At 35.8% G+C, this 72,089-nt stretch overlaps 5 protein-coding genes and 1 long non-coding RNA gene across 6 annotated transcripts; 5 read left to right on the top strand and 1 right to left on the bottom strand.

The window, feature by feature from the left end:
• The first annotated feature begins 17,776 nt into the window (after positions 1 to 17,776).
• LOC5570375 lies at positions 17,777 to 20,145 on the top strand. The gene is made up of 3 exons (XR_002501480.1): positions 17,777 to 17,922; positions 18,044 to 18,474; positions 18,537 to 20,145. It is a non-coding gene; the product is annotated as an uncharacterized LOC5570375 (long non-coding RNA).
• A 9,940-nt stretch (positions 20,146 to 30,085) lies between these two features.
• LOC110678888 lies at positions 30,086 to 31,446 on the top strand. Its single transcript, XM_021852469.1, has 5 exons — positions 30,086 to 30,302; positions 30,363 to 30,456; positions 30,514 to 30,645; positions 30,704 to 31,086; positions 31,154 to 31,446. The coding sequence occupies exons 1-5, from the start codon at positions 30,224 to 30,226 to the stop codon at positions 31,351 to 31,353; spliced, it is 888 nt and encodes a 295-aa protein (XP_021708161.1). The 5' UTR covers positions 30,086 to 30,223; the 3' UTR covers positions 31,354 to 31,446.
• A 2,137-nt stretch (positions 31,447 to 33,583) lies between these two features.
• On the top strand, positions 33,584 to 35,078 carry LOC5570374. Its single transcript, XM_021852983.1, has 4 exons — positions 33,584 to 33,724; positions 33,804 to 34,032; positions 34,318 to 34,703; positions 34,762 to 35,078. The coding sequence occupies exons 1-4, from the start codon at positions 33,685 to 33,687 to the stop codon at positions 34,950 to 34,952; spliced, it is 846 nt and encodes a 281-aa protein (XP_021708675.1). The 5' UTR covers positions 33,584 to 33,684; the 3' UTR covers positions 34,953 to 35,078.
• A 10,576-nt stretch (positions 35,079 to 45,654) lies between these two features.
• Positions 45,655 to 46,989, top strand: LOC5570373. Its single transcript, XM_001659039.2, has 5 exons — positions 45,655 to 45,845; positions 45,906 to 45,999; positions 46,057 to 46,188; positions 46,247 to 46,629; positions 46,697 to 46,989. Exons 1-5 carry the CDS (start codon positions 45,767 to 45,769, stop codon positions 46,894 to 46,896), a joined length of 888 nt encoding a protein of 295 aa, XP_001659089.2. The 5' UTR covers positions 45,655 to 45,766; the 3' UTR covers positions 46,897 to 46,989.
• Positions 46,990 to 49,126: 2,137 nt separating this feature from the next.
• LOC110679054 lies at positions 49,127 to 50,621 on the top strand. The gene is made up of 4 exons (XM_021852982.1): positions 49,127 to 49,267; positions 49,347 to 49,575; positions 49,861 to 50,246; positions 50,305 to 50,621. The coding sequence occupies exons 1-4, from the start codon at positions 49,228 to 49,230 to the stop codon at positions 50,493 to 50,495; spliced, it is 846 nt and encodes a 281-aa protein (XP_021708674.1). The 5' UTR covers positions 49,127 to 49,227; the 3' UTR covers positions 50,496 to 50,621.
• Positions 50,622 to 56,765: 6,144 nt separating this feature from the next.
• Positions 56,766 to 70,227, bottom strand: LOC5570366. Its single transcript, XM_001659037.2, has 5 exons — positions 69,961 to 70,227; positions 58,023 to 58,116; positions 57,681 to 57,815; positions 57,236 to 57,615; positions 56,766 to 57,170 (listed from the first exon to the last, which is right to left on the bottom strand). Exons 1-5 carry the CDS (start codon positions 70,019 to 70,021, stop codon positions 56,980 to 56,982), a joined length of 861 nt encoding a protein of 286 aa, XP_001659087.2. The 5' UTR covers positions 70,022 to 70,227; the 3' UTR covers positions 56,766 to 56,979.
• Positions 70,228 to 72,089: the final 1,862 nt, after the last annotated feature.

The raw sequence follows: 72,089 nt of genomic DNA, 5'->3' as shown, positions 1-72,089 counted from the left end.
AGAAATTTCACAAATAGATTCAAAAGTCCACCAAAATCAGACAACTGTTATAATTGTGGAAGAGATGGTCATATCTCTAGAGAATGTCCGAAGATGTTTGGTAATAAAAATGCTAATATCTGTAGATCTAACACTGCTGTATCAAAGGGTACATATTTGACAATAATGGTTGGGACAATTCACTTCCATGCTTTTTTGATTCTGGTTCCGATGTGTCTTTGTTAAAGGAAGACTTGAAAAATAAACTGAATTTGAAGATGGATCACAATGATCGTAAGCGTTTATTGGCGCTCAAAGGAGGTAAGGTACCCTGGGGCAAGTGGGAAATAAAAAAAAAAACGACAGTTCAAACAAATTGTTCAATAACATTTTCAAATGTCAATATTTATCATATCCAACAACACAATTACATTTTGGCAACACATTTGCTGGTGTGTTCATGAATTTGATAGAATAATTTCGTAATTGTGAAAAATTTAGAAGAAAATTTAGGAATGAGCCATTAGACGCAGTAAACTCGCTAAACGAGGCAAGTGGGGCACAACCAGTTTCATTCGTCAATCCACATGAGTAAGTCAACCAGTACAATAATAGGATTGGTAAATCATAGATTTCTAATTTTGAGTACATTTTTGATGTACATAAGGGATCAACCATAAAATACGTAACGCTTTAGAAAGAAAACGTTTGGTCAATAGTATGTCACATCGCACTTAATATTAACCGAAAATTCCTCAATAAAAGCATAAAAAGGAATAAAACATGTTCAAAATATATCATTTATAAGTTATTAAGTAGAAGTATCACATAAACTTCCAATATTTGACGAAATTATTACTATGTTCTGTTATTATTTAATGCATAGCAGAAAACCACTTAATAAGGTGGAATTGTATTCTACTACTAAATTTGGTGGAAATAACAAATAAAGCACAATTAAAATAGAAAAGTAATCGTTCTCACGATGAATGGAAAAAAATGTCAGTTTTTAATGCGAAGAATACAGCACTTAGGATATGAAATAGAAAATGGAAACATTCGTCCAATGACTGAAAAAACTGAAGCAAAATCGAAATTCCCTGAACCTAAAAGCCATAAAGAAGTACAACAATGTTTGGAATTGACGGGATATTTTTGAAAATTTATTGAAGGCTACTCGATAATTGTTAAGCCATGGACTGATTTGTTGCGTAAGGACGTTATATTTAGCTTTGGACCAGAACAGCGTAATGCTATGGAGAAATTGAAAAAAGAATTGTGCAATAGACCAACACTAAGGCTATACAGCCCGAAGGCTGTTACTGAGCTTCATACGGATGCGAGTAGAATTGGATATGGAGCAATTTTATTGCAGACATTTGCCGGAGAAAATGCGTTTTGCCCAGTTTAGTTTTACAGCAGTAAAATATCACCTGATAAAGCGAACTATCCGAGTTATGAATAAGAAGTGTTAGCAGTGATTTCGGAATTGAAAAAGTTTAGGGTATATTTGCTAGGAATCTCGTTTACTATTGTAACAGATTGTGCGGCTTTCAAGATGACGATGGTGAAGAAAGATATATCTAAAAAGATCGTTGGATGGGCATTACTACTCGAAGAATACGAATAGACATTAGACCATCGCTCTGGTTCGTGTATGAAACACGTAGTTGCACTTAGTAGAAATACTGTAGTATTGCTATTACAAAATAATATAAAAGAACAAATCAAAGTGTGTCAACAGAAAGATGAAAGATTATCGGCAATAATGTATGTTTTAAAAACAGAACCATTTTACGACTATTTAGTAGATCATGGAGTATTATACAAGTAAACTAATGGTGGAAAACCGAAATTATTCCTAGTTCAATGCAACATTCAGTTATAAGAAACATTCATGAACAAGGTCATTTTGGAGTGAAAAATATGAAGTGAATTCTTAACAAGGGAGTACTGGGTCGAGAATTACCGTTCAAACTAGATAAATTTGTTAAAAGTTGTGTTGCTTGCATATTGATTGGTCGCAAAGTTGGGAAAAAAGGAAGATATCTCTACCCCATTCCTAAAGATGAAATACCATTATCTACATATCATATTGATCACTTAGGACCACTGACAGCATCGAAAAAGCATTATAGATATATTTTCACTGTAATAGACGCTTTCAGTAAATTTGTTTGGATATACCCTGTTAAATCTACAATAGCTGATGAAGTATTGAAAAAGTTAGAAATCCAACGATGTGTGTTTGGTAATCCAAAAAGAATCATTTCCGGTAGAGGAGCTGCTTTTACGTCAACTGCTTTTCAAGATTATTGTGAAACTGAAGGTGTTGAACATTTACAAATTAAAACTGGAGTACCACGTGGAAACGGCCAAGTTGAGAGACGGTGTCACGGAGTCATTGCACCTGCTCTAGCTAAGCTTTCAGTTAAAAATACGGAAAACTGGTATCGTTATGTTGGAAACCTTCAATTATTTTTAAATAATACTCTTCAAAGAAGCATAGCTCTAACCCCTTTTGAATTATTGTTTGGTACTAAAATGAAAGCTCCAGAAGATATAAGACTAGCAGAAATAAATGAGCAGGGATCAGTAGCGTAGCTAGGGGGGTGCGGTCCGCATCGGGCCCCAAGATCCTAGGGGCCCCAAAATCGAAGTGCGGATTTTTCATAGCATTAAAAGTTCAACATAGCTTGGTGGAAACTGACTATTTGTAAGATCCCAAAAAGAAAATGCTCATGGCAACCCGAGCAGAAGTGCTACCGAATACCAAACTGAGGTATTCCATACCAGATAATTTCCAATACCAACAACCTGAATGAGGTATGAATGAGCCCTGCATAAGACTTAAAATACCTCAAATAATATATCAAACATGTTCTACTGATACCAAACTGATAACTAGTTTAGGTATTGTAATACCTAAATAATACGTGATGGATTTTCATATAAAAGTGATTTTTATTGATTTTGTTAAACGGTTTTCCCAATACCGTTATAAGTTACAAGTTGAGGTATTGACAACTGAACAATACCTAATAATGGTATGATACCAAAATATGGTATTAGTATGTTATTGCGAGTTATTTTTTCCTCCTTGGGAAGCTTAACTTTTGGATCAGCGATGTACAATAAGGGGCCCTTATTTTTAATACTTTAGGGCAAGGTTTAGAGTGGGCCCAGGGGCCCGGGTTGGATTTGGGGCCCTCACAAATGTGTGATTTGTAAGTTATTTTCCATGTCGTTGTTCAATCGACAGCACGCATGAGAGAACTGAGGCTTCGATGAGGGCCGCGTTTAGTTCTACATCATATAGATATTTGAGTAGATTCAGATACTTATTTTGAAAATGTTGAGTTAAATTACGGCTTTAAAATTATAAATATTTACTTCATGAACTATAATTTTCAATCAAATCTATCTAAGTTTGTAACTTAAGGCCTCCAAAAATCTGGAGCGTTGGTGAGGTTTGCAGTTGTGCACATTATCTGACGATCTGAACCATTCTCATTGTTATTCATTTCCGATATGATAGAGAGACATACTCAGACATACACATGAATAAAAGAAGAGAGAGATAAGAGATATTTTCAAAACCTTAATTTTTGAAAAATATGAGTGAGATGGATCAACTAGGTCCAAGCTCTAAAGAAAGCAAAGAAAAAAAAATTTTTTTTTTCATGTTACTATTAAGGCTTATGCAAATATTAATTTCCTTTTATGTCCGAGACCACATGGGAGACCCAAGGCAAAGAAAGATGTTAAGGCTTCAAACATAGGTACAAACAAATAAAATACTAATTCATCATTGGGGCCGTTGTTCAATGGGGTTAATTGACTTTGCATACGTTTGCCCCTCTACCGGCAGCCTAATTTTTTACCACTTAAAAAATATTCACATCGCGATAACTTTTTTGTTTCTTGATATTTTTGCACATTTTTTTCACAAGCTTTCAAAAAACTCTTCTAGTTTTGAAATACGTGTCGATATTGATAATTGGTAATCTGGATACGGAGATATTCCAAAATTCCTTGGGGACCGACTCGTAGCCATAATCCAGTTATATACCTCAGGCTATACAATTTTAATCGTTTTCGGATATTCATTTCTCGGAATGATACATTAATGTGAGTATGTTGTGAAAAAATGAAGCAATTTGGTGCATCCGTATTTGAGTAATGAGCATTTATGTTCCTGGTACCATGCTGGACAAATAAAGATCTTGAAAACTCTGAAAAATCTCAGATCGTAATTTTCAGATTTCTCCAAGCATACTGAACCGATTTGTATGACTTTTTCAGAGCAGCTTCTTAACACTTGGCATTGTATAGTACACACTCAATCTGTTCGGTAAAAATAACTGGGTTTTGGAACTACCGGAAAAGTCAGTAAACTAAAAATAAATGTCAGAAATCGAAAAACAGAGATTTTTTTACTGAAATTTTGCAGAGAGCTTTCTTTTTATATCATATAACGATAAAAAATAAAACATGGTGAAATTTGCTTTTCAATTACGCGTGGCGACAGTTTTCATTTTACTGACTTTTTCGGTAGATCCAAAACCCAGTAAAATTTTACCGACCCCATTAATTTAATCTAAGTGTGTACACATTTTATTTTTTTTGATAAATTGACCAAAAACAAAATGGCCACCAAAGACATTTTATAAGGAGAATGTCGGTCCTCAAGGAACATCGGAATATCTTCAAAACCTTGATTAATATCGACACGGATTCTTAAACTAGAAGAGTTTTCTGAGATCTTGTGAAAAAATGGTGCAAAAAAATCAATAAACAAAAAAGTTATCGCGATTTGAATATTTTTCTAGCGATAAGAAATTGAAGCTGCCGATAGAGGGGTTAATACCCTGATATGGTTTGAACTGAACAATATATATTTTTTGCGATTCCGTTGCAAACCAATCAATTTTTCATGGATAAGATGCACTACATAATAGCCTGCTTTTCCTACCAAAAAACAATGCTTAAAGTGGTACTTTTCAGCACTCATTTCAGTGCTGAAAAGTAGCACTTTTCAGTACTGTTTGGGAGGCGTCAGCCAAATATCCCAGTCTATTCTGCCATAGCATCTGATTTTATATGTGATGTGCGATCCAGATACCGTTTTGATTCATATTACGGACACTTAAGGCCTCAGTGAAGTTTAACTTACAAAAAAGAATGTACCGTTTTGATTCATATTACGGACACTTAAGGCCTCAGTGAAGTTTAACTCACAAAAAAGCATGTAAAATAAATCATTCTGTATGATTCCTCCGCGTTATCGAACCTTCAAACCCCTTAACTTTCTAATGGTGAGTGAAGATTTCGATTCCGAAACATGAATAATTTTAAATAAATAGAAATGTGTGGACTTTACATGATTCTTATTCCGGACGCTTCCTAACTTTCGCTTCATAATCCGGACACTTCGATTCGAATTCCGGACAGGTTAAACAAATCATAAATAGAAAAGTCAAATCATCAAATGAAATTATAAAACCACTAGGGAGACGCCTAAGCAAGTTGGGCATTATAAATTTTCATAGATATCTATGGAAAATGCTTGTTAAAACAAGCCTTGAAAGTGAGAACTTTTGAACGGCAAAAATTGAAACATTTCGTGTGAAATGTTTCCCATACAAAGTAGAGTGTCCGGAATTAAAAGCTGTCCGTAATATGAATCAAAACGGTAAAATAAATCACTCCGTATGATTCCTTCGCGTTATCGAACCTTCAAACACCTTAACTTTCTAATGGTGAGTGAAGATTTCGATTCCGAAACATAAATAATTTTAAATAAATAGAAATGTGTGGACTTTACATGATTCTTATTCCGGACGCTTCCTAACTTTTGCCTCATATTCCGGACACTTCGATTCGAATTCCGGACAGGTTAAACAAATCATATATAGAAAAATCAAATCATCAAATGAAATCGTTAAACTACTAGAGAGACGCCTAATGAAGTTGGGCATTATAAACTTTCATAGATTTCTATGGAAAATGCTTGTTAAAACAAGCCTTGAAAGTGAGAACTTTTGAACTGTAAAAATTGAAACATTTCGTGTGAAATGTTTCCCATACAAAGTAGAGTGTCCGGAATAAGAAGCTGTCCGTAATATGAATCAAAACGGTACAAGACGGGTGATATTGTCGGCGCGATAAAAATTAGAATAATTTTCTCGCCGATGTTAGTTTTTTCTCAGTATCTATGCGAGATACCTAACTTTGGAAGGGGTGCATTCGATTCGCATCCAGAGCGCTCTAATACGCCATACTTCCGAAACAGGGTAACAGAAAAATCAATTTCAGGCGAACTGCATTTCCAGACCGATCTGACAATACTTGTTTGGTAACGGATCGTCCAGCATTTGTAGAGGTGGCAGCAGAACCCGCTACTGTACGCACCTATTCTGTCCTGCAATAGGGAATATGGGTCTGTATGATGTGAACGAGAAAATTTGTGACATTCGTAGATACTACTGTGTCGCAACCTACTCGTGCTGGAAATATCATCATTTTGGAGCTTGTTGCATAAATAACTATTTTTCTCCCCTTCAAAATCTTCGTATGTTTAAGAAACGTGGCCACGCGTGGTGATATGGAAGAAGAAAAGAATATTTATATGTATCAGTCTTATCCTTATCCTCCAATCAATCTGTTAAAGATAACTACACTGAAGGTTTTTTTACACGGTTTTTTTTTTTGCACGTTTTTTTACACGGCTTTTTTTATACGCCTTTCGGAATTTACACGGTACTTTTTTTGCACGGAAATCGGAATTATCACGTTTTTTTTCTTATTTACACGGATTTCAGAATTAATACGGTACTTTTTCCACGGATTCGAATTTAAGGAATTTCGACAGAGTTACAGAATTTCTAGGGTTGCGCTTGAAAATAATCTGTGCAAAAAAAATTCGCTGGGAATCCATCATAAAATAACATCAATAATAATGCATCAAAACCCAGTATAGAGGATTCGCAAAGAAAAATGAAAAAAAAAACAGTTTGATCATAATAGAAAAGATGCAGAATATTATGAGGTTGGTGATCTAGTTGCGGTAAGTCTTACTCAATTTGGCACCCATTTAAAAATCGCTCGGAAATTTCTTGGACCATATCGTGTAATTAAGAAGAAAAGGAATGACAGATACGACGTTGAAAAGGTGGGAAATGAGGAAGGACCTAAGCGAACATCAACATGTGCGGAATTCATGAAGCGGTTTGTACCAGGCGACGATGAAGACGAAGAGATCTACAACTACGATGAAGAGCGAACCAGAGGGGATGCTGCCGATCAGATTACTCTAAAGAAACTATAGGCAAAGAAGCGAAATGTTCCAATTGGAATTCCAAGTTTACTGTCAATGTCATTCCAATCGAGCAGGAGACTTGTCAACCACTTTTTCACACAAGCTGAAAACGACTCACACAAAAATGTTACCGCCCACGAAAATTTTGCTTCTTCTGAAGTAGCATGTTTTCTGAATACTTGAGTGTCGGTTGCAATTTTCATGCTTTGCATAAATAATGCTCTACTCATTACATTGGTTTTCCACACATTCAGTCAATTTTTCATTCGTTATCCAAACCTGTAAAAACTCAACACATAAAACCTGTGACTCACTTTTAGCGTGGGATTCAACATTGGCAGTGTTGCGTAATAGATTTGGCATACCGTTTTGATTCATATTACGGACACTTAAGGACTCAGCGAAATATAACCCAGCATAGAGCATACAAAATAAATCATTCTGTATGATTCCTTAACGCTATCGAGCGTCGGAAGCCCTTTACTTTCGAACGGTGGGTGAAGAATACGCTTCCGCAACTTCAATAATTTTAAATAAATCAAAATGTGTGGCCCTTTCATGATTCTTATTCCGGACGCTACCTCACTTTTGCTTTATATTCCGAACACTTTGAATCGAATTCCGGACAGCTCATGATAATCATTAATGGAACAGTCAAATCATCAATCGAAATCGTTAAACCACCAAAGAGACATCTAAGGTAGTTGGGCATTATAAATTTTCAAAGATATTTATGGAAAAAGTTTACTAAAACGAGCCTTGAAATTGAGAACTTTTGAACAGCAAAAATTGAAACATTTCGCGTGAAATGTTTCCCATACAAAGTAGAGTGTCTGGAATTTGAAGCTGTCCGTAATATGAATCAAAACGGTAGTTGCTAACTGATTTATTTTGAATATGATCAGATTTCGTCTCTTTATAATTTAGACTCTTTAGATTACACCATCCGGGTCGGGTGGTGGTCAGGATGGCCGAATTGTAGGATTATCTTGAGCATCCCTATATGATCTACCAGTTCCACGCAGCCATCAACATCACCCCGCGAGGAGAAGCCTTCGAGAACAGAGGCAGTATCTGAAAGTGAGAGCTATCGTTCGGTCGCGTTGATACTCAATATATTATTTGAATTCGATCTCCGTATCTGAAGTTTTTCGATATCCGAAGTTGTCGTCCGAAACGCGTATCCCTTCCTTACGCGGGTGAAGCATTTAATTAGTATTTGCTACATGTATGTGAGCTACGTATTTACAAAAATGGAAGGATATCAACATTTGTGACCAAATGCTACGAGGAGTGTTAACTATCATTGAAAATATGCTACGTAATTATGTACTGGATGGTCACTGAAGAAATCTATTTTATGAATGATGACACTTACAACTTGACGTCATGCATATCATATTCGATGTCACACAAAGAAGTTTTCTTCTTATTCTCTCCCCTACGCATGGGTAGGTTTTTCATTCGAAAATATCCTATATCAAAAGGCATTGAGGAACAAATTGTGAGATGAGCTCTTCCGAACTAAAAGGGCTCTACGAGGATTACATTTGAAACCATAATTAACAAATTACATGCCTTAGTTGAGATATGGAGACATAATTTAAGCCTCCGTATGCCCGAGACTTGTGCCTTTCGGGTGATGCCGTCTACAAGAAATTTGCGACTTGCGGAGCATGACCACCGACCAACCAAGCATCAGAAAGGGGGTGTAGATGACTTTGTTACATAATGGATAGATTTGCCACTGGATTGTGCTGCTTTCTTAACAAGACCCTCATATTTCTTAGCCGGTTGGCTCGTTCGATGAAGCATCAGTCAGATGGATAGAAAGAGTGGTCGTGGTTTTTTTTTTTTTTTTTTTTAAATCTTTATTAGAGTGTATTTTAACGCACGAGGGCTAGTTCTACACTTAGTGGTCGTGGTTGTTGAGTGTGTCTAAGGAGACATGCATATCAGTTGATTAATAGAAGGATGCTTTTTTGTCATAGATGGAATGTGTTGTTTGAAATTTCCTAACTGATTCTTCAAGTGAATCTATCTGTTGATATGAATGTTATTCAAACACAGTCTTGATTTGGACTGAAGTTTTTACAAGGTTCCTATACGGATTTATTACGTGGTTTGATTATAAGTACCAGTGTTTACACATTGCAAACATTTTCAAATCATAGCATGTTTACGCTTCTCTGAAACCGTAATCCGAAGTAACTTTGATCAGTTTTAATTTATTACAATTTTCATGTCAAATGCAAATGTGACATGTTTATTTTTTAATTTTGAAAACAAGAACTGGCACCTATTTCTTGTAACTATATGCTGTGTTTTGTTTTTTAAACTTTTTAAGTGCCGTAATCCGGGGGCAAATTGATCACTATTTTATACCTTTTTGTTGTGTTGTCCTTTGGAATTCAAATATTGTCAAGTATATTTTGACAAAATCAGTACTCCATTGATCTTTATCAGTTTATGTAATCGACTTTTCATGTTATATTATTTAACATATAATAAAAATAGTTTTAATATCAAAAAAATTAAAAGTGACGCACTGGGGCGAAATTCATCACCATTTAGCAGAGCAGGTGTAAGAATGAAAAAAATCCCTATCTACGATATATGGGTCTCCTGAATCTGAAAATGATTTCAAAATTCTTACAACTCGGATCATTTTGTTTTGAAAATCTGCCTAATACGCCTAAATGTAGGCAATTTCCCTTGAAATAAGCACAATATAAACACAATATATGAGTAAAAAACTATAGTTGCTATGTTATATGATATTAAAAATGAGTTGTGTAAGTCAAACTTAAGTTTACACAATATTTTATTCACTCAAAATTGACATTTAGGCGTAGCACCAGTGGATTGTTTAGCACCAACATTTCCAACTGTATTGCTTACACCTTCAAAAAGTGTGAATATTTCTATGCAAAATTGACCCTAATTAAAATTAAATGTTTCAAAATCATCATTAGACATCTTTAACCCACCGTCGGTCGCCCTAGTGTACTGAGTACACGCACTTTGCGAAAACTCGAAAAACACGATGAAAACCCCTTCAAATTGATCCGGGTGTTGGTCCTATTCCAAGTAGATCTTCTTCTTGCTTGTAGGGAAGAAATTTTTCGAAAAAATCAACGAAAAGTATTCGAAAACTTCGTGTTTCTAACCTAAGTTTTTACGCGTGTACTCAGTACACCAGTGCGACCGCTCGTGTAACTTTTTTTACCGGGCCCGTCACACGAGCGGTCGCATCGTGTACTGAGTACACGCGGAGCATTTTGATTATAAATCTAAAACTAGGCAAGATAGAATATTGATGTCTTCGGCAAATTTCTTCAGTTCAACTGTACCAATCGGTCAGTGAACAAATTAAACTTTGAAAACATCCTCACCCTTCAGTGGCCATCGGAATGTGTCCCGGGGGAACCGATGAAGTGGACATTTCACAATGTAACATCTCGATCACAAATATCTCAGGATCTAGATTTTTCAGCAAGATGGTGTCTTCGACAAAGTTGTTCAGTAAATCAAAGGCTAACATGTGATAGGCTGCTTGTTTCGGAATTCTGTCACCAGTTGGCGCTAGTGAGCATGTAATTTTTCAAACTCGGATATCTCAGGATCCAGATTACCTAGAAAGATGCGGTCTTCGACAAAGTTGTTTAGTAGGTCAAGGACTATCATATCATAGGCCATCTAACTTTAAATTCTGCCATCAGATGGCGCTAGTGAGCATACAATATTTCAATCACGAATATCTCATGATCCCGATTTTTTAGAAATATGGTGTATTTGGCAAAGTTGTTCGATAGTTCAAGGAGTAATATGTGATGATCTATTTAATTCGGAATTCTTTCACCAGATGACACTAGTGAGTATGCCATATTTTGAACACAGATATCTCAGGATCCCGATTACTTAGAAAGTTGACGTCTTAAACAAAAGTGTTGAGTAGGTGATATGCCATGTGATAGGCCACCCAACTTGAAATTCTACTATCAGATGGCGCTTGTGAGCATGCTGTATTTTGATCGGGCAAGCTGTAAAGTAGATCAAGGACTAAACATGTGATGTGACGTTTGATTCGCAATTTTTCCACAACACGGTGTTAATGATTATTAGAGCGGTTCATAATATGAACAAGTTTGAGAATCTAATATCGCATATGTTCGTTACTATTATAGTACCATAAATTTAATGTTCTGTGAAATTTTCAGTTTTCTATGTGGTTATTAAAACGTGGCCAAAAGACGATGTTGGTTTATATGCAAATTACTATGGAGAAACTTTAAAAAATGTTCCAAACACTTTAATACTACATTGTAAGTACAAACTTATCATCACATAGTAAAAACTCATTCTTCAAACTATAATAAAGTAATTTGCTGAAGAGATAAATTCATTCCAACGGATAGGAGAAGAGATATTGATGAGTTTGTTTGCTTTTATTTAGCTTCATACGGGATTATAGCCCTGCAAACATTAAAAAGAAATTCCCAAACAATTTAGCTCAAAAGGGATTTGTTTTTTCAGCAACATGCTTCATTAGGGTTTGAAGAATGAGTTTTCACTATGACATGATAAATTTGTACTTACAATACAGTACTAACGAGTCTGGAACATTTCTTTAGTAGTAAATTTCCATAGTAATTTCCACATAAACCTACATTGTCTTTGGGCCACCTTTAAATCACCACCGAAAAAGCTAAAAATTTTACAGAACACCATTTCTATGGTAAGGATGATAAGGAAGATGCAGGAGATTGGATTTTCAAACATATTAATATTTCTCATTTTGAAAATAAAATTAGATTAGAAAGATGGCGGCTTTGATCAAGTTATTCTGTATATCACGGGCCAACGTGTAAGGTGTAAAATGTACTCAAAATTCTTCCTCATTCAATTTAAAATACAGTGGGATGCTAGATGTACTTCCATCAGGCTACGCTAGAGGTCTCAATTCAAAGTTTTCTAATGCAGAATCTCGAGTTTCCGATCATTTGGGCTTTCTGCCGCCCATTAGACAGGCCTTTTCATGAGACAGGTCCGTGTTTCCATTCGTTTCTATCGGTGGAGGACTGGTGTATACATCGTCATTTCCATACAAGACTGTCAAAAACCTTCCGAATTAGTTTATTTGAAACATCTCGTGAAAAGACCTATTGCTCGATTGGAACCGCGTTTGACAGTTTTTTGATTCCAGTATTCGCGCTTCTCTATATAAACAAATTCTGTGGATAAACCCTACTTTCTTGATAATCTTAAATTTCAAGTAATGTAGTAGAATACCTTGAAGTGAATGAAAGCTGAATTTAGTACTGTATCGTTTAATTCCACTAGAGTGTGTATCCTTGGACAGATACGCGTACTTTGGTTTCCATTGTAAGCCCGTCTTCAATATCATGTACTAGACTCAACGAAGACTCAACTCGGAAAGTGATTCTATAAAAAAAAAATATGTTAAAATGAAAAGGAGGACGAATTTTATAAAAATTTGTTTCAAGAAAAATCTAACACAATTTGTAAAGAGAACAGAAAACGCCATATTTCTAAATACTGTCAAACCTCCATGAATCGATGTTCCATAGCTCGATATCGACTCATGAAACCATACTTGAAACAAAAACAAAAAACATGGTTACTATGATGCACCCTTCAATCAGCTTTCCAAAGAATATCTGTTCCATGACTCAATATTTCCATTAGTCGATGATCCCTTAAATATCTACTGGAAATTTGAATGTAGTTAAGATTCTGAAGTATTTACTTATGGAATTTTCATGCTGAATAGCGCCGTTTGGTAGCATAGTTTCGAATCAAACGGATTATAACATGTTAAACATACTTTAGCCTTGGACAGAATAAACAACTTTGTTGAAGACATCATTTTCATGATTATCCAATCACGATCCTAGATATTTGGGTTGGAAATACAGTCTACTCAGTATCACCATCTAGAGGAAGAATTCCGAACCAAGTGAGGCCCATCACAAATTTGTACTTGATTTAGTGAACCGTTTATCCGAAAACTTTATTTTTTTATGTAATCGGGATCTTCAGATATAATTATTCATAAATATGCATACTCACTAGCGCCACCTGTTGGATGATTTTTAAAACTTGAGGTCCTTCCCATTTAGGCTTCTATCTAATGAACAACTTTGCCGAATATGTAATACTCCTTAGTAATGAGGATATCCCAGGATCATTTTTTAGGAATCAGGATCCAAAGATATCTGCGTCCTTGATCTACTAAACAGCTTTGCTGAAGACACCATCTTGCTATAATATCGCTATCCTGAGAATTTGTTTAAAATAGGGAAATCTGCAAACAGACGCCTGAGAAGGTAACTCAGGCAGTATGGGGTTGCCGCACCAACGACGACCCACTAAAACCAGCCGATGCACTGTACTTGAGCAATTCTTGTTGAATTGCTCAAGTGGTGTACAGTGCATCGATATTACCCTTGGTCTCAGACCCTTATCTCCCAGGACCCTCCTTACGGTATTTCGGTATGGTACTGCTATCCTGAGATAACCGCGATCAATATACAGCATGCTCACTAGCGCACATGCTAGACCTTGACGTACTCAATACTTTTGCCGAAGACGTCAACTTTCTAGGTAATCGGGATCCTGAGATATCTGTGTTCAAAAAATGTCATACTCACTAGCGTCATCTGGTGAAAGAATTCCGAATTAAATAGATCATCACATATTACTCCTTGAACTATCGAACAACATTGCCAAAACCACCATATTTCTAAAAAAATGGGATCATGAGATATTCGTGATTGAAATATTGCATGCTCACTAGCTCCATCTGTTGGCAGAATTTAAAGTTAGATGGCCTATGATATGATAGTCCTTGACCTACTAAACAACTTTGTCGAAGACCGCATCTTTCTAGGTAATCTGGATCCTGAGATATCCGAGTTTGAAAAATTACATGCTCACTAGCGCCAACTGGTGACAGAATTCCGAAACAAGCAGCCTATCACATGTTAGCCTTTGATTTACTGAACAACTTTGTCGAAGACACCATCTTGCTAAAAAATCTAGATCCTGAGATATTTGTGATCGAGATGTTGCATTGCGAAATGTCCACTTCATCGGTTCCCCCGGGACACATTCCGATGGCCACTGAAAGGTGAGGATGTTTTCAAAGTTTCATTTGTCCACTGACCGATTGGTACAGTTGAACTGAAGAAATTTGTCGAAGACATCAATATTCTATTTTGCCTAGTTTTAGATTTATAATCAAAATGCTCCGCGTGTACTCAGTACACGATGCGACCGCTCGTGTAACTTTTTTTTGAGCGACTGACGGAAGGTTAAACTAAAAAGCATGAAATGTCTGTGGTGCTCACGAAACCTTTAGCATTCTTGGGAGGAAATGTTTTTTGGTACCGACCTGATCAAATTCGCCCAAGTGATCAATTTACCCCTGGATTAGGTTTTAAAAACTAGAAGTATTTTATGATTGACCCTGAAAAAATACGAAATTTCGTCAACATCGACGACTGAGAACCATTATTTTGACCAGTGTTGACCAGACTCATTTCCCCGAAATTCTAATTGTGAAGCCATGAACTGTTATAACTGTGCGTTGTATTCCTGAGATGGAGGGGGAGGTGGTTGGGCTTGAGTGTTGCACATGGGATCCGACAGTTTCGATCTCGGTGGGCCGCAATTCAAGTTTCGGTGAAATGATTCGCACTCACTCACTCACTCATTTCATTTCACCGAAACTTGAATTGTGGCTCTCTGGGATCAAAATTGATCGATTTTGTGTGCAGTACTCAAGCTTAACCATCTGCTTTTCTATCTTAGGAGGATAGAGCATGGTTGTAGTAGTTCGTGGCTTCGTAGTTCGGAAAATTTTATTTTCGGGGAAATGAGTCTGAACAACACTGATTTTGACATTGAAAAATTTGATCAAATTCAACATCAGGCACGTAAGGGTTAATCGTAATCACTAATCATATTGAGTTCAAACAATAATTATAATAATAAAACACCTTGAATTGAATTAAAATAATCAATCATTAATCATGGCTACAAAATTTGTAATCATGATTCATACTCACGGTAAAATGGATCTGAGTAGGCTGTGCACGCGAGTGGACGTATTTTGGTTTTGCTGCCACGATTCATCTCGGCTCCTATTTTTTTTCATTTTTTTTCCTAATTTGGCCGATGAGAATATCATTTTTTTCCTTCTTGTTTTTCACGTGTTTGGATCGCTTTTAAATAAAATATGGTGGAAAAGAAGAAAAAATGCCAAACATCAACTTCGATCAGCTGAACGGACGACTGCGGAAGTGTTTGGATCCCACTTTGATAATTGCGGCGGATTACAGAGGAGCTTCGAAAGAGGAATTTGGTGAGTTTATTCTAATCAGCAGCGTATGATCGCAATGCATAAATAATTAATTTGTCTGCAAACGTCTACCAAACCTATCCCATGGCCCTACCCTCTCCATCAACATTCCACAACATCCCGCAACATCTATGAGAGGTCATAGAGTTCGCTGCATCTTTCTTAAGTAGTTGTTCAATCAATTATCTTTTCCCATTCCCCAATTTTCGCAAGGACGTTTCCAGGACAGCTCTCGACTGTTGGGAGATGCGTCAATCTTGTCCAAGAGTTAGAGGTTAGTCCTAAATTTCTGACTTTGGTAACGGACGGGAAGGAGGCAACCCTCATACAGGGTGTCCGAAAATTATCCGTACAAAATTTGAAGACATGGCTCTATACAATCAATCATAATGAATTAAATATTCTTGTATGGTTTTAAACATTGGCTTATTATATTCTTAAGAAGTAAGTTTGACATAATTGCACAACCAACCCAAATGTATTGAGGAGTCTTAAAGGGAGCTGATTTCCGAGCTTTATGACGGAAGAGAAATGTCCATACAACTCACTGGATTTGAACCGTACAATTTTCTATTTCCAGTCTTACTTGAAGCCACTAACCAGTTGATTACTTCAAATAATAATAGGACAATTGTATTCATCTCTTTTAGGTTTTAGGGATAACACATCTCCAGCATAACTAGCGGCCCTCAGGAAAAACGTCTCCGAAAAATTTAAATTTGTTTATCTCAGTAACAAGCAATTATTTCCAAATTTTTTAAAGTTGTATTTTGTGTTAACATTAAGATATATTATAAAAGGTACATGGACATTGATTTTTCATTATTTTAAATGCGAGATCATCTTTTAAATATTTTGCTGTTCGGATAATTTGCGGACACCCTGTACAATGGTGTAGGACTGTTCCACCTACGAATTTTTGCGAAATGCTTAATACTAATGCTAATGATTCATAATCATCTTCTTCTTCTTGGCATTAACGCCCCTACTGGAACAGAGCCTGCTTCTCAGCTTTTTGTTCTTATGAGCCCTTCCACAGTTATTAACTGAGAGCTTTCATTTCCAAAGTTTGCCATTTTCGCATTCGTATATCGTGTGGCAGGTACGATTATACTCTATGCCCAGGGAAGTCAAGGAAATTTCCATTACGAAAAGATCCTGGACCGACCGGGAATCGAATCCAGACACCTTCAGCATGGCTTTGTAGCCGCGGACTCGGCTAAGGAATTTCAGGAAATTCATAATCATGGTAAAATTGAATTGAGTCATTTATCACCTAATTAGTAATGCTACCCGTTAATGTTACCGCTCTGTCCAAAGTACTTGTAAATTACCCTGTGCTGCAAGAAATTACTGAATATGCATCATTTTATATTTCTGAAAAGAGAAAAAGAATTTTGCTACGCTGTGCAATCAAAGTTTTGATTGTAGAAGTGTGAATGTATCTAAAATATGTATTTTTTGATATCTGAATACATTCATGCGGTGCGGTGTTATCAAATTTAATAATAGTTTAACGAAGAGCTGTTTTATCGGGTGTACTACACTCTTAAAAATAATGAAAATTACTGTGGGCGTGGTTCACGTTATGACTGAATGACACATGATGTAAGTGATGGTTCGACACAAAACGTTTCCTTGAAGATGTGTTGATCAAAAAATGTAATTTTACACGTTGGACTGAAAACGATGGAGCTGTGATCGACATTTCCCGAATCAAACACTAACGTATTTGATGCATGTAATGAAGACTCAAACTAATTATATATAACTCACAAGCAAACAATAAAATGTATTATATGTAATAAACAAACTCAAAATCGTTGTAAACTAATTAATGTGTATATAATTTTATTATTGATAAATAACCCAACTCGTGGTGTAAGTAGGTTAATGTATACGCCCAATCACAATCGCCCTCTATCGTCAAACTCAACCTTCTTAGATAAGTTCAAAACCTTGCTTATCATAGCTTCAAACTTTACCACAATATCAACACTGTGAACGAACCCCGTTTCATACCATGTTTCACGCAATGGCGAGAATTCGTACAATGCCAGCTAAAAAAGGTGTTTGCTATCGTCACAGCATATACACAAATATAACAGTCATACAATGCTAGCAGTATAAGCAAAACATCTCCGTGTGACGGATGTGAAAAACACTTGGACCGATTCCCAGTGTTTTGATAGATCAAAACTATATTCGTATGAGCCAAGTGAATTTCGTAAGAAAAGTAAGTGAAGAAAATTAAGGTTTTGTTTCGAGTTTGTTCCACATATGGAATAGGTCACCACGTCGCATTTTCTTTAGTTCTGTTTGCTTTCGTATCGATCATAATATTATTATCAATACAGGTGCAGCGAAGACAGCAGACAAACACACACGTAAATTAGGGAATCGGGACGAGTGCAAATATCGAGCGTATGACATAGAGCTCAAATTAATCCTAATCAATAAAATTCATCGGTGGTTCTTCGATTGATTTGAGATTGGTTTTTGTAGCAATGCTATCATACCAGATAAAGTAGCACGTCTTATTTATTAGACGTGATTTAATCTTACACTATTTGCGTACATGACACAAAACCATACCTTTCCTCTGATACGCTACAAAATGCTAGAAGATGCAGATCACAAGGAAGACGAACAAGTACAGAACCAGAAGGAGATGCAAAATTTGTTACAAGGGAATCACTTCAATGGCACTATCCAATACTCCGATAACTTTTTGGCTAACAACTATAACAAGATGCAAATGCAGCTGAACAGCCGCTTCATCTCACAGGTATACGTATGCAAATATTTTCTGAATTAACATTTCGATAAAATCAGTCGATATTTTTTCAGATTTGTTGCCCACGACGAGCCCGTGGATCATTACCGCATGTCCGAATGCGTCCATACTATATACCTCAACGGTCCAGAACAAAAAGCGAAAACTCAGATCCGTCAAGTTTACTATATTTGGAAACGATAAGAGCTGTCGAAATTGCTCAAAGCAACCCACCACCATCAACTCTGATGGAAACTAGTGACCCTTCTACCTCACACATGGACACATCCGGAAATGCACCAGTTGTTAGAACCGGAAAGTGCTCCCCACTAGTGAAATCTAAATCTCTCGAGAATCTGGTACGATCGATTAAAACGATAGACGGATCACAACCGTCACACGAGATGGAATTCATGTCTAGTCGCATACAAAATTTAAAAGTGCAAGAATAGTTCATCATTTAGCAGTACTGCATACTATCGATATGTAATCAGAAGATAAGTGTCTACAAAAGAACACCAGTCGTACGGCGATTACCTAAAAAAAATATTTTATTATTTTACACTACGATTAGCAATAGGTTGCAGGCAAACAGTTGTAGCACTTTGAAATAATTTCGCAAATTGCATAACACACTATAAATGCTAATCTTTACATAAATATGCCATATAAACGTCATTTTATGAATCGATGAATCGCGTATTGCAATACTCATATTGTATATTGCAGCACCTTGAAAAGTTTAGCATGACCTAAAGTTAATATTTTTCAAATTTTTGGGTGTCAAATCAACGTTTTTATTAGTACGTCTTAAAAAAATGCATGTTTGAGCAATTATAATTTTTTATTTTAGTAAGAAAAACTTTTTTTTCACTACACTTTAAGCGATGCTTAACATTAAAGTGCAGCAATACTCATTGAGTATGGCAACGATCCCATACTTTCGGTGGTACATTAATTGAACAATGATAAATTTTTACCTGTTTTTTTGTATTAATCGTAACGCTTACGCAGAATACTTATTTCCGCTGTAAAGCTACATAATTTGTGAAACATACATGCTCAGCGTAAAAAAATTAATACATCGTTTGATTTTTTGCGCCGAACTTTAACGTTTACATTACATTGTATTTGTTGAATTATTGTTTTCATAATGTATATCATTATTAATTTAAAATATAGACATTGAAAAATAAGTCGAATGCTACGACTGATTGTCTGTGGCTTAGATTTTCCCACGTGGAGCCAGATGTTGATTGTTCAAATAAAAAATTCAAACGTGGGCTAGAATAATGGCGTAACTCGAATGATCGATTTCTCTTCATCGAATAAAAGTGACAAGATGTGGATTTATTAGCATTATTTCACTTCAGACCGCTTGGCAGCGATGCAGTCTCGTGTCTTGAGTTGAAAAAATGCTGCGTCTTGTCACTTTTATTCATATAAGAGAGGATCGACGTAGAGAAATCGATCATGCGACTTACGCCCTTATTCTAGCACACGTTAAATGAGGAAAGGACTTAACAACATACTCCTGCATGATTGTGTAGATATGGAAAGTATCATCATTCGTGTAGTTTGCAAGTTACTTAGAGGATCTGGCCCTTGATAAATCTAGTTTATAGAAGGTCAAAATGCAATGTTATTTTAACTTATTCTAAATAAATGTTCATCATATACGAATGCTTTGGCTTTGATTTTATCGTTAATAAAAGTTCTTAATAAATAAAGAACAAAATTCCTTCTTGTTTTGGCAGCGGCATTTGGGGGGTCTTCTTAATTATTGAGGTAACATCCAAGGCTACAAAACAATGCCATATAGATAGGTGTCTGGGTTCAATTCCCGATCTGTCCTGAATGTTTTCGTAATGATTTCATAAACATTTCTTAGATTCTCCTGCCAAACAGCATCATCATGCTTGCCAGACGATATAAGAATGCGGAAATGGTACCTTTCTGTAACATAATTTATTTCCCATGCAACTCACGACACACAATTTCAAAAAGAAAATTACACCATCAGCTTTTCATGTACCAATATGATTGTTTCATTGTGGAAAATAAAAAAACACAGTATCAAACATAATATGTTTGACACCGACACGGTAATGCTTCATGTGGACGAATATGATTAAACATTTTTGCGTGGCTCAAGGTTCAAATTATGTGTCTCTAGTAAAATTGGGATTGCTGAATGTGATGCCGTGCTCAGAAATGTTCCATCACATCACAATTTTGAGCTACTGGTCGCCAAAGTTGTATAAACCACTGGTTTTATTGATGTTTGCATTGAATTTCATGTATGGTGATTTTTTTTATCATCGGACAATTTGGGCCGGAGGTTCTCCGATTTGTATAAATTTTTTTTCCAGAGGTAGAGCTCGATATGACCAAAAGTAAAATTAAAAAAAATATAGTGGTCTATTTTATCCGGAAAACTCTAGATTAATTTTCACGATTTCCCTATATACCTCAAATTTTAAAAATTCATATCTCCTGAACTATGCATCGTAGAACAAAAGTCTTTTAGTAAAATCGAAAAAAATCGAAAAAGCAATCTATTAAAAATATAAAAAGGAAACGAATTCCCCGGAAAAATTTTCACTGTGGAGAAAATTGTCCGTATCATGAAAAAATTCAAAAAAAATATTTTTTGTTTCATCAACCCATACTCTAACTTTCGTCTATAGACGCTAAAGTGGTATCTTTTACCGTTTAGGCGACAGAACTTTAAAACCGATGACCACCCATACGCTTCCCATACGAAAATGTGTTCTATTGTGGGCCTCACTAGTGTGCGCTAATGGCGGCAGTAATTTACACGCATTGCAAGTGTAACGCAGTAAACCATCCTTCCCTTTCCAGTCAGAAGAAGCTTTTAGTCAATCGGAGCACTCTCCATTGGTCCATTGGTTGAGTGTTCAGGAGATATGTTTTTTCAAAGTTTGAGGTATATAGGGAAATCATGTAAATTCAGTAAAAGTTTTCCGGGAAAATAGGCTACTATTTTTTTTAATTTCACTTTTAATCATACAGTATCGGACATATAAAATGCACCAAAGCCGTTTTCCCATACAAAATGGTCAACTTCAGCGAGCTATATCTCCGCCGTTTTTCAACCGATTCTTTTCATTTTTTCTGTGATGAACTACAAATTATCTCAAATTTTGATAACTATTGAAAAAGTTGTATTAAAACTATTCATTCAAAAGTTACAGATAGGTTGAATTTTGACATAAAAAATGCACCAAGACAAAAAGTGATGTAGCAGTCAAACTATGCGTCGTATCATTTCGGTGTCTTCAGTACATTTGGTCCTTATCACTCAATAAACAAATGCGCTAAAGACACCGAAATGATACGACGCATTGTTTGTCTGCTACATCACTTTGTGTCTTGGTGCATTTTTTATGTAAAAATTCAACCTATCTGTAACTTTTGAATCAATAGTTTTCATACAACTTTTTCAATAGTTTTCAAAAATTGAGATAATTTGTAGTTCGTCACAGAAAAAATGAAAAGAATCGGTTGAGAAACGACGAAGATATAGCTCTCTGAAGTTGACAATTTTGTATGGGAAAACGGCTTTGGTGCATTTTATATGTCCGATACTGTATATCCACGAGCTCTACCTCTGGTGAATTTCATACAAATCGGAGAACCTCCGGCCCAAACCTGTCCGATTATTTAAAAAAATGCCCGTATGATTTATCAAACTTTTTAGTGATCTATTCTAGCAAGCATGCAGAATGTTACTTAAACTTTCATGTAAGATAAGTTTGATTCAAATTGCACGATTGAAATTAGAATAATCGATTTTTTCAACATGCTTTTACTGCCCATAAAAGCGTAACTGTCCCATTTTGATTTCCGAACCAACACCTTTTTTCATTGAAGCATTCATACTTTAGTATATACTTTACTATACATTTAAACATGAACACACTTTGTTTGAAAATGATGTGGAAAAATATGAAGTCAGTGTAGTCCCATATTGAAAATACTGATGCGACATTCGTGATCAAACGTCAACATCCCACCGCAAAATCGCTCGTGTTTGGAGGTGATTTTAACCTCCAAACTGCCAAATAACGTCCAAATCATCACCTCCAAGTTAGTTCCAATACCCTCCGTTATATGAATTATGGTGGCGAGTCGATTGTCGCGAGTTTCTCGTTAAACAGTCAATTGCTTTTATTCGATAAATTACAAGAGCTGTCAAGCAGAAGAACATTAACGCTACATTACAAAATATGTAGGGTAGAAGCACCGGTTTTGGCCATACGCCAGTTGTAGCCATAGTGGATTATACATCGTATTACATAGCCAATCAGCATGAAACCTTTTGTGTGCAGTAGATCACATTCATATGATAATGTAAATGAATGTAGCATTTACTTGTCCAAATGGATTCAAAACATAAGAAAAACAAATAATTTTCCTTATAATTTTAACTCTCATACACCTTATTTGGCCAGGGCACTCCTAATTTGGCCACTCTCATGAGAAATCAATGCAATTGGCCAATTTAGGAACCGAAGTTAAATCTCTGGCCGAAACTGGTTCCGTTGGCCTATATTGACCAACGGGATTTTAAAAGCGAAAAAATGGTTTTGGCTCAGTTTTGATATTTTACACATATAATATGGATTGAAAGCTTGCATTTGACATATTTGTTGTATAAATATGGCTTCCCATTCAGTTTTTATTGACATTTTCTCTTAGGCTGGCCAAAACCGGTGCATATACCCTACCATTGCACTAATATTACTTTATAAATTTCCTGGTAGCTTTTTATACATTCTTGCATTAGTTCGACTATATCAGGACCTTTTTCCATTTTTAAACTTCTTTAATAAAAGGCTTACGGCAATGCAGCTGCTTTATATAAGCGATGATATAATGCCCCATGGTTACTTGGGTATAAACGCAAAAAAAATGTCCAAGAATTTAGCACCTACCATCCGGAAGATATGGTATTCAAGCATCATCTCCGTGAACTTAAAAATATTCTAACGAGGGAATCGAAACTTATTCTGATTTGAAGGTTTTGAGCTATTTAGGAAAGGATATTCACATGCTTCAAAGTATTCCAAAACGGTGCAGCATTATTAATTTGTAAACCAGTCAAACCAGTAAAACATGTGATATCCAAGCATCTTCTCTGTAAATTTGAACCCATTTCTTCGAGAAAATCAGAAATTACATTGATTTGTATATTTACCATTATTTCAACAGAATAGGGTCCTAAAGCCCTGTCCCAATTTTAGTATCAAACGCTTAAGTTTAGGGCAGAAACACATGTTTACTCAATTTTTAAATGATTTTCATTGGTTTAAGGACTGTTCATTTTATAAAGTGGACACCTTGTGCATGCTGTATCTTTTTAATTTTTCAATGAAATTTCAATCGGTTTTCTGCACATCGTTCGACTAGTATTGTACTATGTTGTGATATTGAACTACTACTACTAAAAAAATAATTTTCACACGAATATGGAACAACGATTAGAACGGTCGATTTTTGGAGGTTATCAAAACCAATAGTTGTTAGAAATTGGCTGGAAAATTCGACAATTTATATTTTTTATTTTCGAAAAAGGCTTGCTCTTCGAAAGCATTATCAATCAGAAGCCTGATGGAAAAAATCAAGTTATTTTTGGAACAACAATTTTAAAGATATAATAAAATTATTTTCCCCCTATATTTTTTAGTGAGAACTATTTTAAATTTGAAGGGAGCTAATATGAGTCGAATTTTTTGATTAAAAGTACGTCCTGACGGAAGTCCTAATATAGTATTATTATTAAAAATAACTTACGTCTTCATATAGTTACTTATCTAGTCCCCACGTCACAATAGAAACACAATTGGTGCACCGTAGCCTTGTGTGTTTAACAGAACAGCAATGATGTCACAATGTTAAATCTCAATTCAATGATATCATTTATCCACCAAATCTCCAAATTCAATACAAATACAAGGGGACCGTACACTATAAGGTTATCGCACTATAATGTACTATAAACTGATAGTTATACAAACATTATTTATTTTCATTGTATTTTAGTGGTTAAACTGTAAATAAATTTGACAAAAAATGGACAATATCTACCTTTTGGTAAACTGTCAACGAAACATTTTGTTTGAAAAAATTGTCGTTTTTGAATGGTTACATAACTTAACCGCCTATTCCCCACATATATAGTAATTTTACAATTTACCATTCGCCGAACTATAAAAACAGTTTGTGTGAGGGTTGATTAATTGTTATTAATCATGTTATACCACAGATAACAGACATTGAAGTCCGATTGTAAAACTGTGTAAGACAATTAATGGTCATTTTGAATGGCAACACAAGTAGCAACATCGTGGTGGCGCTATCATCGTTAAGTTCCCATGACGATGTCCGTAATGAATATGAAATATTTCAAGATACTGATATTCACCACTGATTGACGCAATTCACTGTGTAAAATATGTTTTCAAGTTTTTATCGCGAAAAGATACGAGGATCGCAGCGAGCTGTGCGAGTGGGTAACTACCGTTTTGATTCATATTACGGACAGCTTTTTATTCCGGACACTCTTCTTTGTATGGGAAACATTTCACATGAAATGTTTCAATTTTTGCCGTTCAAAAGTTCGCACTTTCGAAGCTAGTTTTAATAAGCATTTTTCATAAATATCAATGAAAATTTTCAATGCCCAACTGCCTTAGACGTCTGTTTAGTGGTTTGGCGATTTCAATCGATTACACTGCGGAACACGTTTTTGTCTTAAGCACCAAAATACCGCTTTTTACTGAATTAAGGGTTGCTGAGTCCATTGCCGATTTCAGAAATATCATAGCACGTCTAGTTTCAAAGTTATTGACTGTTGAAAATGCTAAATTTGACTGTACGGCAATTTTTTTTGCTTAATTTGTCACAGAATTCAAACTTCATATATAAAACAATTATTATCAACAAAGTTCATAATATTTTCGATGGTAAAATGTTATTTTTAGGTGGATCAGAAAAGTATTGTATTATGCCATATAAGAGAAACGAAGAATTTTATATGAAGACTGCAAGCATGTTGAAAAAAAATCGATTTACACTACATTTTATCATGAAATTTCAACTAAATTGTATCTAAATTAAAAGTTCAAGTCCTATTTAGCATGTTTGGTAGATTATATCACATAAAAGTTTGATAAATCATACTTTAAATTTCATGTAAACATCAATAAAACCAATGTTTTATGCAACTTTGGTGACCTGTAGCTATAAATTGTGACGTGCTGGAATATTTCTGAGAACGGCATCAGATTCAGCGACCCAAAATCTACTAGAGACAGATAATTTGATCCTTGAGACACGCAAAAATGTCATTTTTGTTACTCTGTGTTATTTGACTTTTCTATTTATGATTTTCATGAGCTGACTGGAATTCGAATCAAAGTGTCAAGGCAAAATTAAGGTAGCGTCCGGAATAAGAATCATGGGAAGTCCACACATTTCCATTTATTTAAAATTATTCATTGAGCGGAATCAAAATCTTTACCCACCATTCGAAAGCTGAAGGTTTTCAAGGCTCGATAACGTAAAGGAATCATACAAACTGATTTATTGTATATGTTTTTCAAAGTAATACTTCACTGAGGCCTTAAGTGTCCGTAATATGAATCAAAACGGTACGTTTAAACGTTTTATTTCGAATCCGCGTCATTTACAAATTCGGCCGCTTTGATCTAATGGTACTAGGCCACCCGGCAAAAAATGTAATGTAAGTTATTTTGTGAAGTGATAATAAATGCTAGGGTATTTTATGTATACGGTGTACTACTCAATTTTGAAATGTTTTTCTGCGCCAGACCTTTTTTCCTTTGCTGTTTTGTTTTAGATTATGGAGAGTGTTTCGTGATGAGTGTTCCGGGGTAGCCGGAGCCGCGGGGTTATTTACGCATCGTTTATATGGTGCGTGGTGAAACGTATTCGTTTATGTGTCTGCTAGCGCGGTATATGGACAAAAGATCGAAAGATATGTGAATAGTGCGCTGTGTTCATAAAAATCGTAAGAATGCAGCGCCAAACTAAAAAACTGGTTTCAAAATGCGGTGAGTTGAGGCGCATCACGAGTCTTACTGGCGCGATTCGGTTTGGTGGCGGTGCGACAATATAACCTTTTGAAACCACTAAATACGTGCCAGGATAGAATTTTTTTCGATTCAGGAAGTGTGGGTGTTTTCATGTGGGGCTTACTGTAATGAAAATGACCTCAGAATGTGTGTGTATGAACAGCTATTCTTGAAATTGGTCATTGGAATTGCAGTAGAGCTATCACCTTCCATCTCCAGGGCTAAAGTTGTCTGCATCTATATAGACATCTAAATGTCTCGATAAAAAAATGTAGGCAAATTTGTTCCATTAAGGTGAAGCGGCGTGTAACTCAAAGAATCATTAGAATCATCATTGATGTAACAGTAGTAGTGTCGCCTTTCCATGTATATTCTCAAAACAAACAAACAAAAAATGTAACATTTGTGTTAAGCATATTTTTATGTAAACACATGGGAAATTTAGTAGATTGACGAGTATTGGAAATCAAAATCAACTATTCAATCGTACATATTAAAAGAAAACATTACAATTTAATGAAGGGCAACGGAATTTCTCTGTTTTTTTATTGGATTTATCGCATATTTTTGATACGCATCGGTACGGTTTATGTTTGCAAGGGATGACGGTGTTGCCAGGTGATTGGTGACAGATTTTTCTTGCAATTGTTATATGCTTGTTTTCGGAACATTTGCTGCATATTATAAAAAACTTATTATTTTGCAAATAGTTTTCCATCACAAGATCACTGATTTAATAAAATTTTAATGATTTTTGTGATCAATCCACATTAAATGCTATGATTTTACAGAAACCAACTCTGACATCACTGCGCTCAACGATCGCGATGATTGTGCACACTAGAGTGATGCAAATTTTGAAATTTTAGCTCCCCTATGCTTAAACGATTTTAATTATGGTAAATAACATCCTCCCAAAGTTTGAAATGATTCGGAAGAAATTTGGTTGTGCACACGCCATTTATAGTTTATATGGAGATTTCTATGGAAAACGCCAATCTTTTGTGTCCAGCCCTCTACCTCTTCGTCATAAAATTTTATGGAAAAGTGAATAAATTCTTCTAACGTCAAATCCTCCCAGCTACAACTTTGCCGAAGACCACTTTTTGATTGGACCTCAGGATAAATTGTTATTCATCATTATAAAGTTAGTTTGCATGTAGCATGCTTCACCAACTGTTCGGCAGGCAACAGTGGTGCTCCTGGCGGGAAGAATAGATCAAAGTAATCCAGGCTACTATGTTCTACAGCAAAAAAGCAGTGTTGCTCTGAAAGTAATTGAATGATCATCTCGGCATGATATAGACTTTGGTATCAATAATAACAAATTACCCTTAGGGCCTATCAAAATGTGGTCTTCGGCAAAGTTGTAGCTGGGAAGTTTCCACATGAGATGAGTGTGTTCACTTTTCCATAGATTACTATGACGAGCTGTTAGAGGACTGAACACAAAAGGTTTGCGTTTTCCATAGTAATTTCCATATAAACTTCAAATAGCGTGTGCACAACCAAATTTCTTCCGAATCACTTCAAACTTTGAGAGGATCATTTTCATCATAATTGACATCGCTTAAGCATAGGGGAGCAAAAACTTCAAAATTTGCATCAGTCTAGTGCACACACGATAGACGCGTCCCGACGCATCGCACTGTGGAGCTTTTCAATTATTTTGGGTGGTCCAAATTGATAAACACTTGGTATGATTTTATGCTTCGTAGAGATGGTTTCTGTAATTTGAGAGAATCGAAAAACAAACAGCGTATGAGTTTCAAGTTTCTATGCTTTGCCCAACCTTTCCGCACTGAAAATTAATACAACAGAAAAAAAGTTGGAAATTTTAGACTATAAACACAGGCATGTCTCAGTGTGCGGTGGCGGCGTCGATTCGCAACAAGTGAAAACCATCGCCATAATAGTTTTGAGTGATGCGGTTGATAAAACTTTATAAATATTGAAATCCCGGTGGAAATGTGTTCCTTTAAGGAAAGTGAATAAAAGATGTGTTTAGTGGAAGTGTAGTGAACGCAATATGAAATTCAAAACACAAATGCTTGCCGCTGAATTACAATCGAAAAGGTAAGCACCTTCTATTTACAAGTGTAGTTGTGTGAGGCAATGAAATGCGGCATGAAATCGGAGATTTTTTTTTTTTTGAGAATATAAATCTCATGTATATTGTCGCTTAATTGATAATACTGTATCTGAAAGTGTTGATTAAATATTGAAATACCACCTGAAGCATTTTTCTTCGCATAAATTATCCATTAAATCAGGTGATAAGCAGTTATATTTCATCGATGTTACAAATACCAATACTATCATAACAATATGTTAATGATTTTGGAAGAAGCCATTTTGTGATGACGCACCAAAAGGCCTTAAAGCACTGCCGGTCAGTGGGCGGTGGATTGTGAACACACACATATTTTGGCATTTGTTGTAGTTATGTTTGCCTACTTCTAGAAACACGGCTGCCAAGAGAGATCTCCACACACACCAGGGACCATATAGGGTAGGTGTACCAGTTATGGACGTAATGGTTCCCTATTTCGCCATACGTGATTACTTTCATGTCTTCAAATTTTGAAAATTTGTGTGTGTTGTAGGTGTTAGATTTAAGATAGATCTTAATATTAAAACATTGAAAAAGATTTAAAATGTAAAAGTTATCAAAATTTCACATATGGTCAAATAGGCAACCACTATGGCCATAACTGGTACACTTTCCCTAAATTAAACCAACCAACACGTGGACCGGGACCAACGGCTTTAGATCCCTGCCGAAGGAAGACGTGATTAGAGTTATTATGAATCAGCGGCGTCGAAGAGAATTAATACCCGAACCACTGAAGTAAGAGGCAATCTCGCTTCTATATCTCTATACGATATCATTGGAACTAAAATGAAAAAAAAATTCTTCACTAATGAGATTTTTTTTACAATTTATTGTTCGTTTTGTAGCCGAACCTTTTCGTTTGTCAACGTGGTGAAATAATTACTCACACGTTGCATTAAATAGTGTTCATGTTGTTACATGTTGATTTTCTATGTTACGACGCCATATATAGTAATCATGGTGTGACAATGTTTTGGTGTAACAAAATTATTTCGGTGTGATTCTATTAGATCGAAATGCCCAATACTCAATTTCGCAAATTTTATAATTCGTATTTTCGAAGATCTACAGTCGTTGTTGGAGTGTGAATGTGTCCTGATTGATTGTTTAATAACTTTCATAAATTGACTGTGAACCATTTTCACCTTTTCGAAGGAGTTCAAGGAACTAGGATTATTTCGCAATAGCAACAAAGCAAGAAAATTGTCTTATTTTCAATATTGCTTGAAATAACATTCGAAAAAATGAAATGAAACGGATGAAACGTCGTAATTGACCAATCATGTCGATACAACAATTTAAATGTAAAAACGACGTGACATTTCAATTTATTTTCAGCTGTGCATCCCTGTCGACAGTAGCAATGAAAAGCGTTTTTTTATTTGTGAAACATTCGAACTGTATAGCCGTGATCTGTATTTTGAATTCATTTTAAATCCCATCCATCGCACATACATCTGTTTCAGTCAATCAGAGTTCTTAGAAGCACAAACTTCGTTTGGCAGTGTTGTTGTGAATTTTTATGATATTTGTAAGCTATTCGTTATCAACAAAAGGAAGGCAAATGATCCTTTTAACATTATTAGGATTGTTTATATTGGGTAAAAATTGCTTTCAAAAAGTGGTATGATGTCGTCTACAAACTTGATTTTTCATTCAAGGGAACAATGTCTACGGATGTAATATACCCACCAGGCATTACACAACCATGAAATGTGTCCCCATGGAAATCAACAAGTCAGGTTGTCCATCTAGGTAATTTGGAGGAATAATATCAGATAAGAAAAATAAATAATTTCGATTTCCATTCAGATTCGAGTGCCCAAGTTTGACCAATCATGACAACTCCAAGTGTTATTTCAATGGTAAAACGTATGTTCTTAACGAACAGGTTCCACAGGAGTTAGTAAGCCCATATTGTTCGGCCCTGTGTTACTGCAGAAGGTAAATATACTGATAATTGCTGATTTGAATAATTGTTAATATGATGAATACTATTTAGTGGTTCCCCATTTGCTCAGTTTCGATGTACACATATAGATTGCGCCGAGTTCTTCCACCGTTTCGATTATGAGAACTGTATTCGCACATACAAGCCCAATAGCTGTTGCTCTTCGGGTTCAGTCTGTGGAGATGATAAGAAAAAACTGGCCGAATGCACCACCAATGATGAATCATACTTAGCAGGGCAACGAATGCATCCTTCTTCAGATAAATGCTTAACATGTATTTGCCACTCAGGTTTCAATGAAACAAACATTACGAACGATCCAAACTGCTACGAATCGATTTGCGGATTTGAGTTGTTCTATGCCAAGCATGTCTATAATGGTGGAGCTCCAGTATATTATGGAGATCGTTGCTGCCCGTGGGAGTGGAGGATGCGTAAGTTTCAAAATGAATGACCGTTGCATGGTTTATATATAGCTTGTTTTTTTTCTACACTCAATAGCCAAGGACTCAGACCGGTTGGCGAATGACAAAACCAATGAGAAGGTTAAAGATTCCACTCTTCAATGCAAGTACGGCAAATTGACAATGAGCGTGGGTGATTCGTTAGTGCCAGAAGTAACGGATCAATACACATACAAATGCTCTTGTCAAATCCCACCTTTGGCGCAGTGCACAATGACGAAGAACAATAAAGAATAAACATGTTGAATTTTTGTTCTGAAACCAATTTATACGAAAGATGTAAAATAAACTATCCTCGAAATACACAGTTGGGAATGAATGCCAGAAGAAGCAGAATGTGTGATTATATTAGTGTATACTTCCTTGTAGGTTTTCAAAGTTTTTAACCCAAAAGTTCATTATCAAACTCAAACTGGATGATTTTTGTATTGACTATTACTTTCGTTGAATGTAATTAAATTTGTACATCAAAACTTCACTCCATGAATATTAATCACTAAATTCTCATTTTTCAATAGCTTTCATTTGCTTCCTACAGAAGCCTGATGTGACTATTAAAACTCAAGTCAACATCTTAGTTTGAGTTTCCAGAAGAGTACAACTAGTCTGAAAAATGTTTTCACTACCATAGGTATAAATTTGTGTAAACCTGTGTAGCAGAATGAGTGTCAACAAAACCAAAGTACTCTCAAACGGACAGTGGCAGTTAAACAGTGTTGTATTAAGACAAACAATTTTGCCGCAAAAACTGATTATCACCTTTTTCAGGCAATTATGACGGTCATATGCCACAGTCGACGAACATTAACTAATTCTGGTTAAAAATCTTCAGTGTAGAAGCTCTACCATTCATTCAAAGCTTATTATCAAATGTGTCTCTATATCTTTAAAAAAAATTTTAAATGGGTTACAATCCTTGATGGATATATTTTCGGAAAGGCAATGAAAATTTTCAAAATTATTTGTTTTGCTCACGTTTTTTGCTTGATGTTCATTTTACCACCAACAGCTGTTAATTTTACCTACATAGTGCAGGTAAAATGAACATCTGCATCGTTTTTTACTAGCGATAAAAATAAATGAAATTTAGCAATTTTAGTCCAAATTAGATAACATCCCTAATTTTGATGTTGTGCGATAGAACTATAGAAATTTCTCGTTTTTTCATTAGAAACAAGATGATATCCTTAATAAACACCATTTCTCCTACATTGGCAGTAAACGCATTACATTCGGCATTACACTTTTTTATATCAATCGAAAACTTTTGATCCATCATTAAGAAAAATATATCAAATTTTGATGTGTGTCTTTCGTACGCCGTGTTTTCATATTTTTCTCATAAAACCAAGATAAAAAGCTTCCAGATGACGATAGAACAATACCGATTTTATTATTCGATTTTAAACAATTATTTGTTCTTAGCTGATCGGGTATTGGTACATCGACCCTACTGTTCATTTACATATTGTACGAATTAGTGGGGGCCCAGATAGCCATATCGGTAGACGCACAGCTATTCAGCAAGACCTAGCTGAGGGTCATGGGTTGAATGCCACCGGTAGAGGATGTTTTCATATAGGAAATTTTCTCGTCTTCCCTGGCTTTTTACCTGCCACACGATAAACACATGTTGAAATGGTCAATCGGCAAAGAAAGCTCTCAGTTAATAGTTTTGGAAATGCTCATAAGAACACTCATCTGAGAAGCAGAATCTGTCCCAGTTGGAATGAAACGCCAGAAAGAAGAATAAGAACGAATTAATACCTTGCTTTGCTACGGATACTTTAACAAACCGACTTTTTCATTACAAGATCGATGAATATCGCCATTGTGCATCGTAAAGATGTTCTAGTGGGAATACAGAAAAATAATATGAAGTGATGAAGTGTAAATAAGTTCTCACGTCTCAAATAATATGAATTTTATACAATTCTTCGAACCCACTTTTTCTTCTCGTATACGTTGAAGTTTAGTGTTGCTCTTAAGGTAAAACACCTTGGAGTCTAATTAATGAAAACCGAATTTAGTACTTATTTGGTTTTCATTTACTTATAGGTATTCCACTTACAGCTTGAAGATTTACTACTAGCTATCTTGGAATAATCTACCTATCTAAAATTGTTCACACATTGAAAGTTGACAGTTTTTGAGGAAACTTATAATAAAATTATTGAATTGTGCAATCTGCTTCATTTGTTTTGTGTTTCTTTTTGTACCTTAAGGTGAAACAGTTCGGAATTGGCCTGAGTAGAGGCACCAGTCGGCCATCTTTAGGTTCCGAGATGTTTCACCTTAAAATATGAATAAGAGCCCAAGGGAACGTTCATTAAATATTTCACGCAAAAAATACATTTTTTGATTTCATCCCTCCATTGTGTATGAATCGTCACGTTCATCGAAACCCCTGAAAACGCGACGTAATTTATGGACGACCTCTCAGTTGGCCATTGCTGCAGTTGGACTCAGGTATGTTCCTCCTTAAGTTAATTAATGCTAATTGCGTGTTCGTCAGAAGATATAAAAAACCATTGATTCTCTGTCAAACAGTTAGTCACATCGGAGACAATGAAGCGATCATTTGTATTGATAAGCCTCGCAAGCATCAGTAAGTTTATGACCATTTGAATAGTATAAACATTGGGCACATTGCTAAGGACTATCAAAACAATTTGTTTCCATTCCAGTTTCGTTTATACTGGCATGTGATCATCCCACTAAGCATTACTCCAGCATGGGATGCACTCCCAACGCACTGGATCCAGAGACAGGATGCCCTTTGAGCTACAACTGTCCGAATTTATCTAACCGCCAAGACAACCAATGTCATCTGAACGGAAAGACTTATAACATCGGTGAAACAGTCCCTTCAGAGGAAACTTCTTCTTCTTGCATAGCTCTTGCAAGCTGCAATCGGTAAGTTTTGCAAATTTAAATTCGAAAAAATATCAACGCTCCGTCATCGTAATCATCGTCATCATCTAAACTTCAAAAGCAGTTTTTCTGTTCAAAACTGAGAATGATTCGATGAAAATGTGTTCACTGTGTTTGGGTTGGAGAATAGAATACAGTAAACACATTTTCCTCTAAATTTTCTTGATTTCGAACGAAAAACCTGTTTTTAAAATTCCGAAATCAATGACGGATCCTGCCCCCTTAAATTCGAAAAAATATCATTCGTTGTCTTTGTCCGCATTTTAGTATCGTCGAAAATCAGCCTTCAAAGTTCATCTATGCCCACATCGACTGCGCTGAATTTTTCCGTCCGCGTAAACCGGGTTGTGTCTTACAATATAAACCGGCCAGCTGCTGTTCATCAAAAGAAGTTTGTGGTAAAAACAAAACTCGATTAGTCACATGTACTATCGGGGAGACAACGTTCTATGAAGGCGAACGAATGCAAATTCCAGGAAAACCCTGCCAAACTTGTATTTGCACAGCTGATTTTAACCTGGCCCAAACTGATAGTAATGAGTACTGCTACGAAGATAAATGTAGCTTTGAAATATTTGCGGATGAAAAACTCTATGGTGGAGCCGCGCCGGTATTCAAACAAGGCTTCTGTTGCCCCTGGACTTGGAGAATGCGTAAGTCTAGCATAGTTTCGCTCCTTAATGGATTCTACATATAACCCTATCGTTGCAGCAAAAGTTACGGACAAGCTGGCACTAAGTTCTAAGGTTGTGGACAAATCAGATCAAAAGTGCGTTTATGGAAGTCTTACATTGGAAATCGGTGAATTTTTGGAACCCATCAACGAAAATGGTGACGTTGTCAATTGCAAGTGTGCAATTCCACCTTTGGTGCATTGTAGTATGGGGTCTGCGGATTCTTGAACATCTATTCTGAAGTTTCATTATCAAATATAAGAAACAACAAAGTGGTAACATTATCTCTGCTTTAAATTCCGTCCAATTAAATATCATAATTCAAAATCTTCTAATAAATCAAAACTTACAGAAAAATCTTTAATTTTATTTTTTTTAATATTTTTGCTGATTAGTTATTTAAATTTTATCAGATGTTTTCTTCCTGAAATGTTGCTTCTATCCATATTTTAAATGCTTTAACTGACATTTGACAAAAATCCCATAAAAAATGTATATACAGTATTGGACAAAACATTTGCAACTTTTTCGATTTTCCATACAAAATGACCAACTTTGGTAAGCTATATCTCGGTTATGTATAGACCAATTTGAATGAAATTTTGGCAGAATATCAGACATAACTTGAATTTTAACAATTTTCAACATGGAGAAAATTGTCTGTATCATGAAAAAATTCAAAAAAAAATATTTTTTGTTTCATCAACCCATACTCTAACTTTCGTCCATAGTGATATCTTTTACCGTTTAGGCGACAGAACATTAAAACCGATGACCACCCATACGCTTCCCATACGAAAATGTGTTCTATTGTGGGCCTCACTAGCGTGCGCTAACGGCGGCAGTAATTTACACGCATTGTAAGTGTAACGCAGTGAACCATCCTTCCTTTTCCAGTCAGAAGAAGCTTTTCGTCAATCGGAGCACTCTCCATTTGTCCATTGGTTGAGTGTTCAGGAGATATGTATTTTTAAAGTTTGAGGTATATAGGGAAATCATGTAAATTCATAAAAAATTTCCGGGAAAATAGGCTACTTTTTTTTTTATTTCACTTTTAGTCATATATCCACGAGCTCTACCTCTGGTGAATTTCATACAAATCGGAGAACCTCCGGCCCAAACCTGTCCGATAATTTAAAAAAATGCCCGTATGATTTATCAAACTTTTTAGTGATCTATTCTAGCAAGCGTGCAGAATGTCACTTAAACTTTCATGTAAGATAAATTTGCTTCAAATTGCACGATTGAACTTAGATTAATCGATTTTTTCAACATGCTTTTACTGCCCATAAAAGCGTAACTGTCCCATTTTGATTTCCGAACCAACACCTTTTTTCATTGAAGCATTCATGCTTTAGTATATACTTTACTATACATTTAAACATGAACACACTTTGTTTGAAAATGATGTGGAAAAATATGAAGTCAGTGTAGTCCCATATTGAAAATACTGATGCGACATTCGTGATCAAACGTCAACATCCCACCGCAAAACCGCTAGTGTTTGGAGGTGATTTTAGCCTCAAAACTGCCAAATAACCTCCAAATCATCACCTCCAAGTTAGTTCTAATACCCTCCCTGAATTATGGTGGCGCGTCGATTTCGCGAGTTTTTCGTTAAACAGTCAATTGCTTTTATTCGACAAATTACAAGAGCTGTCAAGCAAAAGAGCATTAAGGCTACATTACAAATGTATCATTGCACTAATACACTTACTTTATGAATTGCATGGTAGCTTTTTATACATTCTTGCATTAGTTCGACTATATCAGGGCCTTTTTCCATTTTTAAACTACTTTAATAGAAGGCTTACGACAATGCAGCTGCTTTATATAAGCAATGATATAATGCCTCATGGTTGCTTGGGTATAAACGCAAAAAATGGCCAAGAATTAAGCACCTACCATCCGAAAGATATGGTATTCAAGCATCATCTCCGTGAACTTAAAAATATTCTAACGAGGGAATCGAAACTTATCCTGATTTGAAGGTTTTGAGCTATTTAGGAAAGGATATTCACATGCTTCAAAGTATTCCAAAACGGTGCAGCATTATTAATTTGTAAACCAGTCAAATAACCATCAGCTTTGTATTCAGCATTTAAAACATATGATATCCAAGCATCCTCTTTGTAAATTTGAACCCATTTCTTGGAGAAAATCAGAAATTACATTGATTTGTATATTTACCATTATTTCAACAGAATAGGGTCCTAAAGCCCTGTCCCAATTTTAGTATCGAACGCTTAAGTTTCGAGCAGAAACACATGTTAACCCAATTTTTAAATGATTTTCATTGGTTTAAGTCCATAAAGCATTTTTTATGATTTTTGAGATTTTGTCACACCCCTTGGTTTAAACTTAAATTTTGGGTATATTTTGTTTTCCGTGTCCGTTCCGAAATGTCAGATAAGAACAACCCCAGTGTTAAAAATATAAGCCCTGTGGCATTTTCGGCGAAAAAGTGAATGTCAAACATGATCACAAGTGTCAAAGTTCATATTTGGAACCATTTTTAATATTTAAAAAAGTTTAAAGTTTAAAAATGTTATAACCCTTATTTGAGCTAGAAAAATTGCTAAAGTAGTAGCAAGAATATGCTCTTTCGTATTATTAAATAAAAACAAGAATTCATCAAATATTTTAGGACCCAATTGTCCATAGAACTGGCACTCAGTATTCAAAATATAGAGTAATTCAGCATCTTCGCACTTAGTTTGAGAATACCTTATCTAAAGCTAACATAACTAGGGCACTCTGATGTTTTAGACCCATTAAAGAACAAATTTTGAATATGAATATAAATGCAATCGGCATAGCAAAATACGTTTTGTCTTATGTTTCAAACAGTAAGATTTCTTTAACTATGTATGAAGATTACTTTATCATAATCAGTTGCGTTTATGTTGAACATTATGATACCCTTTGCTATAGATTATAAAAAAACACTTTGAGTAATTTATACAAAATACAGGTGAGGGAGCTAGCTTTGGAAAATAACCATCATCGTTTCAAAAATCTTCAAAAGCAGTTTTTTTGCTCAGAATTAAAGCACTGTTCATGAAAATCTATCATTGCATTGCACTTACTACTCCTAATGTAATGATAGATTTTCATGAGGATTGCTTTAAATTTGGAGAAAAAAAACTGGTTTTTAATATTTGATGATTGCTGATGATTGAATGATGGATTCTTGAGCCTTAAACAGTAGCAAAATAAAATCACTATTTGTCGAACGATTGGTTCTCATAATCGTGCAACCCGTTCGTACATGTGGAGTTCACTATATATTACCGTTATATTACAGTTTGGCAAATAGTTATGCGCATTGATGATGGTGAGCAAATTCGTTGTACACGTTCAAAAATTAGTATGCTTTCTCGATCGCTATGAAAATTGTTTGAACAAAAAAATATAATTCATGATCTTTCTACACAAATCGTTCGATGAAAAAATAACATTGAATTTCTGTTATCCACGTTATCCCATTTTTTTGGAAATGTGTTTGAGAACGAAAATAAGTTCCATCGCTGTGTGAAGTACTCATCCAATGTGCAAAATTTTGAGCGTGCTTGCTTTTGCATGTTTGCTCAACTATCTGTCAACAAAAAAAAACATGAAAATTAAAAAAAAAGTTTTTCTTCTAGTTAAAAAGTTGGTTTAAGTTTTAAGATATTAGGTCGAGTTTAATATTGCTGTTTGCCTTTGAGGTGCAAATCTTCACTAAACGTCTTTCAAATGCGGTAAAACAAAACAACCAAAGGACGCTTGGCAACGTTTATAGAAATCAACGCCGACCTAGCAAGAAAAATGTATCTTTGACATCGCATTTCTTAGGGAAAATCTTATCGCGTTTGGTGTTCCCGCATTTGATATTTGCATTTCAAACGCACACAGCAATATCAGATCAAAGACCACAGGTCCGAAGTTTGATCATGCGTAGGCGTCACTTCATTAGTCTAGAAAGTCGGAGTACTCTTTATGGACAGCATGATCCTGTAAGATTCATGACTGCAAAGTTCAACGAAGTCTTCCATCTGTTTGATTTCAACGTTTCGATTACAACACTTCGGAATCGTGTTGTGCAGTACTTTGGTAAAAACTGACTGATCATGTTTGTGTTATTTATAACTAGTTCATGTTAGTTTATTCATTAAGACTGCATTATGTCAGATGGATTATTTGAAATACAATACAATATTAATTGGATAGTAACCAGGATTGTAACCCGTGACGATTTCCTCTTGCAGCAGATGCTGCGTCCGTAGATGGTCGGAACAGGTTGGCGCAAATATGCTGCAATTATTTATCGCCGTTCCATCATATTCCGAACCAACAACATTGTTCGCCAATCGAACTGGAAGCTGAGCCGTGAATTCTCCAGTTTTCCGCCGGAAGGGTGAAAGCAATTGATTCGAAAAAAAAACGGAAAGAATATTTGTGATCCTAAACATTCGACGTGGATAAAACTGTCGGATTAACAGCTAATGTCGGTGAAATGACCTTGAGGTAGGACAGTACAAAAGCTGCAAGATTTAAGCTTATTACTGGAAAATGTTTCTACTTAATGAATGTAAAGTGATCAAAAAATTACGAATAAAAAACTACTGTAGGAAAAAAAAAAGAAGAGCGATGTATAATATTAATTTTGTTAATTTATACTAATAATTATCGGTTTAGTTTTTATTTCAATAAGAAATAGAAACAACAAATGCATGTAATCTTAATTCACTTCTGAATGAGTTTGTCGTTCATTTAAGGTGAAACATCTCGAAATCCAAAGATGGCCGGCACAATAGCCGACTTCTCACCCTACTCACGTTTTCAAAGGCACAAAACTGGAGAATTAGTTGGCAAACGTTCCTGATCTTCTTATTTTAAGCTTTCTGCTAGTGCACAAAGCCAAAATAAAAAGTGCACTGTTGTGGGATGCTTTCTTCGCGAGAGTTGTGCTTTTAAAGTTGTAGTGAAATCTTAGAAGTTGATTCCAAACTGTTTCACCTTAATGTAACATAGTTATCTATTGAATAGCTCACAGAGGAATTTCAATCAGAATGAGTTTTTTCTACATGCAGTTTCTTGTTTCATTGTTTTGTAAGAAATGGATCATTAAAATAACCAAAACGGCCGCTATAGAAAGCATAGATAGCGCCACCGTAGCCTTGTGTGTTTAACAGAACAGCAATGATGTCACAATGTTAAATCTCAATTCAATGATATCATTTATCTACCAAATCTCCAAATTCAGTACAAATACAAGGGGACCGTACACTATAAGGTTATCGCACTATAATGTACAATAAACTGATATTTATACAAACATTATTTATTTTCATTGTATTTTAGTGGTTAAACTGTAAACAAATTTGACAAAAAATGGACAATATCTACCTTTTGGTAAACTGTCAACGAAACATTTTGTTTGAAAAAATTGTCGTTTTTGAATGGTTACATAACTTAACCGCCTATTCCCCACATATGTAGTAATTTTACAATTTACCATTCGCCGAACTATAAAAACAGTTTGTGTGAGGGTTGATTAATTGTTATTAATCATGTTATACCACAGATAACAGACATTGAAGTCCGATTGTAAAACTGTGTAAGACAATTAATGGTCATTTTGAATGGCAACACAAGTAGCAACATCGTGGTGGCGCTATCATCGTTAAGTTCCCATGACGATGTCCGTAATGAATATGAAATATTTCAAGATACTGATATTCACCACTGATTGACGCAATTCACTGTGTAAAATATGTTTTCAAGTTTTTATCGCGAAAAGATACGAGGATCGCAGCGAGCTGTGCGAGTGGGTAACTACCGTTTTGATTCATATTACGGACAGCTTTTTATTCCGGACACTCTTCTTTGTATGGGAAACATTTCACATGAAATGTTTCAATTTTTGCCGTTCAAAAGTTCGCACTTTCGAAGCTAGTTTTAATAAGCATTTTTCATAAATATCAATGAAAATTTTCAATGCCCAACTGCCTTAGACGTCTGTTTAGTGGTTTGGCGATTTCAATCGATTACACTGCGGAACACGTTTTTGTCTTAAGCACCAAAATACCGCTTTTTACTGAATTAAGGGTTGCTGAGTCCATTGCCGATTTCAGAAATATCATAGCACGTCTAGTTTCAAAGTTATTGACTGTTGAAAATGCTAAATTTGACTGTACGGCAATTTTTTTTGCTTAATTTGTCACAGAATTCAAACTTCATATATAAAACAATTATTATCAACAAAGTTCATAATATTTTCGATGGTAAAATGTTATTTTTAGGTGGATCAGAAAAGTATTGTATTATGCCATATAAGAGAAACGAAGAATTTTATATGAAGACTGCAAGCATGTTGAAAAAAAATCGATTTACACTACATTTTATCATGAAATTTCAACTAAATTGTATCTAAATTAAAAGTTCAAGTCCTATTTAGCATGTTTGGTAGATTATATCACATAAAAGTTTGATAAATCATACTTTAAATTTCATGTAAACATCAATAAAACCAATGTTTTATGCAACTTTGGTGACCTGTAGCTATAAATTGTGACGTGCTGGAATATTTCTGAGAACGGCATCAGATTCAGCGACCCAAAATCTACTAGAGACAGATAATTTGATCCTTGAGACACGCAAAAATGTCATTTTTGTTACTCTGTGTTATTTGACTTTTCTATTTATGATTTTCATGAGCTGACTGGAATTCGAATCAAAGTGTCAAGGCAAAATTAAGGTAGCGTCCGGAATAAGAATCATGGGAAGTCCACACATTTCCATTTATTTAAAATTATTCATTGAGCGGAATCAAAATCTTTACCCACCATTCGAAAGCTGAAGGTTTTCAAGGCTCGATAACGTAAAGGAATCATACAAACTGATTTATTGTATATGTTTTTCAAAGTAATACTTCACTGAGGCCTTAAGTGTCCGTAATATGAATCAAAACGGTACGTTTAAACGTTTTATTTCGAATCCGCGTCATTTACAAATTCGGCCGCTTTGATCTAATGGTACTAGGCCACCCGGCAAAAAATGTAATGTAAGTTATTTTGTGAAGTGATAATAAATGCTAGGGTATTTTATGTATACGGTGTACTACTCAATTTTGAAATGTTTTTCTGCGCCAGACCTTTTTTCCTTTGCTGTTTTGTTTTAGATTATGGAGAGTGTTTCGTGATGAGTGTTCCGGGGTAGCCGGAGCCGCGGGGTTATTTACGCATCGTTTATATGGTGCGTGGTGAAACGTATTCGTTTATGTGTCTGCTAGCGCGGTATATGGACAAAAGATCGAAAGATATGTGAATAGTGCGCTGTGTTCATAAAAATCGTAAGAATGCAGCGCCAAACTAAAAAACTGGTTTCAAAATGCGGTGAGTTGAGGCGCATCACGAGTCTTACTGGCGCGATTCGGTTTGGTGGCGGTGCGACAATATAACCTTTTGAAACCACTAAATACGTGCCAGGATAGAATTTTTTTCGATTCAGGAAGTGTGGGTGTTTTCATGTGGGGCTTACTGTAATGAAAATGACCTCAGAATGTGTGTGTATGAACAGCTATTCTTGAAATTGGTCATTGGAATTGCAGTAGAGCTATCACCTTCCATCTCCAGGGCTAAAGTTGTCTGCATCTATATAGACATCTAAATGTCTCGATAAAAAAATGTAGGCAAATTTGTTCCATTAAGGTGAAGCGGCGTGTAACTCAAAGAATCATTAGAATCATCATTGATGTAACAGTAGTAGTGTCGCCTTTCCATGTATATTCTCAAAACAAACAAACAAAAAATGTAACATTTGTGTTAAGCATATTTTTATGTAAACACATGGGAAATTTAGTAGATTGACGAGTATTGGAAATCAAAATCAACTATTCAATCGTACATATTAAAAGAAAACATTACAATTTAATGAAGGGCAACGGAATTTCTCTGTTTTTTTATTGGATTTATCGCATATTTTTGATACGCATCGGTACGGTTTATGTTTGCAAGGGATGACGGTGTTGCCAGGTGATTGGTGACAGATTTTTCTTGCAATTGTTATATGCTTGTTTTCGGAACATTTGCTGCATATTATAAAAAACTTATTATTTTGCAAATAGTTTTCCATCACAAGATCACTGATTTAATAAAATTTTAATGATTTTTGTGATCAATCCACATTAAATGCTATGATTTTACAGAAACCAACTCTGACATCACTGCGCTCAACGATCGCGATGATTGTGCACACTAGAGTGATGCAAATTTTGAAATTTTAGCTCCCCTATGCTTAAACGATTTTAATTATGGTAAATAGCATCCTCCCAAAGTTTGAAATGATTCGGAAGAAATTTGGTTGTGCACACGCCATTTATAGTTTATATGGAGATTTCTATGGAAAACGCCAATCTTTTGTGTCCAGCCCTCTACCTCTTCGTCATAAAATTTTATGGAAAAGTGAATAAATTCTTCTAACGTCAAATCCTCCCAGCTACAACTTTGCCGAAGACCACTTTTTGATTGGACCTCAGGATAAATTGTTATTCATCATTATAAAGTTAGTTTGCATGTAGCATGCTTCACCAACTGTTCGGCAGGCAACAGTGGTGCTCCTGGCGGGAAGAATAGATCAAAGTAATCCAGGCTACTATGTTCTACAGCAAAAAAGCAGTGTTGCTCTGAAAGTAATTGAATGATCATCTCGGCATGATATAGACTTTGGTATCAATAATAACAAATTACCCTTAGGGCCTATCAAAATGTGGTCTTCGGCAAAGTTGTAGCTGGGAAGTTTCCACATGAGATGAGTGTGTTCACTTTTCCATAGATTACTATGACGAGCTGTTAGAGGACTGAACACAAAAGGTTTGCGTTTTCCATAGTAATTTCCATATAAACTTCAAATAGCGTGTGCACAACCAAATTTCTTCCGAATCACTTCAAACTTTGAGAGGATCATTTTCATCATAATTGACATCGCTTAAGCATAGGGGAGCAAAAACTTCAAAATTTGCATCAGTCTAGTGCACACACGATAGACGCGTCCCGACGCATCGCACTGTGGAGCTTTTCAATTATTTTGGGTGGTCCAAATTGATAAACACTTGGTATGATTTTATGCTTCGTAGAGATGGTTTCTGTAATTTGAGAGAATCGAAAAACAAACAGCGTATGAGTTTCAAGTTTCTATGCTTTGCCCAACCTTTCCGCACTGAAAATTAATACAACAGAAAAAAAGTTGGAAATTTTAGACTATAAACACAGGCATGTCTCAGTGTGCGGTGGCGGCGTCGATTCGCAACAAGTGAAAACCATCGCCATAATAGTTTTGAGTGATGCGGTTGATAAAACTTTATAAATATTGAAATCCCGGTGGAAATGTGTTCCTTTAAGGAAAGTGAATAAAAGATGTGTTTAGTGGAAGTGTAGTGAACGCAATATGAAATTCAAAACACAAATGCTTGCCGCTGAATTACAATCGAAAAGGTAAGCACCTTCTATTTACAAGTGTAGTTGTGTGAGGCAATGAAATGCGGCATGAAATCGGAGATTTTTTTTTTTTTTTTTGAGAATATAAATCTCATGTATATTGTCGCTTAATTGATAATACTGTATCTGAAAGTGTTGATTAAATATTGAAATACCACCTGAAGCATTTTTCTTCGCATAAATTATCCATTAAATCAGGTGATAAGCAGTTATATTTCATCGATGTTACAAATACCAATACTATCATAACAATATGTTAATGATTTTGGAAGAAGCCATTTTGTGATGACGCACCAAAAGGCCTTAAAGCACTGCCGGTCAGTGGGCGGTGGATTGTGAACACACACATATTTTGGCATTTGTTGTAGTTATGTTTGCCTACTTCTAGAAACACGGCTGCCAAGAGAGATCTCCACACACACCAGGGACCATATAGGGTAGGTGTACCAGTTATGGACGTAATGGTTCCCTATTTCGCCATACGTGATTACTTTCATGTCTTCAAATTTTGAAAATTTGTGTGTGTTGTAGGTGTTAGATTTAAGATAGATCTTAATATTAAAACATTGAAAAAGATTTAAAATGTAAAAGTTATCAAAATTTCACATATGGTCAAATAGGCAACCACTATGGCCATAACTGGTACACTTTCCCTAAATTAAACCAACCAACACGTGGACCGGGACCAACGGCTTTAGATCCCTGCCGAAGGAAGACGTGATTAGAGTTATTATGAATCAGCGGCGTCGAAGAGAATTAATACCCGAACCACTGAAGTAAGAGGCAATCTCGCTTCTATATCTCTATACGATATCATTGGAACTAAAATGAAAAAAAAATTCTTCACTAATGAGATTTTTTTTACAATTTATTGTTCGTTTTGTAGCCGAACCTTTTCGTTTGTCAACGTGGTGAAATAATTACTCACACGTTGCATTAAATAGTGTTCATGTTGTTACATGTTGATTTTCTATGTTACGACGCCATATATAGTAATCATGGTGTGACAATGTTTTGGTGTAACAAAATTATTTCGGTGTGATTCTATTAGATCGAAATGCCCAATACTCAATTTCGCAAATTTTATAATTCGTATTTTCGAAGATCTACAGTCGTTGTTGGAGTGTGAATGTGTCCTGATTGATTGTTTAATAACTTTCATAAATTGACTGTGAACCATTTTCACCTTTTCGAAGGAGTTCAAGGAACTAGGATTATTTCGCAATAGCAACAAAGCAAGAAAATTGTCTTATTTTCAATATTGCTTGAAATAACATTCGAAAAAATGAAATGAAACGGATGAAACGTCGTAATTGACCAATCATGTCGATACAACAATTTAAATGTAAAAACGACGTGACATTTCAATTTATTTTCAGCTGTGCATCCCTGTCGACAGTAGCAATGAAAAGCGTTTTTTTATTTGTGAAACATTCGAACTGTATAGCCGTGATCTGTATTTTGAATTCATTTTAAATCCCATCCATCGCACATACATCTGTTTCAGTCAATCAGAGTTCTTAGTAGCACAAACTTCGTTTGGCAGTGTTGTTGTGAATTTTTATGATATTTGTAAGCTATTCGTTATCAACAAAAGGAAGGCAAATGATCCTTTTAACATTATTAGGATTGTTTATATTGGGTAAAAATTGCTTTCAAAAAGTGGTATGATGTCGTCTACAAACTTGATTTTTCATTCAAGGGAACAATGTCTACGGATGTAATATACCCACCAGGCATTACACAACCATGAAATGTGTCCCCATGGAAATCAACAAGTCAGGTTGTCCATCTAGGTAATTTGGAGGAATAATATCAGATAAGAAAAATAAATAATTTCGATTTCCATTCAGATTCGAGTGCCCAAGTTTGACCAATCATGACAACTCCAAGTGTTATTTCAATGGTAAAACGTATGTTCTTAACGAACAGGTTCCACAGGAGTTAGTAAGCCCATATTGTTCGGCCCTGTGTTACTGCAGAAGGTAAATATACTGATAATTGCTGATTTGAATAATTGTTAATATGATGAATACTATTTAGTGGTTCCCCATTTGCTCAGTTTCGATGTACACATATAGATTGCGCCGAGTTCTTCCACCGTTTCGATTATGAGAACTGTATTCGCACATACAAGCCCAATAGCTGTTGCTCTTCGGGTTCAGTCTGTGGAGATGATAAGAAAAAACTGGCCGAATGCACCACCAATGATGAATCATACTTAGCAGGGCAACGAATGCATCCTTCTTCAGATAAATGCTTAACATGTATTTGCCACTCAGGTTTCAATGAAACAAACATTACGAACGATCCAAACTGCTACGAATCGATTTGCGGATTTGAGTTGTTCTATGCCAAGCATGTCTATAATGGTGGAGCTCCAGTATATTATGGAGATCGTTGCTGCCCGTGGGAGTGGAGGATGCGTAAGTTTCAAAATGAATGACCGTTGCATGGTTTATATATAGCTTGTTTTTTTTCTACACTCAATAGCCAAGGACTCAGACCGGTTGGCGAATGACAAAACCAATGAGAAGGTTAAAGATTCCACTCTTCAATGCAAGTACGGCAAATTGACAATGAGCGTGGGTGATTCGTTAGTGCCAGAAGTAACGGATCAATACACATACAAATGCTCTTGTCAAATCCCACCTTTGGCGCAGTGCACAATGACGAAGAACAATAAAGAATAAACATGTTGAATTTTTGTTCTGAAACCAATTTATACGAAAGATGTAAAATAAACTATCCTCGAAATACACAGTTGGGAATGAATGCCAGAAGAAGCAGAATGTGTGATTATATTAGTGTATACTTCCTTGTAGGTTTTCAAAGTTTTTAACCCAAAAGTTCATTATCAAACTCAAACTGGATGATTTTTGTATTGACTATTACTTTCGTTGAATGTAATTAAATTTGTACATCAAAACTTCACTCCATGAATATTAATCACTAAATTCTCATTTTTCAATAGCTTTCATTTGCTTCCTACAGAAGCCTGATGTGACTATTAAAACTCAAGTCAACATCTTAGTTTGAGTTTCCAGAAGAGTACAACTAGTCTGAAAAATGTTTTCACTACCATAGGTATAAATTTGTGTAAACCTGTGTAGCAGAATGAGTGTCAACAAAACCAAAGTACTCTCAAACGGACAGTGGCAGTTAAACAGTGTTGTATTAAGACAAACAATTTTGCCGCAAAAACTGATTATCACCTTTTTCAGGCAATTATGACGGTCATATGCCACAGTCGACGAACATTAACTAATTCTGGTTAAAAATCTTCAGTGTAGAAGCTCTACCATTCATTCAAAGCTTATTATCAAATGTGTCTCTATATCTTTAAAAAAAATTTTAAATGGGTTACAATCCTTGATGGATATATTTTCGGAAAGGCAATGAAAATTTTCAAAATTATTTGTTTTGCTCACGTTTTTTGCTTGATGTTCATTTTACCACCAACAGCTGTTAATTTTACCTACATAGTGCAGGTAAAATGAACATCTGCATCGTTTTTTACTAGCGATAAAAATAAATGAAATTTAGCAATTTTAGTCCAAATTAGATAACATCCCTAATTTTGATGTTGTGCGATAGAACTATAGAAATTTCTCGTTTTTTCATTAGAAACAAGATGATATCCTTAATAAACACCATTTCTCCTACATTGGCAGTAAACGCATTACATTCGGCATTACACTTTTTTATATCAATCGAAAACTTTTGATCCATCATTAAGAAAAATATATCAAATTTTGATGTGTGTCTTTCGTACGCCGTGTTTTCATATTTTTCTCATAAAACCAAGATAAAAAGCTTCCAGATGACGATAGAACAATACCGATTTTATTATTCGATTTTAAACAATTATTTGTTCTTAGCTGATCGGGTATTGGTACATCGACCCTACTGTTCATTTACATATTGTACGAATTAGTGGGGGCCCAGATAGCCATATCGGTAGACGCACAGCTATTCAGCAAGACCTAGCTGAGGGTCATGGGTTGAATGCCACCGGTAGAGGATGTTTTCATATAGGAAATTTTCTCGTCTTCCCTGGCTTTTTACCTGCCACACGATAAACACATGTTGAAATGGTCAATCGGCAAAGAAAGCTCTCAGTTAATAGTTTTGGAAATGCTCATAAGAACACTCATCTGAGAAGCAGAATCTGTCCCAGTTGGAATGAAACGCCAGAAAGAAGAATAAGAACGAATTAATACCTTGCTTTGCTACGGATACTTTAACAAACCGACTTTTTCATTACAAGATCGATGAATATCGCCATTGTGCATCGTAAAGATGTTCTAGTGGGAATACAGAAAAATAATATGAAGTGATGAAGTGTAAATAAGTTCTCACGTCTCAAATAATATGAATTTTATACAATTCTTCGAACCCACTTTTTCTTCTCGTATACGTTGAAGTTTAGTGTTGCTCTTAAGGTAAAACACCTTGGAGTCTAATTAATGAAAACCGAATTTAGTACTTATTTGGTTTTCATTTACTTATAGGTATTCCACTTACAGCTTGAAGATTTACTACTAGCTATCTTGGAATAATCTACCTATCTAAAATTGTTCACACATTGAAAGTTGACAGTTTTTGAGGAAACTTATAATAAAATTATTGAATTGTGCAATCTGCTTCATTTGTTTTGTGTTTCTTTTTGTACCTTAAGGTGAAACAGTTCGGAATTGGCCTGAGTAGAGGCACCAGTCGGCCATCTTTAGGTTCCGAGATGTTTCACCTTAAAATATGAATAAGAGCCCAAGGGAACGTTCATTAAATATTTCACGCAAAAAATACATTTTTTGATTTCATCCCTCCATTGTGTATGAATCGTCACGTTCATCGAAACCCCTGAAAACGCGACGTAATTTATGGACGACCTCTCAGTTGGCCATTGCTGCAGTTGGACTCAGGTATGTTCCTCCTTAAGTTAATTAATGCTAATTGCGTGTTCGTCAGAAGATATAAAAAACCATTGATTCTCTGTCAAACAGTTAGTCACATCGGAGACAATGAAGCGATCATTTGTATTGATAAGCCTCGCAAGCATCAGTAAGTTTATGACCATTTGAATAGTATAAACATTGGGCACATTGCTAAGGACTATCAAAACAATTTGTTTCCATTCCAGTTTCGTTTATACTGGCATGTGATCATCCCACTAAGCATTACTCCAGCATGGGATGCACTCCCAACGCACTGGATCCAGAGACAGGATGCCCTTTGAGCTACAACTGTCCGAATTTATCTAACCGCCAAGACAACCAATGTCATCTGAACGGAAAGACTTATAACATCGGTGAAACAGTCCCTTCAGAGGAAACTTCTTCTTCTTGCATAGCTCTTGCAAGCTGCAATCGGTAAGTTTTGCAAATTTAAATTCGAAAAAATATCAACGCTCCGTCATCGTAATCATCGTCATCATCTAAACTTCAAAAGCAGTTTTTCTGTTCAAAACTGAGAATGATTCGATGAAAATGTGTTCACTGTGTTTGGGTTGGAGAATAGAATACAGTAAACACATTTTCCTCTAAATTTTCTTGATTTCGAACGAAAAACCTGTTTTTAAAATTCCGAAATCAATGACGGATCCTGCCCCCTTAAATTCGAAAAAATATCATTCGTTGTCTTTGTCCGCATTTTAGTATCGTCGAAAATCAGCCTTCAAAGTTCATCTATGCCCACATCGACTGCGCTGAATTTTTCCGTCCGCGTAAACCGGGTTGTGTCTTACAATATAAACCGGCCAGCTGCTGTTCATCAAAAGAAGTTTGTGGTAAAAACAAAACTCGATTAGTCACATGTACTATCGGGGAGACAACGTTCTATGAAGGCGAACGAATGCAAATTCCAGGAAAACCCTGCCAAACTTGTATTTGCACAGCTGATTTTAACCTGGCCCAAACTGATAGTAATGAGTACTGCTACGAAGATAAATGTAGCTTTGAAATATTTGCGGATGAAAAACTCTATGGTGGAGCCGCGCCGGTATTCAAACAAGGCTTCTGTTGCCCCTGGACTTGGAGAATGCGTAAGTCTAGCATAGTTTCGCTCCTTAATGGATTCTACATATAACCCTATCGTTGCAGCAAAAGTTACGGACAAGCTGGCACTAAGTTCTAAGGTTGTGGACAAATCAGATCAAAAGTGCGTTTATGGAAGTCTTACATTGGAAATCGGTGAATTTTTGGAACCCATCAACGAAAATGGTGACGTTGTCAATTGCAAGTGTGCAATTCCACCTTTGGTGCATTGTAGTATGGGGTCTGCGGATTCTTGAACATCTATTCTGAAGTTTCATTATCAAATATAAGAAACAACAAAGTGGTAACATTATCTCTGCTTTAAATTCCGTCCAATTAAATATCATAATTCAAAATCTTCTAATAAATCAAAACTTACAGAAAAATCTTTAATTTTATTTTTTTTAATATTTTTGCTGATTAGTTATTTAAATTTTATCAGATGTTTTCTTCCTGAAATGTTGCTTCTATCCATATTTTAAATGCTTTAACTGACATTTGACAAAAATCCCATAAAAAATGTATATACAGTATTGGACAAAACATTTGCAACTTTTTCGATTTTCCATACAAAATGACCAACTTTGGTAAGCTATATCTCGGTTATGTATAGACCAATTTGAATGAAATTTTGGCAGAATATCAGACATAACTTGAATTTTAACATATATTTTTGAGTGATTTTTTCAATCACTCCAAGTTTAAAAGCAGTAACGGTTTGACTAAAGTGAATATTTTGACGATTTTTTTATAAATAACATAACTAAACATATTGAAATAATACACTTTAGTAAACCGTTATTACTTATAAACTCGTGACTGGAAAAATTATTTAAAAAAATATATGTTAAAATTCAAGTTATATCTGATGTTCTATGAAAATTTCATTCGAGTCGGTCAATAAATAACTGAGATCTAGCTTACCAAAGTTGGTAATTTTGTATGGAAAATCGAAAAAGTTGCAAATGTGTTGTCCAATACTGTAGTTAAAAATCCATGTCTTTTTACAGTACTCTTCATTGCTCCTATATAAACGTATTGATATCCGATCGTTGTTAGCATCCGTGCCTTCCATTTATTGTTAAACTTGTTGGAAAAAGTGATATTTCATATAGGGGTAGTCGGGGCGGTTTGGCCAATGGAGTGGAATGAGCACCCCTTGAAAACTGCATACCGTAGTTTCGGGTGAAATTGATCATTTTCCACGGTTTTTCTGATCTTATTTCTGAAATGTTATCAATGCCATACAACTACATGCAGGAAAACAAGTACGACGATAAACCTCATTGGCTCATGTACCAACATTTTCTTACAAACGTGATTTTAGTGCTTAAAATAATCACTAAAATATAAAATCGGTAGTTTCTATTTCGGGGTGAAATTGATCACTTGTCAATGTGATTATTGTTAGTTTTGAAATAAACTCTACATACTTAATTTTAGCCTCCTGAATACGAATATACCTGCCAAATTCTTAACAAGACAATATTCATGAAAATAATCGTCAATTAAATTTCAAGAATACCACGGAAAACGCCTAAATGTAGGCAATTTCCAAAGGAATTTTCTAACATGCAGCCGAAATTCAACTATTTCAACAAAATTAGCAAATTAGTACGAATTTTGATGGTAAAATTGGGTTTGGGGATATATGTTGAGCATCCTCACAAACTTTCAGGCTGACACCATGTTCAAATCCTCGTCTAGAACTAGAAGTTTATGGTTGTCTATCAATATGACACAAAACATGATTCTGGAATTTTACATTATTTTCATAGAAATAAGCATTATTTGACGCAAAACCCTTCACTACACACATTTTGACAATATTTAAGACAAACAACGTTCATTTACTATAGATTGTATTGATTTTTGTGCACTATTAGTAAGATTTAAAATCGCATGACGCGGTGATCAATTTCACCCTACTGATCAATTTCACCCGAATTTACGGTACCTACATTCCTGAAATTTAATCTGAATTATCATGCAATCCCAAAGCTGACAAGAAAGTTAAGCAATAGACATGCTATAAGTCAGTTTTCTAAACAAGAAATAAATGAAGTTCGAAAAACTGCCCATATTGCCCCGAATAGCTTTTTCTAATTTCATCATTTTAGAATGATGATTTTTGACTGTTATAATGTTCTTTAAAATTAAATCTTTTTCCACGGAGTGTTTATAAATACTAATAACTTTCAAGTATAGAAAATAATATAACTGAATTTTTAGATTATACGAGATAATTTTACAACTAAAAATAGGGTGCTCATTTCACCCCATCGGTAAAAAATCGACTCAAAAAATGACAATTTCGAAAAATTGTTCATTTGTTTGTGATCTTCATAAGACAACGGAAATCACTAAACGAAGCAAAAATGGGAAAGGTGTTTTAGTGGAAATGCGATCTCCATTTCATAGATGAGAAAGTTGGTTGTATGATCGTGTCTAACCCACATGTGACACACTTTCGCAGCGATTTGTGTCACGTTGGTCTAGATTGTGGAAATATTTCTTCCATGCCGTAAAAAATCGCATAGGTTTGGCGAAGTCCCAAACTTTAGATTTTGAAGATGATTCCCTAGCATAGTATTAATGACTTGAATTAAATATCCAGTTGTGGACTTTGTGGCCGTGCAATTAGTGTTACCAAGCATTTGGCCGCATCGAGTCAAGCGATGGGTGTGGGGTTCGATTGCCGCTTCAAGCCGGAAATCTTTTCGTCAGGAATGTATTTCGACTATGCCACTGGGCGTTGCATGCTAGTCCGTTGCCCTAGTGTGGTGCTTCCTTCAAAGGACAAATCGTCCACTGACTGGAAGCATTAACGTGTCGGTGTCTTCAAATGTCAAATATAATGTTGAAATATATTTCTTCCTATTCAGGGTTAAAAACTTTGCAGAAAACTTTAATTTTGTTAAGCTGTGAATTACAGTGGGTTTCCGTTTTTGTAATAATCCGATTTTGGCTTGTTCCATTTTTGGCACCCCACGATTTTGGTAACATTATAATCTTTTTTTTTTTAATACGATTATAACTTTATTTTATAGTAAATATCATCATGTTTCTTACTTTACTAATTTGAAAAGCAGCTCAGTTTTACACCTATCGTATCCAAATACCTAAATTCTCTCCCATACGCAGTTTTGTACTGCAGGATGCACACGAGCATCGTCGAGTTTCAGAAAACTATCTAGAGCTCGATATGTGTCTCTAATCTATTTTTAAAGTCTGTCAGTAGTTATATTTCATACAGCTACGCAACACGAAAGCATCTAAATCCAAAAGCTATTAAGTTTGATTGTGTATTTAAATAACTAGTTATTAGGATTGCATTTGATATGCTGATCTAGAAGTGGTTGTTCTAGGACATGCTACCCAAGAGTCACAAGAAATCATCTGTGGAACCCCAACGATATAAGTGAGTATCATAGAACATGAAAGTGACATAAAAGTTGACTCTAAAATAACAATTCCATAACAGTTTTTTCATGGGCTACGGTTTGCCACAACCAATTATCTTTACACCCCAGAAAAATGGCATCAGTTAATTATCGGAGAAGTCTATTTCTTAACTACAAGGTGTACCCGAAGGGCTATGGTTGGCATAAGAACTTGATTTCTGCTCAATAAAGGGTTATCAGAGGAGTTGACCCCGAAGTGACCATTTTTAAAAAGATTCCCGATAGCACCTTGAGTAGCCAAGAGTTTGATACAACAATATATTTTTGACCTACGTGGGCTCACTAGATGAATTATTCCAACCACAAATTTAAAAACAATTTTGTTGAAAAATTCCACCATTAAGAATTTTGCCAAAAATCCCACTTGGAATCAGGATATGGTTAATTTGATGCGCATTCAAACCTATACTTCAGATTATTTGCTATAGTAGCGCAACCAGGATTCGGCTCTAGGGGGGATTTTAGAAGGTGAAACGGGGTTCAAAGTGGAAAAATTTAAATATATACTAACATTAATAAAGGATGAAGCAACCTGTGCGAACTTTAGTTTCTCTCGTCCACTCTAGGCATACTATTCCATATAAACTTATACCACTGGTTAAAGGAAATTTATTTAAAAAAATTGCAAAATTTTCCGAAATACGCCGGATAGAACAAGCTTTGTGCTCCAAAGGACATTTTATTCTTTTCAAATAGAAATGGTTAAAACAGACCATAGAAATTTAAATTTTCTGATATCGACCATTTTATTTCAAATTCCAAACATGATTTATATTCTAAACAGTCTATTGTAAACGATGAATTTTCAATTAAATCTTCTAAATTTCTGCACAGGATGATCAATTTTTGTACGACTGAAATTATTAAAATAAGTTTTGATTAGACTGGCCCACCTTAGTTTGGGAGAAAAATAAAGTTGTATAATTCCACGGAGCACCCGCCAAGATTATTCTTTAGGGTTAGAGGAAGACTCCCTGAAAGTTTCAGCTCATTTGGTCGTTCCATGAGCTGGCGCAATTGGATTGAAGTTAATATGGGATTTTCAGCTCCAACATATAGGAAACAGCACATCATCTCCTGTTTGAGTCAGGAAAATTGTTCATCGCGATCAATTGAACCCAGAATGTCAAAAACACTACTTGATACTATAGCAAACAATATTGTAGAAGGTTGTATGATGATTAAAATTGATAAAGTTGGTGTTTTAAATATCTGAAGTAGATTTGCAATATTGCTTAGTATTCCTTCAACTTAGCTGGGTGGTAGCCACTAAGCGCATCATAGCCACCTATGACGCTGGGTGAGCTGCGGCACAAGGTGCATGCACATGTGTGATTGTACGGGAGTGCTGATCTAAGCCGATCTTTCAACAACTGAAAGCTTAATGAAAATGAGTTTAAATCCAGATACAGCCTTCGGCAACTATGTTCATTAGCGTATCAACTAGTGAATTTGTCATTCTGGGCTCAATTGAACGCGATTAACTAGTGTACGAGACGAAACAGTGACATAGGGTCAATTTTCAATATATTTGAGACGAATATTCCATACAAACTTTGAATTGAATGCGCCAGCTGGGGGAGCAACCAAATGAGTTGAAATTTTGAGAGAGCTTTTTTCTTACCCTAAGGCACATATCTAGAGGGTGCCCCGTTGAATTTTACAACTTTTTTGTTTAAGGGCCAGTCTAGTTTTGATCTTTAAAATCATTTCTTTTCGGAATATGAGTCACGTTTGAAATTTGAGATAAAACGGTAAATCTAATATATATCCGTACATAGTTAACCCTCACTCGATATTGAGGAGACCATCGAGTAAGTACCTTTATTATTAAAAAAATACAAACACCAAGTTATAGAATACAAATGCGATCCAAAGGACCATCGAGAAAGCAATAAAATTCAACTTTTACTATGGGACCGATGAACCAAATATCGAGTAAGGGAGAGTCGAACGTAGTTTTTGAAAACATATTCTGTAAACTTGCGATAATGTATATGAGAAAACTTTAAACCATAGCTTATTATTCAGCTAATGCAACGATTTCCAAATTCCATCAGAAATTCTAGATTTTGTTGTATTATCCAAGATTTTGGAAAAATTTTGTAGTTTTTGAAACTAACAGCTACCAATAATATTGAGAAAACTTGTTCCTCATGAAAATGTTAAATGATTTAGGAAATAAAAATATATAGATGAAGCGCCCTCATAAATATCAACCTGCAGTAGAAATACTAAATATTTGGAATTTTTATTATGGTGCATTACGCCAGTTTATGCGGGAGTGGGGGGAAAGCATGGCAGAGAGGTTTGCTTTTGCGGTTAGCAGACTACCTATGTATCAGGCGTATGGAAAGGCATGCTATAATGAAGCGTTAAACGGTTTCATGTCCGTCTCTGATTCCAGCGTTTGCTATGAACGAATAGATTGAAAGTGATAGATTGATAATAGAAGATAGAAGCAAGTTCAAGATACAACTACAAAGTACGAGAAAAAAGACGGGCCTGGGATTGAACCCAAGAACTTCTGCATATGAAGCAGAAGCGGTAGTAATTAGACCACCAACCCCGTCTCATATCCATACAATCATCATACCAGCAAAACAAACTATAGGTTATCGCGATAAACTTCAAGTTATCTTCAAATAACAGCCTATTACATTTTTTAGGACTTGCTTCGGTGTTTTCACTGCTACAAGTCAAAGAACAGATTCTAAAATAATTAAAAAAAAAATCACATGAATCTAGATGCCCATACATTTCTGTAGCTGCAATTGCAAATCGGGGTTTGAACTGCCGAGATATAGTAGGTTGAATTTAGCATTCCAACTGATTTGTAGGCTCAGTCTTCGGTGTGTTAAGTTATAAATATATATTTTTAAATTCTTGTAGGTATAGAAGACGAGATTGTGAATTTTAGGGCAGATTTTCTGAATTCCGACTTTTTACAGATGGAACTTACTTCCGATTCACGGCAGCAATACCTTTTAAAGTAATAATGGAACCCATCTATCAAAAAATAAGTTGTGAATGTGAGAAACATGAAAAACAACATAATTGAAGTTTTTTACATTTAGTTTGTTTTGGCAGAACTTTGATCATTATTAATTCATTTTTTTTTCATATCAATAAATTTGTTTTGTTCAGTAACAGGGAAATCGCATCATTCTTCACCGCTCCGCTTTACTTAGAAAATTTGTTAGTGCATTTACCCCTCACTTACATAAATTTTATAAATAAATAATTTTGTACATTTCAAGACAAATTAGAAACAAATTTAACAGTCTCTATTTTGGATACAGTGCGGCATGGGAGGAACGGTGCATTTGCACGAAACGCATTTATCATCTGACGATAGAGAATCACCGAAATTTAACTTCAGTTCGCCAAATGTGCACTGCATTTTTGGATCCACAGGTTCATCAACGTCAAGGCGTCCTTCAACGATCACAGTATCATTGTCGCCAGCTGTAAAATAGACGATTTGTAAAACAATATTGCAATATTGCATATCTTGAAGCTCTGGTACTTACGGCATCTCCACGATATTGGACAGCAGCGATCAGTACCGAAGTAAACTGGAATGCAACCTTCCATCACGCTGTCACTGTTGTGTATCTCAATACCACAAGTAAACTCTTGGCAATTGGGGTTACCTACAATGGTGCTGTTATCAAAACCCTTCTGACAGCGACAGGAGTAGCAACTTTCATCCTTAGGGTACATTTTTTGGCCCTCTTTATACTGCTCTCCATCCATGTAACAAACATCGAGCTTTTCGGCTTCCTCGCCGCAAACTTTGCTCGATGAACAACAATCGCCAGAAGTGTACTGATAAACACAAGACTCGTCCCGACCGAAAAATTCCGGGCAATCGATTTGAGCACAAACAAAAGATGCCGGCGTTGTGCGACTGAAAACGATTTTAAATTTTTGGAATCATTAATGTGATATAGCTAATTAGAATTCAAAACACACTTGTTACAATGGCAAGCAGGAGAACAGGAAACTAGCTCTTGGTCCGCTTTCGACAACGATGAAGCAATGTCGTATACGTTTCCATTGAAATAGCACTTCCCGCCATCACGATCGGTAAGCGTTGGACATTCATACCTGTCAACCGGAAATATAGATAGGATAATTTTTGCAGAAATTGGAGAAACCTATTAACACTTCAGTCGTCGCGCTGTTGTATTTTGTACAACACTAGTGAAAAAAGCTCGCTTTTCATTAACAACAGCAGCGTGGTGGTTTTGATGATAGCAAACCGCGCGACGACTGAAAGGTTAATAATCCAGTGTGGATCGAATGTTGACTTACCTATTTGGGCACTTGTGGCCTTCATCTTGAATTGGTTTGCATCCCAATTCTGAGTAGTGCTTCAGGGGCGGCGGGCAAGAATCAGTATTTTGCGCTGGAAAACCCAAAACTGCTATTAGTCATACGGGTAATGAAGAGCGAATTTCTATTCGACTACAGTCAGATCTCCTATTAGATGCTGCCACCAACTTACGCCCACTGCAATTTCTCAGTAGACGTTCAATCCATTCAGGCGAAACTCCGTAGACCTATTAGATTTATACTATGTCTCAGCCATGAACAAAAAAAGAATAACTTCACCCTATTAAAAACTACTCAGAAATTTCGGAGGGAAGAAATTGGGTGTCAACATCTGATAATAGACATGACTGTATATAGTTTACTGAATGAAGCTAGTTTATGGCATCATTATCATTAAAACTGGAAAACGATGATGCAGGAAAAATGCTATCGCTCAAAAAGTAATTTACAACGCTGCTATAACAAACAAGCAATTCAATCCGTTCCGTGAATTATATAAATAACAAAAATAGTTTATTCATTTCAATATTATTTCAGAGAATTGTTTATATTGTCGTTAGCAAACATTTACGTGTGTCACACATTAGGCCAAATAAATCAGGCTCTCGAAAAATTTGAAAATTGTATGGGTGAAGTTATCTATGAAGTTGTCTATGATCCACGCGGTTCAATTTTCAGGCTCCTCATAAATAATTGAATTCGAATTTGTGTGAAGCTCTTCAGGACCAAAACATATTTTGTGTTATTTTAGAACATCCTGAAAAATTGTGTTGATTTCTGCTTTTCTCAAAATTTACGACACACAGAGATGTTTAGTATTGAGAAGCTGATTTGATTCGAACCCACGACCCTCAGCTTGGTCTTGCTGAATAGCTGCGCGTTTACCGCTACGGCTATCTGGGCCCCTCAATCTCATGTTAGATTTACACGTAACGTAATTTTAGCTTCAATCATGCAAAGCCGTTTCTCATGTATTATTCAATGATAAAACCTACAAACACATCTATTATATCCAACATTGCTAGCAGAATTCTTAATATTGAGCACGAAACGTCTTCTCTTAAAGAATGTTGCATGCAAAACGGCTCGGTTTACATGATTTCCACGCTGAAAGTTCAATCATAAATAATGCACACCAAATGACAGGCCGTCGATTCCTTCATGTGCATTAGGGGTGATGCACAAATTACGTCACGCTCCCTGGTCAAGCCAAGCGTGACAAGTCTTACAAAAATTTCGGAGGACTCATACAAAAAACACAAGATAATCGATTGCCCTTCTTCAGTCTCTACCCTGAGGCTTAATAAGGGTGGGATTATGAATATGTTGACATTTAATTTAAATTATCACCTATAAGGATTAGCATTATGCGTTTTACACAGTGTATTCTGTGCTCTTTAGCCTTTGGCGACTTTAAATAGATACCGATCTGGTTTTTTCGTTGCTGGTCTTTTTCGTGCTGAGATTGTAAAAAGCTTTATCCTGCGTAGTTTGGGTAGTGGCTACGGTTAGGTTAGCTCAGATCAATCTTCAGCATAAAAGAACAGCAACGATCAATCTTTGCAGACTCATGCAAAATGGTGGAGCCCAAGTGGCGCTAGTTCAAGAACCCTACTTTCGTAGAGGGAACTTCTATCTAGGTAACCTCGTGGACCCAGTTTTTGCTACTTTCAGCAAACTTGAAATGGCAAACTCGCGCTCCATGCCCCACGCATGCGTGCTCGTTAATAAAGCAATCATTGCTACACTCATTTCTGAGTTAACTACCAGAGATGTATGTGCTGTCACAATCGATGTTTCTGTTGGTGACCTCAACAGGAAATACGTCTATTGTTCGGTATGTTTACCACATGATGAACCATCTCCATCGGATGACTTCAAACGAGTTGTCGTACACTGCGTAACAAAAGGCCTTCCGCTGATTGTGGGCAGTGATGCCAATGCTTATCATATCATCTGGGGCAGCTCGGATATCAATTTGAGAGGCTCCAGTCTGATGGAATACTTAAGTAGTACAGAACTTGGATTACTTAACATAGGCAATCGCCCAACCTTCATGGTTTCTAATAGAGAAGAAGTGTTAGACATAACGCTCTGCTCGAATAGAATCAGTCACGAGTTGACGAATTGGCATGTATCAGATGAGGAATCATTATCTGATCATCGCCAGCCCTGTCGTCGTATAATTTGAGCTTCTTAGTCGCCCTTCTTTAGGGGAGGGCGTTGCAATAGCCCAGAGGGCGCTTCTACTCCCAGGCGTCCCATAAGAAATATCGAAAATATTTTAATAAACAAAAATCACAAATATCACAAGTACATTAATGTACATTCCAAACAAACGAAAACCAATATAAATTTGGTCTGTAAATTTCCCTCAACTTGTACGAATTCTTTGCATGTGTCAATGTTATATAGAACATGCTGAAATTCAGAACATGTGTTTCATTTATAAGTCAATAAAATTTAGAATAAATTATTGAATTATTCCTCAGGTAAGAGATTCAATAAATAACATGGGACTGCAACGCTTCGGGAACCAAACTAAGGGCAGGACAATCACCGTTTCGGGAGTTCACTTCGCTTCACAAATTCATTTAGATTTAATTTATTCAAAATTATTTGGATTCATTCCACAGATAAAATAAAAAAGCCTGAACGATCTTTTTCTTGTGGCGTAACTTTTCAAGAAGAACAAGGACATAGCCAAGTTTTATCTCTTAATTTAAAAGAAATAATTGTGAAACGCTAAAATTCAATCGAATCGATGGCTTTAAACTTATAAACTTTTTAAAAGGCTGCTACGTGACCTGTGCTAACTGATATTACTGTCGCTACTCTACTTTGTAAAACATATCTTGAACTAATAATAACATCATTCTGTATTTTTAGACTTTCTCTGAAATTCAGAAATCGATTTTTATGAAAAAAAAATCTCCTAACACGTGACGTATCATTAAATGACAAACAAAATATGGTACTCAAAATAGTGCGATAATTCACATTTCTAAACATATTTTTAATTTAAATATCACTATGATATTTTGCCATTTAAGTTTTCATGACTTCATCATTCACAAGCATCATTAAAATATGATGACTGACTGGATTTTTTTTACCGGGGTTTGCTCATAGATTTATTTTGAAATTAAACTAATTGAACCTGCAGCTTAATTTTCCATCACAAAAAGTTGTTTTAACTGTGATTTTTTTTCTTGTTTTTCGATAGTTTTGTAGCATTTTTAATGGTCTCTAAAGTCTTTAGAATATGGGTCAATTTTTTTTAAATGTTTGTCAATTTTAAACATTGATCTTCTTGTTTCGGAGATATTACAAAAATCCTTTGATTGATGCGTAGTCATAATCCACTTAAATATCTCAAATTACAAAATTTATCTCATGTTCGGCATTTCGCTTCTAAAACAATTCTAAACATTGATGCAAATGTTTTCGAGCAATGACCTTTTATGTTTCTGGTATTATTCTGCCCGTTTAAAGCTTTAAAAATGTCAAAAACGTAATTATGTCTTTATTTTAGTTTTCTTTTTTTTGGCAAAGGCGATAGAATTATCGGTTCTGGGGGGCACACTGATTTCAATATATTTTTTGACTTTTTGTACGCTCACAGTGCAACTTTGAATATTCTGTATATCTTTTATATGACTAAACATCAAAATCACCAACACCTTTATTACACTAATAATTTTAAATATTTGCATCAAATCGTAGTAGCCTAGTATAGTTTAACTTCGGTCACAATGGACCAACCCTGGGAGGGATGCACAGATACTACACACGAAATATGACACAACAGTTTTCCAAATTGCAAGATAATTCCCGCTCATCAACGACAACCAAGGCAGGCTTGCAAAGAATCGCTAGTTTTCTTTTGTTGTGTACCTTCTATCTTTCTGAACAAACTTGGGAAAAGGTCTATTGTTTTATGTGCATCCAATTTTAACTTTGATTGAAAAAGCATAAAAAGATGAGTGTTTCAATACTTTATATTCGATCAAATTAAAAGGTGCTATCTTTGGATTGCTTTTGGGTGTGCAGGAATAGATTTTCAACCGATTGTTGTCAACTTTGTTAAAATGCAAAAATATGTTTTGATCAATCACGCGCTTTTCTCATGTTTGTCCATTCTTTAAGATTTGGGCTCACAGTGACAGTTCGTGAAAGCAGAATTTCGGCTCACTATGACGTACATAAATTTTGTATCGGTTTCTCCCTCCCAGGACCAACCCAGACAACCAAAATGTACTCATAACGCCATCTCATGGAGGCTTTGTATGTGAGAAATGTCACTTTTAAGATGTCTCGAAAACACATTCTACGTTCAAAAGTGAAGGCAATATGCTTGCATATATTATGTGATGATCAATAGCATACATTGCGAGTGTAAAAATTTTCTACCGAACTAACCTGTGATCTTATGCGACTTAACTTTTGATAACAAATATTGATTTGCTAGCTGCTACGGATTGATTTGACTTGCTTTGTACGAGTGTACGGGACGAAACAAAATGTTCAAATGGACTTAGAAAAAAATAGTTTTATGCGAGGAAGCTCATCAATCTGACGATTTTATCCAACGTGTTCTGCAGGTTTGATGTAATTTGTATGGATAAACGAGTTATTACATGATCTTTTATGCGACTTTTTGTTGTATGGGAATTCTCTTGTAGACCACTAAAGATCCATGTTATTAACGTGAACATGTATGCGTGAAAACAAAATAGGAACAAGTGTATTTTATGATAAAAAGCTAATAAAAATAGAGAGTAAAACATACTTCGCTTTTTACACAATTGGCCGGTGTAATGACAGACCCGACTAGATGATTTTTTGGCCTTGTGATGATGAGTCAAAGATTTCATCAATTTTGATCTTTTCATTGCTATTTTGTCACAGACGTCTTACCAAATATGTAGGTTCAAATACCAAAACAAATAAGGCAACTATTTTGTTATTCCAAATTGTTTCGGGACGTTTTCCTGAAATCATTAAAAACCAATTAGTTCAGTCTGTCTGAACACCGACCAATTCATGTTTCAAGCATTAAGTTGTTGTGCCTGCAATAGTGAACTTATGTCCGAAATTGCTTATACATGAGAAACCTACCTTATAAATTCTCAAAAGCGGTTTTAATTTAAAAAAAAACACTGTGTATTGGATGCAATATGAAATACTTCGTAAAAGTGATTTAATTTTCGGATATAAGAAGCATTAGAATATCCAAAAAAAAAGGATTCTAAGTATGGCTGCCGAAAAGTGCCGATCCAGTAGAAACTTGGCGAGAAAAATTGTCAAAAATGATAAAAATTTTACCATAAATATTCTAGGTTATGGATTTCAGTCTTTTATGCTCAAAAACGAATGTTATGTTTTCATCCGACACACTTCAACCGAAACGAACTCACCATTATAATAAATATGTTGATTAGAATACACAATACGCTAATCACAATTGATCTTGATTGCATCGCTCATTCCCGCAAAAGCAGACAAGGACCAAACACCACTCATCACTTTATTTACATTTGTTAATGTCATAAAGCAAAAACTACAGGGCGTTAAGATGCACTTGATCTATTTGAAACATAGTTAAATTACTCTGTTATTAAATTACTTTTTAATGATTTTTACAGGGCGTTAAGATCTACTTCATCTATGTAGCCTAGGATTAAACTACTGCAAGGTGTTGATAAAGCTTAGAATTTTCAATTAATGTCTTGCGTTGAGATGGACCTGCTATACATAGGGTAAGGTTAAATTACTACAGGGCGTTGATATTACTAAGAATGTGCAATCGATGTTTTACGAGGTGTTAAGATGATCTACATGAGACTAGATCAATTATTTCAGGGTGTTGATACAGCTTGACATTTACGATTGATGTCATACAGGGCGTTAAAATGCACCTGATCAATGTAGAATGACGTCAACTTACTCCATTGATACAGCTTGGAATTTTCGAATCATACCGTGCAGGGCGTTGAGTTGCACCTGATCGACATGGGATAAGGTCAAATTAATCCAAGGCGTTGTTAAAACGTCGAATTACCCATTGATACCCTTCATGGTGCTATGATACACCTGCTCTACGTAGACAAGGTCAAATTACTCCAGGACGTCGATATATCTTGACAATTTCGATTGATATCATACAGGGTGTCAAGATGCACGTGACCTACATATTATTAGGTCAAATTACTCCAAGACGTAGATACAGCTGAGAATATCCCATCGATGTCGAACAGGGCGTTAAAATGCAGCGGATCTACGTGAGACGATGTCAAATTACTCCAGGATATTGATACATCTTGATAATTGCTATTGATGTCATACAGGGCGTTAAGATAACCTGATTTGCATAGAATGAAGTCAAATTATTGCAGGACGTTGATACAGATAGGAAATTTGTTATTAATTCTCAAAAATAAATAAATAAGCTCCAGATCTACACAGTACCAAAAAATAATGTGATTTACGTCTTTTGGGATGCACATAAAAGAAGCGAACCGAATGACGTAAATTTATGTTGAATTTCAAATACGTTATTGTCTGATTCGGGAAATGACGATCACAGTTCCATTGCTTTCGTGTCCTTTAACATGTAAAATTACATTTTTTGTTCAATTCATCTTCATAGACGCGTTATTGTGTCGTTTCATCAATTACATCATGTGTCATTCAGTCATAACCAGAATTACGTCCAGAGTAATTTTCTTTATTTTTAAGAGTGTAGGAAAGATCAATGTGGAAAAAAGTCAAATTACTCAAAGAAATTGATAAAATTAGACCGATTATGTCATACTAATCATTAAGATATCTCTGATCTGCGTGAAATAAGGCCAAATTACTCCAGAGCGTTGCTAAAGCTAGTAAATTTTAATTGATGTCCTACAGGGCGTTGAGATGTACATGATCTACATCAGAAGGCCGGCTCCAAAGACACGTTCGCCAGCAGTTGGGAGATTTGTGCCAATCATTTCAAGGCGGTCGTATAGCTTGGAATTTTCAATTGATGTCCTACAGGGCGAAAAGACACACATGGTCTACATCAGATGAGGTCAAATTACTCCAGGAAGTTAAAAAGCTTGAATTTTCAATTAATGTCCGGCCCGTAGGAATCAGATGCAATAGATATACGTACATAAGAAAACGTAAAATTACTCCAGGGCTTTGATACAGCTTGAAATTTTCAGTTGATATCCTACAGGGCGTTATCATGCACCTGATTGACACAGGATTAGGTCAAATTACTCCAGGGCGTTGATAGAGCTTAGAATTGCTATTGGTGCCATACAGGGCGTTAAGATGCACGTTATTCACATAGGGTTAGGTCAAGTTAACCCAGGGCGTTTATATAGCTTGAAATTTTTAAATAATGTCCTACAGGGCGTTACGATGCAGTTGGACTATACGAGACAAGTTAAAATTAGTCCTGTGCGTTGATACAACTTGGAATTTTAAGTCGATTCAGGGCATTGAGGTGCATTTAATCTACGTAAGACAAGGTCAAATTAGTCTAGGGCATTTAAACATCTTGCCAGTCTCTTCTGATGTCCCACAGGGCGGTAAATTGTAGATGAAATCACTCCATGGCGTTGATTAAGCTTCATATATTCAATGGATGTTTTGCAAGGCACCTTAAGGACGCACTTGGTTTACATAGGATGGGGTCAAATTACTCCTGGGCGTAGATACAGATCGTTAATTTTCGATTGATTTTCTACAGAGCGGTTCTATATGAAATAAGGAAAAAAAACTCAAGAGCGTTAGTACAGGTTGGAAATTTCGATTGATGTCTTATGGGGCGTTAGATTGTTGTTGATCCTGCAAAGTTCTATCACACTACTTATATTATTCATGACTTCGAGTGAAAATTCCTAACAAAATCTGAAAAAAAGCTTCTTAGTCGTCGACTAAGCACGACTAAGCAGGACGACAGGGCTGCTGATCATCGCTACATCTTCTTTGAACATTCAAATGTAACTGCGCAGACTTTGCGTTTTAGGAATCCCCGGTCAACAAACTGGGAACTCTATATTGAATTGGTTGCGACCAAATTTCATGGATATTCACCATCCATTGAAAATCCAAGTTTTCTGGATGATGCCGTTGATACTACAACATCCTACATTATGGAAGCTTTTGAAGAAGCATGTCCTCTGCGGACTGTAAAGACTACAAGAGGGACCCCATGGTGGAATTCCGATCTGAGTAGACTCAGGAAACAATGTAGAAGGAGTTGGAACAGACGCCGTTCAGCTGGATCAGAGTCGTTCAAGTCAGCTCGCAAGGCTTACAAGAAGGCTCTTCGTTCTGCTGAACGATCCGGCTGGAAAAACCTTTGTACAAATGTTTCCAGTTTGAGTGAAGTCAGTCGGTTGAACAAAATCCTTGCAAAATCTAAGGATTTCCAAGTGAACGAAATTCGCTTACCTAATGGTGACTTTACTCCGATGAAGAAGTTTTAGAATGTTTATTCAATACATACTTCCCCGGATGTGTGGACATAGCATCTACGGATGAACCAAATGTCTTTTCATGTAGTTACGAGTCTCTGGCCTCGGCTCGCAGTATCGTAACTACTGAATCGATTCAATGGGCACTTAATAGTTTTGCTCCTTTCAAATCTCCAGGAGCGGATGGGATTTATCCTGTTCTGCTCCAAAAGGGATTTGAGTTTATCAAACATGTTTTGAAAAAGCTACTTGTAAGCAGTTTTGCTACCGGGTACATTCCCAGATTCTGGCGTGATATTACTGTAAAGTTTATCCCGAAAGAAGGACGTGCGTCGTATGAAGAAGCGAAGAGTTTTAGACCAATCAGTCTGACCTCTTTTCTTCTGAAATGTCTGGAACGCATTATCGATCATCACATCCGTGATGTTTATTTGGCAAACATGCCTCTTCATGTGAATCAACATGCTTACCAATCTGGAAAGTCCACTGTGACTCTTTTACACAAAGTTGTATACGATATCGAGAAAGCATTCGCTCAGAAGCAATCCTGTTTGGGTGTTTTCTTGTATATTGAGGGTGCCTTTGATAACGTGTCTTTCGATGCCATATTGGAAGCCGCACGAAACCATGGGCTACCTATAATGATTACCAATTGGATTCATCAAATGCTCAAAAACCGACATCTCTTCTCGACATTGCGTCAAGCAGCGATTCGAAAATTGAGTGTTTGCGGATGCCCTCAAGGGGGAGTCTTATCACCACTTTTGTGGAATCTCGTAGCAGATACGCAATTGAGGCAACTCAATAATTGCGGTTTTCCAACTTATGGATTTGCCGACGATTATCTAGCTCTGATAGTTGGTATGTGCTTAAGCACCTTATTCGACCTGATGCAAAGTGTTCTTCAGGTAGTCGAGAGTTGGTGTCGCCAATATGGCCTTTCGGTTAACCCGAATAAAACATCTATTGTTCTTTTTACGGAAAGACGAAACCGCGATGGAATTCGACCTTTACGTCTTTTTGGCACTGAGATTAATGTGACTGATCAAGTAAAGTATGTCGGAGTCATTCTAGATTCCAAACTTTCATGGACACCTCACATTGATTTCAGAGTCAAAAAAGCTTGCATGGCCTTCGGTCAATGCCGGCGAACCTTTGGTAAAACTTGGGGCCTCAAACCCGAATATATCAAATGGATTTACACAACAGCTGTTCGACCAATATTGGCATATGGATGTCTTGTGTGGTGGCAAAAGGGCGAAGTGAGAACAATCCAATCAAAATTGGGCCATCTCCAAAGGATGTGCTTGATGGCGATGTCTTATGCGTTCTCTACAACTCCCACAGCAGCGCTTGAGGCCATTTTCGACGTTGCGCCACTATACATATATCTTAAACAAGAAGCACTTTCTTGCTCTTAGCGTTTATGGGTACTGGATCTACTAGAGAAAAATCCAGTGAATCGTAGATCTACACACACTTCGTTGTTTCCACTTTTGGTGAATTGGGACAAAATTGTCCTTGCTCCAAGTGATCTCACAATTGCTTGTCACTTTCCTTACAGGACATTTACCACACAATTCCCTTCACGGGAAGAGTTGACGTCTGGCTATTTTGAAAGAAGTATATCAAACAATATAGTATGTTACACTGATGGCTTTCTTCTTGAAGGTAGAGCTGGTGCGTGAACTAAGGCTGAATCAGTTTTACTCACTTGGTAGACACTCCACCGTTTTTCAGGCGGAAATATTTGCTCTTATGTGTGGAGTGCACTCCATTATCAAAGTTATCCCGTTTTACAGTAAATTAAATCCACACTCAGGGTTATTCGTTGTTCAAATAGAGTTGGAAATATATTAAACCGTAAATATATTGACCATTAAGATTCACACGTTAGCATCACTGAATTCAATGCGTCAGCTACAAATATTGTCTTTTGAAATCATTATTGTAAGCAAATTAACTCGCCTAGAGTAAAGATAGTTATCTTGGTGTATTTAACAATGAGTTAATGAAAGGTTTCACGGCATGTATAACTTCGAGAAGGGTCATCCACATAGGCCACGGAGCTTAGTACCACCATCTGAGAACAGAGATCGAATTGAGGAGGAGCTTTATGATGTTAAACCGAAAAATACAATAAATGCGTTAAAAAGGCCATGGAGCAAAACATAACTGACACATAAACGATGTATTTGAATTAATAAAATAAGAGAAAATAAAGTGCAAAATAAGAAGACTTCTACATAAAGAAGTACATTACAATATTTATGTATCACTGTTGAGATTATGTAATTTTTATAAGTTGTAAGTAACGGCTTCGTCTTTTCATCCACCAAATTTTTGAGTCTTAAACATAAGTAGGTACCTTTAAAACCTTATACTTTGGAAAAGTGACTACACAGACTTGTACTGCCCATAACAGCATGACTGTCCCATATGGATTTCCTAATTTTATTTTATTTTTTCAATTGAAATGTCTGACAGAGGCGCACGTCTAACCCATGGCTCTTGTATCGTTTTTGTTCGAGTTATACTAATGCAATATTTGATTTCAGTGATTCACAACAGTTTGAGTACACGTTTTCATTTCTTTGACTGTCAAGTTTAGCAGTTTTTTAATTCTCATGCATTGAAAATGTATTCTTTGTTCCGACCCCACCCTACCGCAATGCTGCCTTTAACAGTTCAGTAGTTGCACTATTGTATTTTGTGCAACACTGGTAGCTTAACTAACTAGGTAAACCTCGTTTGCCGTGCACAGCATCAGCGTAGTAGTTCTGGCGATGACAAATCGCCCGACACACGGAAGCTTAATGCCGATATGTGAACATTTTTTTTTCTTAGAATGTAGGATTTACCCTTTACTTAATCTTTAAAAATATGATTTACAAAAATAGCACACCAATAACAATTAGTACAGTGGATTATGGTAATACTGTCTTAACTTATTCTTAACCACATTTGGCGCCATTTAATCATCTATTTTTCTTAGATAGTTGCATGAAAAGGCTCTAAAATACTATGTATTCATCAACATTATCAGTCAAAATTTGGTTATCCAAATTTCTTCGACGCCCATACAAATAACATTCAGACATGTCGACACAAATCGTATTCATTACACATGATCAATAGGCAATATCAGTTGTATTATTATCAATCAATTATAGATAGCACCGCACTTGAATCATTATTTTCTTTTCTCAATTTCAGCACATCAAAATACACAACCCCCTTGCCATTGATTGATGACTCTGAGTCATAGCCGAAGCCGGAGCTATAAATCATAAAGTACATTAGCACATATTCAAGTTCAAGTTTTTTGAATAAATTCCAATCAGCTGCTTCGGCGACAACATTTGAAGTTTTCGTTTCGCGGCGCAGTATAGTTTTGATTCCATTCATCGCAACTAATTAGCATTCGATTCGTATATTTGTATTACCGTTACAGAGCACAACCGCAGAGCACAGCAGCACTGTTGCTAAAATAGCCTTGGGTAACATTTCCGAATTGTTATTGCAACTAGTAAAGAGCCGGTAAAATACTACTGAAGCACGAAAGCACAATTCGAACGAACTACAGCGACAGGGTACCGATATGCGAACTAACTGATGTTCGCTGATAAGCGTAAACTTTTATACCTTTCTACACAGGTGAACCCGAGCCGACAGTCGTCGATGAGGTTCATCTCGCGTATCGGCAACGAATCTCGTCATTTTCGAGCACAATTGCGAGTGTGGAGAATCCCACTCGTGCTGTTGTCGTTGGGATACACTCATGAATAGGGGAGAATGTTGCGAAACTAACCAAAGTAGTGATATATCCCAAATAGACCTGTGCGCCGAAATATTTTTAATCAGCGGCGGCGTGAGAGCATTTTTGTACCGGCGGTGGCGCCGTGATCGGCGTCACGGCGTTGACTACTTTCGGCGGCGGCGACGGAGGCGTACATCGGCGTGGAGTAAATTGGACAGCAAAATGTTTGAAAATTGTCTTATTTTTTCGGCGTTAAGTTCCTACTGGGATAGGGCCTACTTCTTAACTTATTTCTCTAGAAGCACTTCCACAGTTGCTAACTGAGATGTTTTTTTTTGGTAAAATTGCCATTTTCGTATTCGTGTCTCGTGGGGATTGTACGATGATTCCTTATAACTAAGAAAGGCATAGGCAGTTTTTTTATTCGAAAAGATCCTGAATTGAACCCATACACCTTCAAGATATTCTTTGTTCTTAAACGTCGAGAAAATTACGAAACATACTCTCGAGCGGTGGGATTTGAACTCACAACCGATCAACCATGATCATGCTGAATATTTTTGTGCTTAGCTCTAAGGAATTTTAGGTGCATAAAGATAAACTGCAGTTAAAACAATGAAACAGCGATTGGAATCGTTGTCTCGTTTTTGCTTATCTGGAATAATCTTTGAATGGTCTTGAATACCTTGAAAAATCTCCTACGAACCCTGGAAAACATGGAGGAATTTATAGTGAAATGGTTGCAAGAAAACTTATAGAAATATTTTTGGCAGCAAATTCATGAAGCATATTAACATTGGGTATTACCAGAATATATTTGAAAAAAATATTCATTATTTTTAACCTCCAGACAAAATCTGAGAATAGTTTCAGGGGTAAAATAATGAAGAATTAGGAAAAATACTCAAATAATCAAAAAAGAACTCGCAGGAATACTACCCCAGATAAATGTGTATGATTTGTCGAAAAAATTGTGTAACAAAATCTTTGGATATTTTTGTTTGACTTTTGGAAGAGCTCTTCGGAAAATTTTTGCACGAATGATTAAGGAAATTCTCGAAGTTATCCTAAAAAAACAAAATTTAGCAAGCAGTGCATGTGCTTTATTATAGCATTTTGATTTGCTTGAAAGATGTCCTGTAAAAAACTCTGGAGGAATCACTTCAGAAATATAGGTATCATAGTAAGTATTACTGAAGAAGTTCTTGGATGAAGGAAATTCTCAAAGTTATCCTAAAAAAACAAAATTTAGCAAGCAGTGCATGTGCTTTATTATAGCATTTTGATTTGCTTGAAAGATGTCCTGTAAAAAACTCTGGAGGAATCACTTCAGAAATATAGGTATCATAGTAAGTATTACTGAAGAGCATTTCTTGTTAGAAATCGTTGCGGAATCTTGTTGCATTGAGTATTTTCTGGAAAAACTCCTGGAGTATAGCCTAAAGAAGTAAATTGAAGTATCTCTAACAAATTGTTTGAGACAAGATTCTTAATAAATATCCCGTTGAAAAAAAAAATGAAGGATACATGGATAAACTTTTAAAGAAAGAAATTTTACTTTATTAAGAATTGATGTTTAGTAATTCATGAACTAGTGCATCATGATTATTTTTGAACAAACTTACATGCAGTATCATAAGATATACAGTGATACCTCCATGAGTCGATGTTCCATGACTCGATATCGACTCATGGAACCATACTAGAAACAAAATTTCATGGTTACTATGATAGTCCCTTGAAACAGGTTTCCAAAGGATTGCTGTTCCATGACTCGATATTTCCATGAGTCGATGGTCCCTTCAATATCGACTC

This window comes from Aedes aegypti, chromosome 3 (genome assembly GCF_002204515.2).
Source record: "Aedes aegypti strain LVP_AGWG chromosome 3, AaegL5.0 Primary Assembly, whole genome shotgun sequence".
NCBI lineage: Eukaryota > Metazoa > Arthropoda > Insecta > Diptera > Culicidae > Aedes > Aedes aegypti.
This window is presented reverse-complemented; position numbering and strand designations above follow the sequence as displayed.

Coding starts and splice junctions, on each gene's coding strand:
- LOC5570366 (XM_001659037.2), bottom strand. CDS start 70,021: ATGTTACCCAAGGCTATTTTAGCAACAGTGCTGCTGTGCTCTGCGGTT. Junction 58,117..69,960: donor TGCGGTTGTGCTCTGTAACG/GTAATACAAATA, acceptor TGGGTTTTCCAG/CGCAAAATACTGATTCTTGC. Junction 57,816..58,022: donor GGCCACAAGTGCCCAAATAG/GTAAGTCAACAT, acceptor TCCGGTTGACAG/GTATGAATGTCCAACGCTTA.
- LOC110678888 (XM_021852469.1), top strand. CDS start 30,224: ATGATATTTGTAAGCTATTCGTTATCAACAAAAGGAAGGCAAATGATC. Junction 30,303..30,362: donor ATTAGGATTGTTTATATTGG/GTAAAAATTGCT, acceptor TTTTCATTCAAG/GGAACAATGTCTACGGATGT. Junction 30,646..30,703: donor GCCCTGTGTTACTGCAGAAG/GTAAATATACTG, acceptor AATACTATTTAG/TGGTTCCCCATTTGCTCAGT.
- LOC5570373 (XM_001659039.2), top strand. CDS start 45,767: ATGATATTTGTAAGCTATTCGTTATCAACAAAAGGAAGGCAAATGATC. Junction 45,846..45,905: donor ATTAGGATTGTTTATATTGG/GTAAAAATTGCT, acceptor TTTTCATTCAAG/GGAACAATGTCTACGGATGT. Junction 46,000..46,056: donor AAGTCAGGTTGTCCATCTAG/GTAATTTGGAGG, acceptor ATTTCCATTCAG/ATTCGAGTGCCCAAGTTTGA.
- LOC5570374 (XM_021852983.1), top strand. CDS start 33,685: ATGAAGCGATCATTTGTATTGATAAGCCTCGCAAGCATCA. Junction 34,033..34,317: donor GCTCTTGCAAGCTGCAATCG/GTAAGTTTTGCA, acceptor TCCGCATTTTAG/TATCGTCGAAAATCAGCCTT. Junction 34,704..34,761: donor CCCCTGGACTTGGAGAATGC/GTAAGTCTAGCA, acceptor CTATCGTTGCAG/CAAAAGTTACGGACAAGCTG.
- LOC110679054 (XM_021852982.1), top strand. CDS start 49,228: ATGAAGCGATCATTTGTATTGATAAGCCTCGCAAGCATCA. Junction 49,268..49,346: donor GATAAGCCTCGCAAGCATCA/GTAAGTTTATGA, acceptor TTTCCATTCCAG/TTTCGTTTATACTGGCATGT. Junction 50,247..50,304: donor CCCCTGGACTTGGAGAATGC/GTAAGTCTAGCA, acceptor CTATCGTTGCAG/CAAAAGTTACGGACAAGCTG.